This window comes from Neltuma alba, unplaced genomic scaffold (genome assembly GCF_004799145.2).
Source record: "Neltuma alba isolate B1F8T4 unplaced genomic scaffold, ASM479914v2 tig00013586_pilon, whole genome shotgun sequence".
Lineage (NCBI taxonomy): Eukaryota > Viridiplantae > Streptophyta > Magnoliopsida > Fabales > Fabaceae > Neltuma > Neltuma alba.
The window spans coordinates 1-63,147 of record NW_021637783.1 but is presented as its reverse complement, the minus strand read 5'-3'; the positions used below and the strand labels follow the sequence as shown (position 1 = coordinate 63,147).

The 63,147-nt window shown below is 32.1% G+C and overlaps 2 protein-coding genes and 3 pseudogenes across 2 annotated transcripts; 4 read left to right on the top strand and 1 right to left on the bottom strand.

The window, feature by feature from the left end:
- Positions 1 to 18,352: 18,352 nt before the first annotated feature.
- LOC114738361 (rab escort protein 1-like) lies at positions 18,353 to 23,610 on the top strand (annotated as a pseudogene).
- Positions 23,611 to 44,064: 20,454 nt separating this feature from the next.
- LOC114738360 (tryptophan synthase beta chain 1-like) lies at positions 44,065 to 47,795 on the top strand. Its single transcript, XM_028926393.1, has 5 exons — positions 44,065 to 44,431; positions 44,652 to 45,008; positions 45,215 to 45,657; positions 45,749 to 45,843; positions 47,166 to 47,795. The coding sequence occupies exons 1-5, from the start codon at positions 44,072 to 44,074 to the stop codon at positions 47,339 to 47,341; spliced, it is 1,431 nt and encodes a 476-aa protein (XP_028782226.1). The 5' UTR covers positions 44,065 to 44,071; the 3' UTR covers positions 47,342 to 47,795.
- An 851-nt stretch (positions 47,796 to 48,646) lies between these two features.
- On the top strand, positions 48,647 to 55,439 carry LOC114738359 (uncharacterized; annotated as a pseudogene).
- Positions 55,440 to 56,017: 578 nt separating this feature from the next.
- On the bottom strand, positions 56,018 to 58,415 carry LOC114738362 (protein FATTY ACID EXPORT 6-like). The gene is made up of 3 exons (XM_028926394.1): positions 58,123 to 58,415; positions 57,270 to 57,357; positions 56,018 to 56,506 (listed from the first exon to the last, which is right to left on the bottom strand). Exons 1-3 carry the CDS (start codon positions 58,319 to 58,321, stop codon positions 56,434 to 56,436), a joined length of 360 nt encoding a protein of 119 aa, XP_028782227.1. The 5' UTR covers positions 58,322 to 58,415; the 3' UTR covers positions 56,018 to 56,433.
- Positions 58,416 to 59,859: 1,444 nt separating this feature from the next.
- Positions 59,860 to 61,096, top strand: LOC114738358 (uncharacterized; annotated as a pseudogene).
- Positions 61,097 to 63,147: the final 2,051 nt, after the last annotated feature.

Genomic DNA, 63,147 nt, shown 5'->3' with positions numbered 1-63,147 from the left:
ACTGTTAAATAAATTTAAATTTAATATGGATGGTTCATGTCCTGATAACTGAAATAAAAATAAACTGAAACAGATTTAAATACCATCTCAGCTCGTTAATATAATAGCTAGTTGACTAATTTAAATAGATAAAAAATTAGTTAAATTAGTTATTTGTAATAAGTATGTATTGTCTTTCCAAAAATATTTTTGCTAATCAAATATATTGGTTAAAACTACTATTATTACAAGGACTATCTTTAAAAAAAATAGATAAATATGAGAGACAAAATAGAATGGAGTCTTGTATTTAGGATCAAAATAAAAAATAAATGAGCTCTTATATTAAAGATAAGAGGTAGTATATTTTTTGTGCTTTTCTGGAAATGACAATTTTACTCAAATAATAAGTAAATAAAAGATCCGGTGAACTAGGACCTCTACTATTACATTGAAGCAAAAAACCAGAAACGCCAACGCCCAGATCAGCTGACAGGCGTAAACAGAAAAACAAAAACCCAACTAACTTGAAAAATCAGTTGGTATGTCACGTAAGATATATATATATATATATATATATATAAAATATCTGTGCATTTTTCATTTTATTTCAATAAATATTTAAAACAAATAAAACGCCCAAACAAACGCCGCCATGGATGAAGTGTAAGGGCACAAATCAGAAACATTTTTTGGAGAAGGGAACCATTAAAAATTGATGAACTTGGAAAGATGCAACCGTCGAACTCCAAGAAGCAACGCAGATTATACTAATTGGAAGAGTTGCGTAAACAAAAAAATAAAATTAAAAAAGAGCAGGATGCCATTGAAAGAGGACTGCTTCAAGCTCCACCAGCCGGAGTGCAGGACGAGATGCTTCCTTTTAAAAAGGATAATGTCATCAAACATATTGAACATTTGAAACACAACAAATATAACATGTAAAACTTGGTACACTCAATAATACCCTCTAATTATTTTTTACTAAAAACCATCAAGTTCTCGTACTGACCAACCAGTAACTATTTATTAGGATCCTTTTTTAACTTTTATAATGTGATTAACTTCTTTTAGTCTTTGAAGTAGTTGAGTCTGTACTTTTTTTTACTTTATTGTTTTGTCCCTATGATTGTGATTTTTTTTTGGAGAATATGTTGTAATTTTTTATTCTTAATGCAATAAAAAAATTTTGTCAAAAAAATAATGTGATTAACAACTCTTTCAGTAATATTTAGAATTTCATTAATGTTATTAATAGAGTTCTAAATATTTTTATACTAATTTTTGATAAAAAGATTAAATATAAAAGATAATTCAAATTTTTAATTTTTAAATAGAAAATATAAAATAAAATAATCTCAAATGAAAAATATCTAAGACAAATTCTTTAAAAATCTGAAAATTTTATGCTTTTTTAAGTGATAACTCTCATAAAATTTCTATACAGCCGAAATAGAAATAGCGAATAAGAAGTTAAAAGATGGGGAAAATCCTTAAAAAGAAACCTCTAAAATTTTAAAATCCAAAATCAACAATGATTAGTGTTGTCATTCTCTTGTTAAATGTTTTCAATCAATCAATCTATCTATATATCCCATAAACCTTATCACGGTTTTGTGATTGGTCCACATGGCGGGTTTGGGTGGTGTTTTCTTTTACATCTTATTGGCTATTGGTTGTTGATGTAAATCTCTTTTTCAAATCTAATTACATGCATTAACATTGATAGTTTTATCTTTATTTATTGTTGATCTTTCCGTTTTCCTATGTTTTGGGAGAGTGGGGTCATTCTTGGGTTGGTGACCTTATAAATGTGGAGTTGTTCAGGGGCTTTTGTGCCATGGTTTGTGTTTTTGTTTTTTTGTTTTAGTTGTTTGATGTTGATTGTTATCTTTTTTCTTTGCTGTAGAGGGTTGTCCACAAGAATGGATTGCTCTATGGAGATTTTTTCAGTATCCATGAGGTCAAGATATCGTGATACATATCTCTATGCCTATATTTATTGTGTGTGCGCATGATGACACTATTTGCCTTTGCGAAACATGGTCGAGGTCTTTGAGTTTCGTCATCGTAGTGGTAAGTGCAGGTAACGAGTTCTTTCACTTTTAGGTGTTTGTTTGTGTTCTTCTAAAAACATGTTAAATAGTTTTTTGTTTTTAAGACTGATTAATCTTCTTGTGGTAGGTTTGAAACCAGCAAGATGTTAGTAATGTTCTTGGCATCGATGCCATTGTTGTCGAAGTCATGAAATCTGTGCACCCAGGCTAGTACCACCGCACCGTGGAGTTTCTTGACAGAGCGAATTGGCAACATAATTTCACATTTTGTAGTGTTCGAATAGCTGAAGCCTCAGATCCGAGCTGGTGGAGCCTAGTAGCTTTAGATCGTATCAGTGAGGCAATGCTATTATCATCGCTTTGAAGGCGAGCAACGGGGAACAGTGCAAGCTGGGATACTTTTTATTTTTTCAGTTTTACAGTGCAAGATATATAAAATGCTTTCAGATGTTTGACCCCTCCCTATAATTATAAGTTTTTTAGTTTTCTTTATTTGAATTTTTGGGGCTTATATTCCATTTTAATGTGTGCCATAATCATATAATTCGGGTAATTTTTTTTTAAAAAAATCGAAATAGATATTCTCTAATTTTATTGCATAGAGTTCAAAGAAGTCCTTTTTTTTTTTTTAATTTCTGAAGTTATTCTTGGTCAACAGTTTGCTTCTCCAAAACTGTTTTTTTTTGGAGAATATTTTTTAAATTTTCGCTATAATTTTTGAAATATAATATGAAAATATCTACTTTATATTAATATAAAAAATAAAATAAAGTCAGAGAATCTCTATTCGCGTATCTTTTTTATAATGAATTTATCAATATAGAAACTCCACAATACAAGTTATATTACAAGGTCTCGATTGTTTTAACAGATTTTATTTCTCATAATTACCTAACATTAAATTTTGAAATTTAAAAATCACCTTGAAAAAGCCTACCTTAAAAAGTGAAAAGACCATGAATTATTTTGTGAAATGATTTAGAAAACTATAAACTAATTTTGTAAGCTTGCACGCTTTTTAATATCTTGAAAATGAAAAGACCATAAATCATTTTGTTGAACAATTTAGAGAACTGCCTACTGAATGTCTTGAAAAATGAAAATTTTGTTTATCACTCTGTGAAATAATTCAAAGAACTATAAGCATGATGGAATTTAAGAGTATGGAAATGGAATTGGGAGAAATGTTTGGTTGGTACATCTAAGAGGCCATGGAAATGGCTTCCACATGAAATACTCTCCTAAGTTTAAATTTGTTGACATTACTATGTGATTTTTTTTCTATTAATTATTAATAATTGTTAATGGACGAATAACTATTAATTTTTCTTCCAAAAAAATAAAACAAAGAATGAGATTAATCAACCTTCCGGAAATTTCCTCGCCAATATTTATTCACAAATTAATGGAATTACTCTGTTTTTTTTCCTATTTATTAATTGTTAGTTATTAATTGGACTAACACTTATAAAGTAGTAAGATCGAATGTTAGTTCATCACCTAAAATGTAATCTATAAACTTATTCATAAAAAAATAGATTAAATATACTTAAAAAAAAATTTTGACCTTTGAATATACTTAAAATTTTACTGCTACAGAATTGTTACCTTTTTTTTCAAAATAAATAGCTACAACCTACAAAGAAATTCCTTTTTTTTTATATCTTTTTTGGGGCCGAGGGTTGCCGTGTTTGGGGGGGGGCTTAAGGAGGAGAAATGCATGCTTGAGAATAATTTCCTATTTACACTGTATCATCGATTGTTATGTTTCTACTAATTAATTAGACGTGCCATATGAAAGGTGTTTACTTCAAATATTTTTTGTTTCAAATTATCATATGCCTTATTATTCAAAGCGAAAGTTGCATTACAATAGTTAGCATTAGACACTTTGGTCCTTTTTTAAACAACTTCCATCCTATATTTTACTGTAAGTGTAGATAAAACATTGATAACTCTTCTAATAAGAAAAATTATGGGCCTGTTTATTTCTGTTTTTTATTTTCTTATTCTCAAAATAATTTTATAAAATTGTTTTTAAGAACAAGTTTCAGGAACAAAAAACAAAACACTGTGTTTGGAAAATAATTTTAAGAAAAATCACATTTGAAAAAAATATAAAAATTTATACTTTGACAACTGGTAGTTATCATTGATAATGATAAGTAGTGGGTACTAAAGGAGAAGATAAGAAGATTTTTTCAATTTTTCTAAACAAAAAAAACACAAAAACAAAAACAAGAAAACATGTAAAAGTTGTTTTGATTTTTCAGTTTTTAAAAATATATTATTGTTTTTTTTTGTTTTTAAAACAATCAACTAAAAACAAATTGTCAAACAACTTTTTTTATTTTTAAAAACAAAAAATTATTTTCAAAACAAGAAACTAAGCAAACCCTACATTTTTACAATACATATTAACAAATGAAGTTTTCGGATGGAGGAAAAGTGAAATTTTCTTTAATTAAAACACAGCCAAAAATTTGTGAGGCAATACTATCTTCAATCCTAATTATAAGAGCTAGTTGACTAATTTAAGGAGATTAAGAAAAAAATTAAGTTAGTTATTTGTAATAAATACTACCTCTGGTCCTTAATATAAAACCCTGTTTGACTTTATTTTGGTCCTAAATATAAGACCCCAATCCACTTTGTCTCTCATATTTATATTTTTTTTCAAAGTAACCTTCTAATAATAAGAGTTCTAATCAACACACTTGGTTAGTAAAAATATTTTAGGAAAGACAACACCAATTTAAGACAAATAACTAACTCAATTTACTTCCTTAATCTCCTTAAATTAGTCAACTGGCTCTTATAATTAGGACCGGAGATAGTATGTATTATCCTTCTTAAAATATCCTTGCTAATCAATTATATTAGCTAAAAAGACTACTTTGAAAAAAAATACATAAATATGAAAGATAAAGTGGATTGAAATCTTATATTTAGAACTAAAATAAAAGTCAAATAAGATCTTATATTAAGAATCAGAGAAAGTATCATTTAAGTTTGGATGATTAAAATTTTACATTTAAGCATATGCACCTCTTGTGAATCAGACGGGAGAGTGCAATAAATAAAGTTGTTATATTTTAAAAGTTTATATGAAACTCCGGGAAAGAACTATTCTCTTTTCTTTTTGATTATGCCTCAATACTTTATTTGAGAAATTCATAAAAAAATATTTTCCATTCCAAGACTTTTTTTTCAGTGAAATATGGACATTAAAACATTTTGACTTGTCAATGTCCCATTTCATTATTGTTGTCGCTGCAATGCACAGGTATACGTCTAGTTACTGTTAAGAAGTAGTAACCAAAGCTAATTTAAAACTTCAAAAAAAAATTTGGGACTCTCCCTAAATGATATATGAAAAATTTGGAAATGTTAATTTTTTTAAAAAAAATTTCCTTATCCCAACGCGAGTGGAGCTTGCGTGCGTTTGTCGCGTGTTTCGCTCCCTCCCTCCTCTTTTAATTTAATTTTAATGAAATTAAATCACTTCCAAATTTAAGCTATTTTTTGGAAAAATAACTTTGAGAAAATTGATGAAAAGTGTATTTAAAATTTTATTGATAAAAAACCTAATATATTTTTTCATATATTTCTACAATTTTGCGCACACAAAATACAAGCACTGTGACATTAAGTGGAGTTCATCAATTGCGATTGACATTAAACCAACGCACAATTTTAAATTAGTTTGTTAAATTAAAAAAATTCCAAAAAATGAATTAACCTAAATTGATAATCATGCCATAAAATAGTAAACCAAGAATATATAATGAATTTATTTTCATATAAGATGATTATTAATAAAATTCATACAAGTTTAACTTGGAATTTACGTTTTTTCAGCCACAACAGAAAATTTGATTTTATCATTCATTATTAATTCATTAATTAACATTTAAATATTTGAAAGAACTAAAACAATTCAAGATAAATTGCTGAATAAGGTTGACTACTATTTGATATAGAAAAGGAATCCTGGCTTTGATATACTGTAGAAAATGTTATTAAAGATGAATTTTAGAGGTAAAGAAATAAATGTATTTTGAGTATGCAGAAGCAGATGATAAAATTTTACAAATTAATTCATTTGAATTTGAATTAATTTTAACAATGAATGATTCTTCAGAAAGGATTGAAAATGAAACCATTGAATTATGGATAAAAAAAATGAAGAAGAATCCATTGAAAATGCAAAATATGCCAGAATTCAATGTTGGCTCTAATATGCCCTGGACATTTTATTCTGCAAACAATACCGAATACTGCTATTGTTGGCAAAAAAAAAAAAACAATATCAAATATTCGTGGAAGATGAAATAAATCCAATAGTAATGACTAACTATTACAAATTTTAATAACAACTTAGTTTCATGTGACACTATTGTACGCATACTTTGATATGACGTCATATTCTATGCATTAAAAGATGATTATCTAAATGGTTTTTTTGCCTATTCGTATGCAATTATTTAAATGTTTTTATACGTTTTTGCCCCCTTAAAAACACATCCGTCGGGACATCATAATTAAAGATGACGCATTATGCGTACTATGCATACATGTATTTAAATTGAAATAATCAGTAACATCTGATAAATTTAAGTCGGCAAGAAAATCTATGATATTTCTAAACAGGTCCATTACTTCCAAATTTCCAATTGTTTCATCCACAACGTTATTATGAATTTGAAGACATGCTTCGTCCATAGTACTGATATATGATCACTTGAACAATCCTATATATTTTTTTGAATGAAAAGAGATCTAACATTGGAGAAATCAATAACAGTTCTAACCACATCGTCCACAAAATGCCATGTGCTGGCTTCAAATTTCATGAAAATTCAGCTTCTGTTAAAGCATCACTGTAAATTGTAACGAAATAGAATAAATACCGCAGATAAATAATAAGACGTGAAGTAAAACAAATTATTTTTCAATTCTAACCACATACCAGGGCCTCGCCGAACAAAGGTTCTGCCCTCATACACTCGCTACAATAATGGACCACCACATATAATTTCGGGGCCTCAAACCCAACTGCCTCGCCTGCGTTCCTTACCAGATACATCTTTATTGCCTTATGCTGTACATTTATTAGCACATAAATATGCAACTTAGAATCCAGCCAAGGAATCACAACACTAGGGTATATCGAATCCATCCAAGGAGCTTACAAAGTCAGTGACCACAACAGTTAAGAATGCATAAGCACAGTAGTGAAAACACCTGACATCAGAATTCTCACAATTCAGAAACAGAATTCAGCCTACGCTTAACTTGACCAACACTGGGAACTTGAACTTGATCCTATGGACATAGGACGGACAGGAGTGAATTTTCATAGTCCAGAATCAAGCTAGAACACGAACTGGTGTAATGCTGAGCAGTAATGCGAGCTTAAGAACAGTCAGGCTTTAACAAATTGAGCGTAAAATCACCTCAGAACCATAATTTCACAGAAAATACAGGTGACTAACTCAGATGAGGTTTCCAGAGAGTTAAGGAGCTGAGTGGACGAAAGTGCAGCGTGTGAGTCAACTTACGTGGGGCATATGAATCTGATTACTTAGGGAAGGGATTTCAGAACGGGAAAGCAGTAGGTTTATTTAAGCCAATACACCAGCGAATCAGAGTTCAATGCACTCCACCTTATGTATGAGTTCACCGAATCATTATTTCACAACAGCTTTTTGTGGAGGTGAAGAAATCAGATCAGATTTTCAGAGAGTGAAACACGCATTGAACAGCTACAAAATAGAGAAAATGCCACAGAGTGCTCGCCAGATCGCTATCAGATAACGCAGCAAGGTACTAGCAAAGTTTCAGTGCCCTAATTTGAACTACAGAGGCTGATCTAGCAAAATTTTACAAGGTAACTGCAAAAGGAGAAATACCTTGAGGCATCTCTTGTGACACTGGCTGCAGCGAACGAAAAGCAACTCCAGCACCTGGAAGAATCATACAATCGCAAATAAAAAAAGTGTGCAAGAAAAGAAATCCCGGGCGGGGGGGGGGGATTCCTGAAAGAATCTTACAGTTGCGTAGAACAGTTGGAAAGGGAGAGCGATCAGCCATTTGCAAGAACGGAGGAGGAACACGATCGGAAAGAACAAGAACAGCAGCCAATTCATGGTTAGATCGCCGGCGTCCTCAGAATCTCCGTCCCTCGCTTTCTTTCTTCTCCTCCACTCCAGCGTTTCTGGCGTGTTTCCCTCCCTTTCTTCCCTTTTAAAGTGATTTTAATGAGTTCCTCCGTTGTCCGCACTCACCACTCTGTATCTCCCGCCTTCTCTATCTCCTACGGCTTGCGCTTCTTGCGGGTTTCCCTCCCTTCCTCCTCTCTTAGTTTAATTTTAATGAAATTAAGCCATTCCCGAATTTAAGGAATTTTTTAAAAAATAAATAACATTGAGAAATTGATGAAAACTCAATTTCAAAATTTTATTGATATAGAAACATGATATACTTTTATATATTTCTAAAAATTTTACAGACACAAAAATACTAGCACCGTGACATTAATTTGGGTTCATAACAATTTGGATTGACATTATAAACCAACGCACAATTTTAAATTGGTTTTTTAAATAAATAAAATTGTTTTTTTGAAATTTCCATTGCATCAAAATTTTTAGAAACAAATATCTTGCTTTCTTTTACCTTTTGACATTTTGCATTTTGGCTCTAATCCAGGTGTAATACTGCCTCCTTGCAATTAGTTGCTTGTGGATACTTGAGATTTTGTTGCTGCCTAAATAAAACTTTTTTGCCAAGAAATGAGTCAACCTAACTTTATAATAATGCCATAAACTAATAAACCAAGAATAAATAACTAATTTATTTTCGTTGGCAAGAGAAATAATAATTTATTTTCTTATAAGTTGATGATTAATATATAAAATTCACACCAGTATTGATTCAAATTTTTTTACTGAGAATATTAAGTAAATTTAATACATGAAATTCATATGAAAATATATCCTCAAATTGAAATATAAATAAATAAAATTGGACTTCAAATATAATTTTTTTTTTCAAGAAATGACAATTTGATTCAAATATTTAAAATAAAAGATCTGGTGGACTTGGACCTATACTATTACACGGAAGTAAAAACCAGAGGCCTCAATCCCAGACCAGTAGATAAGCCTAAACAGAAAAACAAAAACTCGACTATCTTTGTAAGGCGGGGGAAAAACAAAACTCGCCTAATTTTACGTTTTTATTTATAGTCGATGGGTCAGCGGTAGGAACCGGCCTCTTTTACCCAAAAAAGTAGGGAGTTTGATTCCCAGTCACAGCATTTTGGAAGATATCATAGATCTAGGAGTGCCTAAGTTGGTATCCGATAATAAAATGCAGGTTGGTTCTATTCAATAATGGAATATTTAGGTAAAAATTAAACCATAATTTTAAAAGTGTTTTTACAATATATAAAATAAATATGTAGAGGAGTTGTCTTGTTTTACAAAAAAATACTTTTAAAATGTACTTTTTGGTGCTTCCAAAATTAAGTACCTTGCCCTTGGTTGTGTTGAGTCTAAACCTCGTTTAAAATTTTTCTACCCAAAAAAAAAAAATAATGAACTCATTTTAAAAATCAGTTTGGCATGCCACGTAAAATATTTACACATTTTTCATTTTGTTTCAATAAATACTTTTAAAAAAAGCCGCGATTGACGAAGTATAAGGGCACAACTCCTTTTTTTTTTTTTTCCAGAAGTATTAGGGCAAAACTCAGAACAACATTTTTCAGAGAAGGAAATCATTGAACATTGATGAACTTGGAAAGATGCCGCCGTGGAACTCCAAATCCTTGGATATCTCTTTTGATTATGGAAATTTTCCCCAAAAAAAATCTTTTATGAGCCGCCCAATTAACCTGATAATATTAAAATATTATTTCACGTAATTATATTAAAAAAATTAGTTGAGTTTTGCGTGACAGCGTGAGGCTATGAGGTATCATGAGATAATAGCAAAGAGATTATCAGATTAAGCAATGAACCTCAGTCTTTTCTTTTCTTTTCTTTCCTTTCTGAACGGAGTATCAACATTTATTACACTCGAGGTATGTTACTGAATTTTAAAAATATAAAATTACAATATGGGTTTTTGTATTAAAAAATTGTTGTTAGAGTCCAGACCTTAACTATAAATTAGCAAATATTATATAAAAGACCAAATTATCCGACCATTTGAATTCGTTATTTTCAACTACAGACTCATTATTTGAAATACTTGTAATTTCTGATACTGTATTTGTTATTTGGTAGTAAAATTTGTTGTTTGAAATACTTAATTTGTAATTTTTAATATTATACTTGTTATTTTTAATAGCAGGGTGACTTGGTCTTTGACTTTTACATAAAATTTGCTAGTTCATATTTAAAACCTGATCTTAACAGAATTTTTTTATTCAAATGACAATTTTATATTTTTTAATATTTTTATTTAATATTTTTTTATTTAAAAACCAGTCACAAATAGAACTAAAAAAACGGGCTGGCCCTATAAGGCTGGCAGGTTTAAAAGGACCGGCTTTATAGGACCGAAATTTCAAAATTCATTTTTCATATTTCATATTTTTTATATGTTTTATCAAAAAATAAAAATAAACCAATGAAATTACTAGTAAAAGACATAAATAAAAATAAAATTAAATCAGAAATATAAAAGATCATCATATCTAAATATCCATCAACATACAAAAAATCTAAAACATCCATTAGACATAACAAGTCAATGATATTAATATCAAAAAATTATATTAAAAGTAGACAAACATTTTCACTAAAAAAAAAAGTCGACAAACATTATCATCACTATTATTAATTGTAAGAATATTTGATTGTACTTCACTAGTAATATGCTTTTCTTAATTAACTTCTAAAAATATCAATGATTTCTCAATCTTTAATTATGAAAATTACTTTGCTGCACAATCTCATAGAAAGTCTAAAATATTTTAGCATTTTGGATTGATCCATAGTATGGTTTTAATGAGCTAACTATGTCATTCTTTTTCTTTTTCTTTTTTACTTTTGTTCAGGATAGTCTTCTTTAGTTTTGTCTAGTTTGCTTGTCTAACTCTATTTAAATATACAGTAAAAATTATGATATAATTACTATAGAAAAAGTGTTAACTTATTTATTGGAATTTTATAACATATATACAAATTGATACGTATCTGTTGGTTCAATTATTAAAATTTTTGTTTTAATATGAGAAATATTTTTTTATTTTAATATATAACTGTTGGTTCAAATAAATACAAATTTGAAATCTAATTTAAGATACGGAGAATATATTTTTATTTATTTTAATACCAGTAGAGATTGAGGTGTGAGTTGAGAGTGAGTGAAAAACTGAAAGTGAAATTAAGAGGAGGAGAGTATGTAAAATGTTAGGGATTTAGGTTAAGATCAAGAAAAAATATAAATTTAAAAAATTATTATTGGCAAGCTTAAAGCTCTATAGGGTTGGTCTTTTTAAGTTTAAATTTTCTTTCAATACCCCAAATTACAAACCCAATCCCCAACTTAAATAGATTCGACCTGTTTTCTTAGTTCTAGTCCCAAAATAACTGTATTATTATAAGGGAAAATAGCTCAAGCTAGTCTTTGGTTAAATAGACCTAAACTTGAAACAAAGACATAAAGCCTAAGCTTACAATAAAGACATGAAGCTTGAATCTAGACTTAAGCTTGTATACAAGTTACTTCTTCGGTCCTTATTATAAGACCCAATTTGACTTTTTATTTGGTCCTAATTATAAGACCCAATCCATTTTGTTTCTTATATTTATGCATTTTTTTCCAAGATAATCCTTCTAATAATGATAGTTTTAGTTAGGGGTGTGCATGGACTAGACTGGACTGGGTTTGTTATCAACCCGAAGTCTGGTCCAGTAAAGACCTCGGGCTGAAAAAAACAGCCCGAGGTCTGGTCCAGTCCAGTGCCAACCCGAGGTCGGGTTGGACTGGACTTGGTCCTCTGGACTGCCTGGACCAGTCCAGGCAGTCCAGAGCTAATTTTAATTTTTGTTTTTTAAAAAAAATTCTTCAATAGGAGGTAAGATTGTAACTTACTATATAAAATTTTGCACATATTTTAATTCAAAATTTATCAAATTTGATCATTCCTTTTCAATTTCCCAATGAAGTCATGTTTTATTAATTAATTCTCATCAATATAGATCTTAAATTGTAGAAAATATATATGCATGCTCATTACTTCGAAAGTTAATAGATAAATCTTAATTATTTGAATAGATAAAAAATTTATATAGAAAAATTAAATCAAATTAAAATTATATAAATAATAATTTAAAAAAATCGGGCTGGACTGGACTGGACCAACTAGTCTGAGGGGTCAGTCCCTAGTCCAGTCTAGCCCGATAAGACCAGTCCGGTCCAGTCTGGTCCAGTCTTGTTTCGGGCCAATTTTTTCTGGACCAGACTGGACCGGGTTTGTTCGGGTTGGACCGGACCATACCGGACCACCGGGTTTTTGCACAGCCCTAGTTTTAGTCAATATACTTAATTAGCAAGGATATTTTAAGAATTACAACACTTATTTATTATAAATAACCAACTTAACTTACTTTCTTAATCTCCTCAAATAAGTCAATTGGGTCTTATAATTAGGACCGGAGGAGTATTTTTTTTAGGCTCAAATTTGACTCTTTAAAAAGCCTGATTAGACCTGAAGCCTTTTTAAAAGCATATTTAAAAAGGAGAATTCTATAAAGAGAACTTTAACATTATTGAATCTCAAATAGAAAATTTATACAAAAATATATTTTCATTTATAAATTTAATATCGTCAAAACATATTAAAATGTTATTGCCAAACCTAATAGAGATTTAGTAATTTAAAAAAAAAAAATTCAAATTCCCCTATTTAAAATGTAGACCTTTATACGTTTAATCATATATGTAGCTCAAGAAGTCTATTTAAAGTTCTTATACTATGCCTTAAATAAGATTCGATGCTATAAAAATTACATATGATTTAATTATTTAAATAAATTTAATTTAAATTTACAATAAAATAATAATATATCATGGGAACTTGATTTAATTACTACAATAATTTTGTCCGCCAACCATACGATAATTTGTTTACAATAATAAAAAATTCTACAAATATGTCATGATTAAACTAATAATCTAAAATTTTAACATAAATTATTTTTTATCGAATGGCTCTTATAAAATAAACTGAGTCATTAATATTAAGGAGACTATTTAACTAGATTGTTACTTTTCAATAGTTAGACTTAATCTGAAAATGTAATTATAAAGCTTCAGATTAATCAAAAGTAAAACATGATCCTGTGGGTTCTTAAACAGCAAATGATGGAAATACTAATCACCCAATGTGTGTGTAGGCATGAAGTACTTTTTTAATAAAACATTAAAATTTTCACCTTAAGTCCACAACCTTCAAATTGAAACTTTATAGAAATATATTTCATGTTAGGAAAATAATGGATAAAAATATGCTTAGACTCATCCCAAAATTTTAAAACAAACAGCAATAGCTTATATGAATGAGAAGAATTTCATATAAATAAATTATTCTAAAAGTAAATAAAACTAAAAGTAAATAAAAGCATAAAAAGTTAAACTACAAGGTAAATTCTATTAGCAGTATAATAATATAAATTGATTTAAGTTATATTATGTTAATTATATATAATAATGTAAAAAAATTGATTTAGATTATATTATATATAATAATATAAATAAAAAAATAAATAAGCCACGCTTACATACTTATGGGCCAGACTTTAAGTAAAGAGGCTTGTCACATTAATATTGAGATGCTATCTCCGGTCTTAAATATAAAAGCTAATTGATTAATTTTATTATTTGGATAAATTAAGAAAATAAGTTAAGTTAATTATTTGTAATAAATAGGTATTGACTAGAATTATTATTATTAGAAAGATTACTTTGAGAAAAATACATAAATATAAGAGACAAAGTAGATTGGGATCTTATATTTGGAACTAAAATAAAAGTCAACCAAGATATTATATTAAAGACCGAAGGCAGTACTCTTCCGGTTCTAAATATATGACCCATTTTCTAATATAAATTATATTATAAAATGAACTCTATATTTAAAACTGGAGGAGTACTGAACGAAGGAACAAGAAGAATATGTCAAAAGTAAAGGAATGAGAAGATATACCTTAACTTTTTTCTTGCCAGCATATATACCTTAACTTATAAATAGATCAAGATCAGGCTCAAAGTAGGCCATATTGTTAGCCCCTCCAAATGTTTTTGGCCTATTTCCGCCCTTAATTGGAAGCTACAGTTTACTTTCATGAGATTTTGGTCAAATCTTTATTAATTGAATCAATTTTTTTTATAAAATTAATTGAACCAATCGATTAAGTAATAAGCAAATCATATTCATGCGGGACATGCATCAATTCTTCTGGATCAAATTTCTTGGGCCAATTTTTTTATGGGCATCAGCCCTCGATGTATGCCTACAACATTGCTTCCTTCGTTCCCTATCAAAAAAATAATAACTACCAACCAACATGGTTGGATCAAGTTAAAAAAAAAAGAGTCGAGTTCACATAAATAGTCACATTTAATAGTTGATAATATCTCAAATATAATTGCTTTTAATATGAGAATATTTAGGCTTAGCAAAAACAATTATTATCTCTAATTTTAGTATAAGACCCAACTGATTAATTTGAGAAACTTAATAAAATTAAAAAAATTACCTAATTATAGTATATGCTAGATGATTTCTTTAAAATACTTATGTGTATTATTAGATCATATATCAGATAATAAACTAAACAAGTTAGTTTGTGAAAAAAGGGTAAATATTATATTTTAAAGTGGTAAGGTTCAAATCTTGGTTGAGAGATATGCTTATATTTAGTGGCTAACAGTACCTCAAACAATATTGTCTTTAATAGGATATATTTATGCCTAGCAAAATATAATATTTTAAATTAATTTATTTAAATATGTTATTTTAAAGATAAATGTCAGGTTACGAATGTTGAAAAAAATCTTAGTTTAAAAAATCCAAAGAATACATAATTAATGATATTAATAGAGTTGTAAATATTATTATAAAAGTTATTTGAAGAATCCCTAAACAATAATTGCAGGTCGCTAAAGCGTCGATGACTGGTCATATGTGCTCCGATAACCAAAAGCCCACTTGAACTCCATCATGGGTTGCCATTTTGTCGAAGGGAATTACTGCTATTCATGTAGCTATTTGGAGATTTTCAAATTTAACCATATTTTTTCTGTGATTTCCCCAGCAGACTGCTGCTCATATTTTTTTTTGTGTTTTCTCATTTCCGTTGGCGGCACGTTGGAATTGTTCACTGTACTTTTTGCTGATGCCCATCCATCTCAAACCTGTTAAGCAAATTCTTGGTGACAGAGTTATCAACAACATAGTGCTTTATGCTATTAAGGATTATGTACAGTTAGTACTTGAGGCAAATTTTATACTAGTATTATCTATCTTTACCATGGAACTCTAGTTAATTGTTGATGAATTCACGCCTTCAATAGCAATAGCATCCCTATGACGATAAAATCAGACATTTACAGAAAAGAGCGGATTAAGTAATGATCCACTGCTTCAGCTGTCATGAAATGCTTATCTTCAAAGTTCAGGTTATTTTTGGGTTTCTGTTTTAAAATTTTTATTTATCAGATAAAATACTAGTATATATTTAGGAGAAAATAAGAATTCAATTATGAAAAACATATTCAAGAATTTGAGAGGATTGGGTTTTTTTTAACATAAAAATTCATTACTATTTCTAGTCCTAATTATAAGAGCTAGTTGACTAATTTGAGGAAATTAAAAAAACAGTTAAGTTAGTTATTTGTAATAAGTATGTGTTGTCTTTCATAAAATATCCTTACTAATTAAGTGTATCGACTAGAATTACTATTATTAGAATGACTATCTTAAAAAAAAGTATGAATATGAGAGATAAAATGGATTAGAATTTATATTTAAGACCAAAATAAAAGTCAAATGGGATCTTATGCTATGTTTGGATAGAGAGAAAATGAGAGAGGAAGAAAAGCTAAGAAGAAAAATAGAGGGAGAAGTGGTTTTTTCCTGGTTGGATGAAGGGAGAAAAGTGGGAGAAAAAAAAGTTCGGGAAAAAATGAGATGGGTCCCATAACCCATTTTCCTTCCAACTTTTCTCTCCATATATGGATAAAAAATTAGAAGAAAATATATTTTTCCTTTCTACCTTTACATATATTTTTTCAACAAAATAATACCTATTTATTTTTTTATTTTTCACTTTATTTATTATTATCAAGTCTTTCTTCTGTGTTTCCTTGATTGAAAAATAAAATAACTAAAATTACAAAAATTCTTTTAAAATGAATTGAAAGGAAAAACAAGTAGAGTTGTTGTTTTTGTTTTTTAACATTACATTACACGAAATGTTATTTTTTTTATAAAATTATTTGATATTAAAATATAATAACATGATAATATATCTTTATCAAATAATTTGATTTTAAATTATATCATTATGTTAATGTAAATATGGTTTTTCATTATGATATTTAATTTAATTTAATCAAGATATATTTTGATATAACAAAAAAAGTATTTTAGTCATTCATATATTTACTTATTTTTTTATTTTTATTTTTCTTGTTCATTTAAACATAAGAGGTGATAATATTTTTTTCTAATTTTTTCTCTCTATTTTCTCCCCTCTCATTTTCTTTTCTCTCAACTTTTTTTCCCACTCAAACAGAGGGTTATATCAAGGACCAAGGGTAGTATTATCCAACTAATGGGTGTTTGGGTAAAAATAAAATCATATTTTTAAAAATATTTTTATTAGGTGGAGGAGTTGGTTTTGATTTAAAAAAAAAGAGTATTTTAAAAGCAATTCTTCGATTTACAAAAACATATTTTTTAAAAAACATGTCCAAACACCCTATTGGGTCCAAACTCCGAACACCCCTGAATGGAAATGTTTTTCTCTTGGCATGATGGCAACGAATATCTCCAGAGCTTATTATAGAGGAGGGGCACTCTCCTCTTTCTCTCACTACACGCCACGGCTAGCCTCAATCAAAATGCAGCAAATAGGAATAAAATGGATTTGACAAAGACGCCGAACAGTGAAGAAATTGGAGATGAAGGAACAATTTCAGTGACCAACGGCAACCACGACAGACGATGATGACAGAGAATGAAGGCAAGCCTAGATTTGACTGGTGACTTTCTGCATGGTTAGATCGGCAAAGAGACCGAAGAAGAGAAACTGATCTTTAACTCTTTAAGCATGACGGAATCGTTCTCAGGTGTTTCCCCTCTCTCTCTCTCTCTGCATTTCATCACTATTTCTTTCACTCTTCTTCTTCGACTGATGCATTTAGCCGTAACCCCGTTGCACTCAGGAGTGCAGTGCGGAAGGGGATAAGCTCAAACAAGGAGAATATTGCTACATTTAGGGCCTTCGTGGTTTTGTTTGATCGGATCAAGCTCTCTTCCCACTTCTTCTTCCCAAGTGTAGCTAGCCAATAACTACGACGCAATGAATGAAGCCGAACCCTCTTCCTTTCGGAAAAGCAAACTTCCACTTACAAAAGAGCTTGCATGCTATTAAGTGCATTGGCTCTCTAATTGGACTATTAAAATAACCAGGACCATAAGAAATCCCATAATGTCTAGTCCGAACATCAAGTTTAAACGAGGTTTTACTTTAAAAATCACATATTATCTGCAAAACTTGCATCAAGTTCCTTCGTTATTAAAACTGAACTAAACAATGTTAATGGGTTAGAAAGGTCAGTGAAGCCGTACAGATTATAATTACAGCACAATATTACTATGGATAAAACCCATTTGTCATCAACTTTCACTGGTGCTTTTGTCTAAATTAGCAATTCAAAAACATTGATATCTTATGGGTGTTTGACAAGTGATAAAAGTACATTTAAAAACTATTTTTCTGTAAATTAAGATAAATTTTTTTATATTTTTTTATATGTTGTAAAATTATTTTTAAAATTAGTATTCATGGATTAGTGATTTTGATTTGACTTGTGATTGCGTTTCGGTTGTCAGTATTCGTCTTTCACTGTTGGATTTGGCCATAACCCCGTTGCCCTCAGGAGTCTCAAAAAAGAAGAACTTTCCTAGATTTAGGGCCTTCGTGACTTTGTCTGATCGGACCAAGCTGTCTTCCCACTTCTTCGTTCCCAGTGCAGCTAGTCGGCAACTACGACGCGCCGTCGACGCAATGAGTGAAGCCGAACCCTCTTCATACCCTCCCATCGACCCGGTGAGCTATGATCTTATTATCGTGGGCACCGGCCGGTCAGAATCTGTTATCGCCGCCGTTGCTGCTGCTGTTGGGAAGACCGTTCTCCATCTCGATCCCAATTCCTTCTACGGCAGCTACTTGGCTTCCCTTTCCCTTGATGACTTCACTTCTTTCGTCAATTCCCATTCTGCACCCCGATCAACCACTACCACCGCAACTACGTTGGGTAATCAGCATGATGATAGCAATCACGTCGTCATAGAACTCATTCAGCAATCCCTGTGCTCTGATGTGGTTGTGGAAGTTGTTCTTTGTGCTTCTGAGAAGCAAAACTTACAGCGTGAAAATTCCAGAAAATTTAATTTGGACTTGGAAGGACCTAGGACTCCATTTTGCGCTGACAAATCCGTTGATATATTGTTGAAGTCTGGTGCTAACTAGTACATAGAATTTAAGGGCATTGATGCGAGCTTTTTGTACGAAGCAAATAGGAAATTGGTGAACGTGCCAGATTCTCGGGCAGCGATTTTTAATGACAAAAGTCTTACGCCGATAGAGAAGCGCCAGTTAATGGAGTTCTTTAAGCTCGTTCAGCAACACTCGGCAGCTTCTACCGATAATTACAACCATAGTGATGCAGATGACAGGGTTGATGGTTGCAACATTTCAGAGGAAGATCCGGTGAGCCGATTTGTTTGTTTCATGGAGAAAATGCGGTTGCCGCCGAAGATCAAATCATACAGACTCTATCGCCCTATAGTATCTGGCAGAATTGCTTTCTAATTTTACGTAAACTTAACTTTTCGCGACAATATGCTCTTTCATCTTTGTAGGCATTTTTGCCGAAACACTGTCAAGTCAAGCCTAACTTTATAGCGCACGTTCTCTGTTCTTGCTCCGGTTACTAAATGCTTCTTCATCCCCTACAGGATTCTTATGTATGCTATAGCCATGGCAGATTATGATCAAGAGAATAATGAGTTTTGTGAAGATTTACTCAAGATAAAAGATGGAATTGAACGCTTAGCTCTGTACAGTTCATCTGTTAACAGGTAACTGATTGGTTTCCCCCCTGTATGCTGCACCTGATTTAATTTTTTGAGTCAAATCACTTTTCTGTAAGGTACTGATGTAGTCTCAGAATTCCCAATGCGCCTGGTGCTCTGGTTTATCCTATTTATGCTGAAGGAGAGTTATCACAGGCCTTTTGTCGTCGTGCTGCTGTCAAAGGTTGCATATATGTAAGTCGCAATGTATTCATGTTTTTAGTAAAATGGTACTGTGTGTTGTGAATTTCCCCTTTTTCATGCTCTATGAAACCTGGAACCTTGCAAATATTAAGCGCATATCATTACCATCGTTTGAAACGTTGTTTTATACATCGAATATGTACTTTGGTTGACTCTTAACCCTTTTTTCCCCCCCTTTCTTCCGTTTTTACTACATCGTTAGATTGAGTGCCCTTTCGCACTTGGTCTACCATACACCCGTTTGAAGCACAGTTCACCAAGTCAATTGGGTGTTATGTGATACAAGATGGGGAGGGGAAGGAAAATTTGAAATATTTTTAGATGAGTATACCTTTTTCATCCATTTGATTTACTAGAGCAATCGTCTGTGTTCTGACTATAGTCATAGTGGTAGTATATCTTTCAATTTTGAATCAGACTTGTGTATCATAGACGTAGTTTTAATATTTGGACTTTTCTCTAAGGTCGCGTTTGGTATGAGAAATTAAAAATAAAGGATAACGATTGAGATTGAAGGTGTAAAACTATATTAAAAAGGTGTTTAGCATGAGTAATTGTATAATACTTGGGACTAGACAAACCCATATATGGGGGATTGGAGAATAATATGTGGGGAGGTGGTATTCTCCAATTCTATCTATATGGGATTGCCTAATCCCATTTGATAAGAAATTACTCATGCTAGGTATCCTTTTAACATATGTTTTCAACCCCAATCCCAATCCTGATTCCTCATTTTTAATACTTCTTACTAAACGTAATCTAAATGGTGATTGAATTTTGAAACTGAAGGTTATTAACTACTTTTCCATAGATGTGGAAACATTGTGTTGAACATGGGCCAAAGCTTAAATATGTTAGACAGAAGAAGCTTGACTCTGCAACTTAGCCCCATTTATGTTTATGTAGCAGGGGTATTTTTGGGAAGGGATACATATTAGCTAGAGAGCGAGAATGGATATATGTATCGAGCATCTTTTCTGTTATGGGGTACAGAAGGATAGAGTATTCTGTAGGAGAGACTTTGCCTCTCGAATGTACAGAGTGTTTTTCCCTTTTCTTGGTCTTCCCTGTAATTCTTGTGAGTATCACAGTTGTGGAGACATTTTCAGTGATTGAATAATACTTTCAGAGCCTGTGGTTCCATTACATTGTTATGAATAGTTTTATTGAACAGGTTGTGCTTATTTAAACTTAAACATGTGTTACAGGTTCTCAGAATGCCGGTTATTGCTCTTCTTGTGGATAAGGTATTTTTTTTTAATCTTTGTTTTATTTGAACCCAAAAAAAAAAAAAAAAACCTTGTTGTTGAGAAGAGATGAGGTTACTATTCTTGAAGCATGAAGCAGCTTCGTCGTTCTCATTGCTCCAACTGGTGTTTGGGTTACTGGGCATTATAAAGGCATTAAAGTAGCCTCGGCTCAGGATTTATATAGTGATCAGCTAATCCTGGATCCATCCTTCACTGTTCGATCACTATTGCCTTCATCTCCAACAGATTATTCCATAGAAAGGATTCATATTTTATGTCAGAAAGAAGTTAAAAGGATGGTAGCCAGAGGCATGTGTGTTACAGGGAGTTCCATAAAGAAAGATGTGCCTAATTGCTTGGTGGTGTATCCTCCTAGATGTAAGGCATATGTTGTCTGCATTTTGTTGAAAGAAAAAAGTTAAAGACATATCTTGATAGAAAAAGAATTAACCTTTTCTCTTCTTCTCTGTCTAGCTTTGTATCCTGAACAACATACATCAGTCCGAGCTCTTCAGATCGGATCAAACCTGGCTGTTTGTCCTCCGGGCATGTAAGTTCACATTAAGCATTGATACGCTATCTTAATTTTCTCTGGAATGTCTTTCTTTTCCTCCTAACTATTTTGATTTTTTTCCTTTAGATGGTTGTGTCTGCCAAACAGTCTGAGCTGGAATGTATCATAAGGTATTCTATGGTATTTATTGCTGTTCAAATAACTAACTACGCATTTATACTACATCTGAGGCACTTATTTTTGCCAGCATCATTTGAAATTCTAGTCCAGATCTTGAGTCTTGGACCACTTGACATTAAAGGTGCCTTCTTTTTGTTTCAGGAATGAGTTCTTATCATAAATGGCAATACTTATCACATTTATTCTGATTCAAGGACATGTCTTTGCCTTTATGTACGTATGTTAGGAGATGGAATTATGCATGTGGCTTCTCTTTGGTGCTCAGCATATGGGTTTTTATCTTAAGGGATTAACAATTTCTGAAATGCATAGAGATTAGACAACTCTTTTACATATTTGAGTCTTCTAGGACTTTGTTTCTGGGCCAAGTTTTCAGATTGTCTTCTCATTTCTATTTCAAGGATATTTTCTTTCCTCTCTTCAAAAACTTTCTTCTTGCAAGCCCCCCCCCCCCCAAAAAAAAGGAACACAAAAGAAAGAAAAAACCACATTTTCTTTTGGTGGCACCTTCATTGTTAGCTGATTTTTTAGGCATACAGAAAACCAGAGGGTTTGTTTTGTTGAGGGTGTCTAGAATGAAGTGAATAACTGGAACGCACAAGTAGGAATTTCTGGCCATGCACTCTTCTCCTTTGTCAACGTAGTCTCTGCTCTTGTTTTTCTATCGTCCCCTTTACCCCTTGATTTTAATGACTGTTAAAATTGCTCACCTCTATCATCAGATAACGATGGAAGAAAAGATGACCTTTGTGCCTCTAGATTCATAGAGGAAAAGAAAGGATGAAATATAAAAGCAGACTGCAGACCATTATTCAATTCATTTATCGATTGCCAAAAAAAGTGTACTTAGGTTTTTTTTTTTTTTTTTTTGTGACAAAAGTTTACTTAGTTTGTTATAATTCAGAAATGTTTCTGTTGTCTTCAAATTTGCAGATTTTTAGTTCTATTATCATTTTTTTTAATACTGGTATCATGTATTTTATTGTAGCTTTAATGTTGTTAGAATGGCTTCTACCGCCTTGTGAGTCCTGGTTAGGTTATGTTATCATATTCATTTTTCACGCTTATTAGTCACATTTACTTTGCTCCTTAAGTTATCTCTGAACCTCATTTGGGCTTGTCTGCTTGCTCTTGTTTAGTTTTGTTTTGTTTTGTAAAGATGCTGATGAAGGAAAGAAGTTGCTACAGGCTGCCATGAATGCCCTTCTTGTGTTGCCTGGAGCTGGAAACCCTGATAGAATTTCAAGTGATCAAAGTAATAGTGCAGATATCAAGCCCATTGTGCTTTGGAGTGTATTTTATATGCAGAAAATAACAGCGGTGTGCTTCTCGCTCCGGTTTGCTTAGAGTATTTGCTCCTCATATGATGCTTAATTTTACCTGCATATTTTGCAGAACTCCTTCCTTGGATTATCTTTTTATGCTGCGTGCCTGCGTCCATTATTAGCTAACCTTTTTTTTACCTCAAATTACTGAAACAAAATGCCTATAGGGATCACCGTGTTTTTCTTGTTTAACACACTAATGACGGTGCTTTTAGAATTTTTGCGTAACAGAACAAATCTAACGTAATTACAACATATGCAAAATTGATTGGCATAAATTTTTTTCCTCATTAATGTGTTATTTCATTTCAGGGTAAGTTTGATCGCATCAGTTTCGCTCCTGCACCAGATGGGAATCTCAACTACAACGACCTTTTAGATGCAACTGAGAAGGTACTAATTTTTAAGCTTGAACTATTTTCCTCACTTTTGTATCTGCAATAGTTCATATCAAGAAGTGAAATGAACATGAAAATATTCATGTTCTGGCATTAACACTGATTGGTGCATAAGGTTATGTGCAGCACCAAAAAGAAAAAAAGAAAAAAGAAAAAAAAAGAGTATAATTTTCATATGTTGTGGATGATGCTTACCATTTTGATGGTGGTGCTTTCAGCTGTTTCATCAATTGTATCCCCATGAGGAATACTTTCCAGAGGCCAAATCACCTGAAGAATCTGTGGACGATAATGGGATTAGTCTGGAGAGCTAGCAAGCGCAGACCGGCTGAGCCTTATCACAGCAAGAATGGAGCAGCTACTCCATTTGAGAAAAATGAAGATATAGGCATGTGTCCTATACATTTGGGAAGATGGACGTTGAAGTTATTGATCAGGGAGGCAGGAGGACGCAGTTGAGAATTTTGGCATAGAAAAGAAAAGCAACCATTGTGAAGGGAAAATGTCGTTTTCTAAAAATTTAAGCTGAGCTTACAAATACTGATTTGTTGGATCTGTATATTCACTTTTCGTGGTTTATGCTGCATTGAGTATCCAGGTTCGGCTGACGTGAGAGTTTGAAGGCAATGGGGCTGAAATTTGCAATTTGACGGTTTTTGGCACAATTTGTATGGGCAGTTTGACATGGGTTATACGTCTTTGACTGGAATCTGCTGCAACAGTACCAGAGTATAAAGGCTTGAAAGTCAGTCTAGTTGTAGGTTGTGCATTGTACAAACACTTTTACTCTTGCTGTTGTTATTGACTTGTTCTTCTTGTTTTCTTTGGAGGCAAAGCTTGAAACTGGTCTTTTTCTTGCTTGGGATCACTGTTGCAAAAAGGTCTTTCCAGTGGCTTGGTCCTTTGACTTAAAGATTTAGGGTTAACTTTATGCAGTTTATGCCTTCTTTCTAAACCAATATCCCTGTCTGTCACTATATATCGGTCACAGGGCTTTCCCCCCCCCCCCTGATGATATTCTGTGCCGCAAACTGTAACAATTTGAATAAAGCAAACGTTTGCATTGGAGTTATAGTTGAATGGCTGTTCTGTGGGTGGCATTAAGCTAAATACATTCATTATCTAGTTAATACCATATAGAAGTAACAAGATATTATTTGCAAGAACATGTCACAATGGTCACCCCAAATCTTAAGCTGGCGATTCATTCTCGTTAGCTAAGAAATTTGGCGAATCTCTGAAGAAAGAAGTAATTATTAATATAAAGAAATGTTTTAAACTTAAATAACTGAAAATAAGCCGTGTAATTAATGTTTGTGATTTGTAGTGTAATCGTAAATCAATCCATAATTAAGAGGCCTAATCTGATTTTTATAATAAATGAGCTGTTTACAACTTGTCTTTTTTGGAAAAATATATTTTCAAACTGATTGTGCTCCATCAATAAGTTCTCGTAAGACGTTAATTTTACTGGATAAATCAATCCATAATTACAATCTACGAACAAACTTTATAGCTTTAATTTAGAGTTGTCGTTGGCAAAAAAGAACGATTGCTCTTATTATTACAAAAATAAAATATGAAAAGTAGAATGAATCACGTGCTTCATCACAAACTTTATACATGAATAAAGTGAGACCTAGCCTAATTTTTATAAAAATATGAATCCTTTTATAAAGGAGGTTCTAATTTGAAAATTAGAACTATAAAGACGTGCTAGTATGGAGAAAAAGAAGGAAGTAGAGAGAAGCATTTGAGTATAAAAATGACTATTGTCTCATGAAATAATGAATCTCATAGTTTGGCATCTGTTTTAAGTGCCATTGCAGTTCGAAAAAAGGAAAGGAAAAAAAGCACAAAACAAATTATACTCGATGGGCCTAAAAAAAAAAAAGGGACAAGTATTTTGAAAATATTAGCAGGTGAGCATATGCAATCGAACTTCTAGGATTGCTTCGTGGCACTGCTGGTAGGAGGTAGCCCGTTTAAGTCCAAAAATTATGAAGATTGGACTTGAAAATTTTCCCTCCTTATAAGAAACGGGCCTAAAAGAGTTAGTCCTGTGAAGTTGAGGACTTAAACAGGTCGACTCTGCAGGGCCGAGAGCAAGCCCTTTTTAAGCCTTTTTATATATATATATTTAAATTTTTTATATCATTCTAATATTATTATTATCATTCTAAAATTAAATTTCACATAATGATTTGATTTATTTGGTTTTAGATAATTATTTATCCAATTAAATTTTAAGAAATAGGTTAATTTGGACTTTAATAATAATTTGATTTATATTATATGTATTGATATTTTAAAACTATATATTTGATAAGAGAGTATTTTTATACTTATATAACTTGGGATTCTATATTTTCAATTAGAAATTTATGAGTTTCAACAATGATGCTTTTTAAACTAAAGAAAAATAATACTCCTCTGGTCCTAATTATAAGACCCAATTGACTTATTTGAGGAGATTAAGGAAGTAAGTTAAGTTGGTTATTTATAATAAATAAGTGTTGTCATTCCTAAAATATCCTTGCTAATTAAGTATATTGGTTAAAACTATCATTATTAGAAGGATTATCTTGGAAAAAAATGCATAAATATAATAGACAAAATGGATTAGGGTCTTATAATTAAGACCAAATAAAAAGTCAAATGGGGTCTTATAATAAGGACCGGAGGAGTAGTTAGATTGCAAAATTTAAAAGTAAAATTCCTATAAAAAAGAAAAACTTGGTATTTTTGCTATGAAAGAAGAGTAATTGATTAGACTAATGATAAAGTTTCAAAAAATTAGTAATAGTGTTTGTCTATTATATATTTGCACTATTGATAAAACTTTTGAATATTTTTATCTTGTTTATGGATGTCTTAGATATTCTTGGGTGTTGATGAATATTTAGATGTCATGATGTTTAGTATTTGTGACTTAATTTTATTCATAATTATGTTTTTTATTAATAATTTCATTAATTTGTTTTTATTTTTCATAAAAAAATATTAGAAATATGAAAAATAATATTTTTGTTTTTAAACGGGTCAAAAACCTGCGTGCCGACTTGAACCCGTCAGTTTAAGGGCTGAGCCTAGTAAATTGAGATTTTTTTTTTAAAATTTCAGTCCTATAAGACCGGTTCTTTTAAACCCTCCAACCTTGTAGGGTCGGCCCTTATTCCCACCCACAGTATAGTAGGAGGACGAGGAGGAGCTTGCCCAGGTTAACCAGCACGAGATAGGGCGTCCTTTAAAGAACCATATAAAATTACATCAAAAATTAAAATAGTGAGCAAATGAAACAAGAAAAGAAACGACTTGGGACCTACAAAGTAAATAATGAAAATCATTTTTAAAAAATTTTTATTTGAAAATGTTTCTTAAATTAATCATAAGCTATTTAAACTTATTTCTTAATTAAAATAATCTAAAATTTGTCTTTTTATATTCTAATTATTTTTAAATGTTTGAACAGAAAACATTAAAAAAATAGTTCTTAATCATATTTATAAACAAGTGCTTGAAGAATACAAAATGCCAAGGAATTGTTGAAGAGTACAACGTCAACATAACCCCATTGTATTAAAAAAGAGATCTAATTAACGTCTTATAGTTAAAGATAATATTTGATTCACAGATTCTATATCTTTTAATTCCAATATTATTATAATTATAATAATAAATCTTTACAACATACCAAATATAATAATAAAAATAAAAATAAATTGGTATATCATGACTCCAAGGAATCGTTGTGGCTGTGGTGGTTGATGGTTTCTCCTTTCTTCAAGAGAATGAATCCTCGCAACATGGGAGTGAATGGCGCAAGACAGGCAATATTGCATCTGACCATACATTTTTGAAAGCTTGTACTCTGAACCCAATAATTAATTAATTAAAAAAGAAAGTTGATAATATTGAGAAAATAAAATAAAATATAATAAACCTTACATACCCTCATATACACAGGCTTCCTGAATATTCCTAATAGCAGCCTACTCAACAAAGTTCCTCACAACACATCTCTTAATGGCCTTGTCCTGCAATCACAAGGACGAATTTATAACTCGTCACTCTTAAATATAAAAAAAGGTAACGCATAGGCTCCTAACATGTGGGAGGATTTGGAGAGACCGATGTGCGTGGTGTTATCCTAATAGCTAAAGAATTTTCTTTTACGTCTGAGACTCAACCTCTTAAAACTCATGAGTTAAAAACAATGGATTAATACCATGTTTATTTCTTAAAAGTTTGACATCGTTTTGATTTTAGGGCGTATTTGGATGAAAACCAAATCATGATTTTAAAATTACTTTTATAATATGCGAAATAAATATGTAGAAAAATTTATCTTACTTTCAAAAAAATATTTTTTAAAAACACTTTTAGTGGTTGCCAAACACTTTCTTAGTCTGTAAAATTTGAGATGGGTGGTTTTGTTTTTAAAAATTTAACCTCGTTTTGGTCCTCCTAAATATTTAGGTTCTCTAAAACAGTGTTTTGAATCAAGTTTCATATATCAAAACCACTAATTTTAGATTTCAAGGAATAAAACTAAGACAAGATCAAATTTGATAGATTAAATACGGTAATAATCCTAAAATAACTGGAAAAATCATTGGACATGAAAAGAGGAATGAGAGAATACCATCAGGCAGTGTTTGCCACAGTTGGAGTAGTAAATAGAATCAATATGTCCACAACCATGTTTGCTAGGCGCCCAATTCCTTCTCCCCTTAACACTATATTTGGTATGGGGTTTTCGGAGGGGAGGGGAGGGAAGTTGCTCCCCTCTCTTTGTTTGGCTAGTGCAATTTTTTAGGAAGGGAGGGGAGTTGCTCCCCTCCCCTTGTTTGGTTAATATATTTTTTCAAGAGGGGAGGGGTTCTTCTCCCCTTCTCTTCCCTTCTAGCCTCCCCTCCAAAAGTGAGGTTTTTTTGGAGGGGAGATGAGAGATAAGATTTTAATTCCTTATATACTCTTTTGATTTGTTAACCCTTAATCACTCATAAACATTTATACATAAGAGAGTTCTTTTGAATATCTAGCAAGAGGTTATTGGGATAATTGTATCCAAAATTAGTGAGCAACATTTGTGAAACTTTTTTTTTTCTCTTTTTCTAATTCTAAGAGGCCGTTGGTATTTTCTTTCACTCTCAAGGTCTTTTTTCTGATTGAAATCTATTACTGATATTCTATAAGTGTGTGACTGTTTTTTGTAAGTCAAAATTAGTAAATTGTATCATATATATTTACATCTTAATACAATAAAAAAGTGAGAAAATTCATTTAAATTTTACGAGGTTAAAATAGTTAATTTTTTATGAGAACAAAATAAGGTATCATTAAAATTGCTCCCTCCCTCCCCTCCAATCAATCCAAATAGGAGATAATTAAATCTCTTCCCTCCCTCCCCCCTCCCTCCCCTCCCCTTTGTAGCTACCTCCCCTTTTCTCCCCTCCCCTTCCCTGATTAAAATCCCTCCCCTCCTCTTCCCTCCATCAAGCCAAACACAGCGTAAAATATGCAAAGAAGAAACTATAAATGAACAAGACAAAGAAAAAAAGAGAGAGTACGTGGGAATGAAGATTGCCAATTAAGAACCAACCGTAGTTGCTTAGGAGATCTAGACGAGAGAGATAAAAATTATATTATACGGTTTAGGTTAATTAAGTTTGAATTTTGACAGTCTGGTAGGCTTTTATAGCGTGAAATAATGATTAATTTGAAATTTTTTTAATTAATCATTTTGAATATATAATTGATTGAAATCATTGGATATTACTAGGGAAAAAACGTTGGATATCTTTTTAGATTATGGACATTTAATAGTATCTTAACTATTTATCTATGTTGTTAATTAACATTAATTAAAATTAGAATTAATTAGACGTGAGTGGAATAGAATATGCAAGTGTTCTATAAAGTTAGGGATAGGGGTTTCAGCTCTGAAACTCTAAATGGATAATGATATAAAATAGGGAGAATTGCAACAAGTTTTTATGGAAGGAACATGTTCATAAAAAAATCTCATAACAACTAAGGAATTTGTAATGAGAAGTTTTAAAACAAAAAATGATAACATGCTTTAGTTATTTTTTAGTAATTATTTTTCTTCTTCAAGATTTCACAGTAAATTCTCCTTATAAAATAATATGTTTGTTTATAATTATATATATACACGTGTAATTATGTATGTACTTAGGTTTGTATTTTTTGAGTTTATAGCTTTTGTAATTTTTTTGATTGAATATGATTGATTTTACGATCTACTTTCTAATTTGATTTAGATTTCTTACTTGTTTCATGGTTGATCATAGATGATTTTTTGATATGGTAGGTTTTTAATCTAATATAACTTTTTTCATTGAGTTTTTCCTTGAGCAGAAAATTTTCACTGATTTTATATGATTTTATTCAGAATGATTTTGATTCTTGAAACCTGATTTCAAGGAATAAAAACACTAGTATAAAAACTAAAAATTGTTTGGAGGGACTAAGTCAAATTTTAGGGACCACTAATTTTAAGTTTTAGAGAATAAAACAAAAACAATTGAAGTTAAATTTCACACTAAAAATAGTATTAATAATCCTTGATATCATTATAGCCTTTGTGCTTACAACATAGCTACACATGGGCAGGGCTAGGCAAGGCAAGCCTCTTGCTCGATGTAGTCTAGCCCGAAAGCTCATTTGCAACCCAACCCTGCCGGGTAAATGCCCTACCCATTTTGGACTGGACAAGGACAAACTAGGCAAGGCGGGTTTTTCTGTCTAATTTAGTGACACCTTGCCTATATCATATGTAGAAAAAGAAAATTCAATTATCATGCTCTGAGACAAGTGAAAGGAAAAAAATTTATCATGAATGACTCAAATTGCTCATATATATACAAGGCTTATGTAGTCTTGTTCTTTAGCCTCGGATTTCTTATGGGAGGTAAAAAAATATTTAATAATTAAAACATTTAATAATTGAGCTAATTCTGTAGTTCAGTTATTTAGTTCATTTATACAATTGGTGGATTTTTATAGTCATGTGAAAGCAAGCACAAGATTTGAAAGGTGGTTTTATTTTTTATTTTTTGTTTTAAAAAATTGGAGGTAAGAGGAAAAGAAGGAAATTTGACTTGGAAGAATTTAGCATATTTAATCTTATATGTTGATATTTGGTTCTTTTATATAATTATAATTTTTATGCTCCTTTCATTTTTTTAATTTTGCCTAATTTTTTTAGCCACAATAAAGGGACTAATTGCTTAAAATGGTATTATATTATATACTATAATACATATATAATTATATATTTTTTCGGGCAGGGCCAAATGGCTAGAATAGCACCGTGCCCGCGGCCTTGCCCTGCCCGTGAATTAGCCCAGCTCGAAAATGCCTATTTTTGTTCGGGCAGCATTTTATTGGGTTGGGCTGGGCTGGGTTTTTTTTTGCAGGCTCTGACAGGTTTATTAGACATGCGGGTCTCATGCACACCTCTACTTGCAAACAAGAAAGGAAAACTTAAAAAAATACACATAATAAAGTGAAAGAAGAAAATCATAAATTATTTATTTAGGGTTAATTAATCTGTAAGTCCTTATAATTTCAGCCAATTTTGAATTAGGTCCTTATAATTTTTTTCTCTTTTTATTAGGTCCTTATACTTTCATCTCTTTTTAATTAGATTCTTGCATTTATTTTTTTATTAAGTTCTTATAATTTTGCTAAATTTTCAATCAGGTCCATCTAGTTTTAATTTTTATTTATTAATTAAATATATAAAATATTAATAATTAAATTAATAATTATATAATAAAAAATAGTATTGTAATTAATTAATTCAGGAAATTTTTTAGAACAATTCATTTTTTTCGCTGACAAAAATAAAATTATTATAATAATTCATTATTCAAAGAGCATTATTGTTTATAAACTAATATTAAATAATATGTACTATTTTATGTTTATAGAACAGTACTATTAGACTTTATAAAATAAAGAATAAAAAATTAGGGATTTAATTAAAAATAAAGTGAACTTATAAGGACTTGATAAAAAGAAAAATAAATGCAAGGATCTAATTAAAAAAATAGGTGAAAATATAAGGACATGATAAAAAAAAAATTATAAAGACCTAATTCAAAATTGGTTGAAAATATAAGGATTTACAGATTAATTATCCCAACTTTATCGTATAAGTGGAGGGATTGGACGCCCTACAAGTAGATAAGAGTTTAATATCAACATAAAATATAAAAAGTGTTCCACTCATGTATAAGTTACAATCATTTATTCTAAATTCTACATGCATACCACACAATAGTTGATGTAAATTTTACAGCTTACAAATGGTTAATAAAACATTCTTACCATTCCATCATTTTAGCAGCACATAGATTATTGAATTAAATTGTTTTAGACCTTCTCTTCAATAATGTCTAAAGCTATTAATATGTCAGGTGGTAACAAAAAAAAAGATGATTTGAAAAAAAGAAAAAAGAAAAACCCTTCAAACAGCTGCTGTGAGTTATGGTGAATAAAAAGAACGTTGAATATAAGGAAAAAAATTATATTAAACATATCAGAAAATAAAAAAAGATAGGCAAGAAACTATTAAAAAAATAAAATGGAATGTGAGAGCACTAATAAGAAGAAACTAAAAATATAAAAGAAAAGAATGACCCAGGAAAAGAGCAATTTGACAGGAAAAGAAAGTTCAAAATAAGTGATTAGCCAGAAGCAAAAACCAAAAAAAGAAAGGAAACGATTTGCAACCAAATCTTAGTTATTGGTTTTTTTGGCTTCAAATTGGTGAAGAGACAAGACACAAGGATAGACTCATAACAGCCTAAAAATATCAATAAAACAGTACAAAATTCTTTGCCTCTCAATCCTTTTCCCCTACTTTTAAAGCCCTACTTGCTCACTTGATTAGGGTCAGAGCTTTGAACCAGCAAGCACGCATCTATGCGGCTAACAAGGAGTATTGGATTTTTTAAGGCTGTCTCATCTATTAGAAAAATAATTTTTTAAAAATACCAAATTCAAATTTTATGAATAAACAATATTTTTAATTAAGCTCAACGATACTTGAATATAGTTCATCAATATCAAATCTTGTTTAACATAATTTTATTAAAAAAATTAGTTGGGTTTTGCGTGAGGTTACGAGCTATCTCACAAGATGATGATTACAAGGACGGTAAGTAATGATCATCATTCTTTTTTCATTTCATCCAAAATTTAAAAGTTTGAATGAATTGAGTATTGAAATTTATTAAGAGTCAAGATATTTTATCAAATTTAAAGAGTGATTACATAAGTACTACATATTGCCCATAAATAAAATTTTTATACTGATAATAAGATTTCAACCCACAATTTACTTTTATGAGTTTTGGATCAAATCTCCATTAATTGAATACATTTTTATTGATTAAGTAATAAATTTATCATCTTCATGCGGGTGATGCATCGGATCTTGTGTTGTCTGGTGCCATTCATTACGGGCTTGGGCTCTCGTTATAATCCAAGAAAACTTCCTGTGTCATTCCCCACCAAAAAAGTGATTACCTTTTTGTCTAGGCTCACGTCAAAACCGAACTTTCATCTTCAGAAAAAAAATTCAGGTCAAAAAATCTTTAGAAAAGTTTTTTTTTAAGGACACCATATAATACCAATTTAAGAAAGTGAATAATTGCAAAGATGGAAAAGGAAAACTTTAGAAGAAAACAAACAGGGGAAGAAAACATTTCACCCCGGGGGGAGGAACCCAGTGCGCCGCTGCATTGAATCTGTCCAATCATTTCTTCTTCTTTTTTTGGTGACAATCTATCCAATTGTTTCGAACCATAACAACAAGCATTCAAGTAAGGGAAAATGACATTAAAAAAAATAGAAATTACAATATTTCAATTCTAAAGAGGTTAAAATCTCAACCAAAAAAAGTGTCTGATATGATATTTTGTAAATGTATTTAAATAACTAAAATACTTTTGTATCAATTTTTGTAAAAAAGCTATCAAACTTATTATTATCAGTTTACAACTTATTAATACACTTTTTGATACAAAATATTTTTGTTATTTATTTATATTTGTAAAATACTGAATTAGACATCACTTTTTCCTATAAAATTTTGACCGAAATATTACAATTTTTTATTTTTTTTATATCATTTTCCCTTCAAATAATTGATGACAAAATAACGTGTACTATCATCCACTCATTCATTTTGTAACCATAGCTCCTCCTCCCTAAATAAATAAGTATTTGGATCTTCTAAGATTCCATCTCTCTCCATGTGCCATCAGATTATATATCTGTTTATAAATATAACAAATTAGTTTTTCTAATTTGAGAAAAACAAAACAATAACACTTTAAAGTAATTTGTTTAATTTTTTTTAAGTTAGTCGACTAAGTTTTATATTAAAGACTAGAAGTAGTACTATATTTATTATTTATATTTAATATATTATGAATAATAAGACAAAATTTATATTTGCATCTGGCACCGACCGTGTTTCTGCATGGAAACAAAATAAAATTCGTCTAAAAAAAGAAATGACATAAAAATAATGAAGATACACATCCTACTCATCTCTAATAATAAATCTATCATTGATAAAAAGGCACAAAACAAATTATACTTGAGGGGGGGGGGGAAACCGAAAAAGGACAAGTATTTTGACAAAATTAGTAGGCGAACAAATGCAATCGAAATTCCAGGATTGCTTCATGGCACCACCGTTACGAGGACGAGGAGGTGCTTGCCCAGGTTGACCAGCACGAGGTAGCCCGTGCTTCCTCAAACTGAGAAAAGTCCTTTGATTGCTTCGATTCACTTCTAGTCTTCGTTTTTGTTTATTCTAGGAGGTCAGATTCATTGGCCGCCTTAGTTCCTCGAAGCATGGGAAAGTCCGCTTGGGAGATCGCTTGTGAAGTCATTCCTTGTCTGATTGTTATTTCGAACAAGATTATTTTTAATAAAAAAAAATATCTACGCTCTAGTAAACATATTCTAATTATTTTTAAATGGTTGAACATCAAAATCAAATGAGGAAAAAAAAGATGGCTCTTAATCATATTTATAAATAAGTGCTTGAGGAATACAAAATGCCAAGAAGTTGTTAAAGAGTATAAAGTCAAAATAATACCATTATATAAAAAAAGATATTAATTAACATCTTGTAACTGAAGATAATATTTGAGTCAGATTCTATATCTTTCAATTCCTATATTATTATAATTATAATAACAAATCTTTACAACATACCAAATATAATAATAAAAATAAAAATAAATTGGGATACCATGGCCCAAAGGAATTGTTGTGGCTGTGGTGGTTGACAATTTCTCTTTTCTTCATGAAAATGAACCCTCATAATATGGGAGTGAACAACGCAAGACACATAATATTGCATCTAAACATAGATCTTTGGAAGCTTGTACTCTAAATCCAATAATTAATTAATTAATTAAAAAGAAAGTTTGTAAATATTCAGAAAATAAAATAAAATGAACCTCATGTACACTCATATGCATACGCTTCCTGAATATCTCTAATAGCAGACTGCTCCACCATGTTCCTTACAATACATCTTTTAATGGCCTTGTCCAACCATCACAATCCTAAATTTAGAACTCATCACTTTTAAATAAAAAAGTATGGCCTAAGCTCCTCTCAGGGATCCAAAAAGAGATAAATGTATAGAGTTTTTTTTAATCATTGTTAGGAGACCTACCCCTTTAAAACTGGGTTCACAACAATAAATTAAAGCTATCTTTAGTCCTTATAAGTTGGACATTGTTTTGATTTTAGTCTTTGAAATTTAAGACTGATAGTTTTTGTTTTAAAATAAGGCTTCATAGATTAAAAGCATTAGGAACCTAAATAAAAATAAGATCAGATTTCATAGATTAGATACAATGTTAATCCTAAAATAATTGAAAAAAAGAAGCGTGGGACATGAAAGAAGAATGAGAGAATATCTTAGGGCAACATTTGACACAATTGGAGCAATGAATGGAATCAACATGTCCACAGTCATGTTTGTTGTGCCCATAGTTTCTTCTTTTAAAAGTCTACAAGAAGAAGAAAAAACTATAAACAAACAAGACAAAGAAAAAGAAAAACAAGAGATAGTAAGTGGAGATGAAGATAGCCAAAAAAGTAAAAAACCAACCGTGACAACTTGGTAGGTGATTTGGACAAAAGAGATAAAAGCTATTTTTTGGTTTTGTTTAAGTTTGAGTTTGATGTAATATCACCAAGTTCTCAAGTGTCACTTGCAGATATTGTTCGCTTTGGTGCGACCGTAACCATCTCAAGGTTTTGTTTTCCTGGGTGCAGCATAGTCAACTAGAAAACACGTCTACAAGAAAGAGGTATCCGCATAGCTTTGATACTAAATTTAACATTCCTAGATCCCAGAATATAGTTGTAGTCACCTTAAAGATGCATTTACGAGATATAGTTATCCGTATCCTTATAAAGCATGCTTCGTTTTCCTCTTCAACTGACGTGAGACTTCATAATCTACCTCTTTAGGGTCAAGCATTCTTACTAATACATCAAGTTGACCTTGACTCTAATACCAAATGTAACATCTCAAGGTTCTAAGGCTCTGATACCAAATGTAATATTCCCAAGTCTCGAAATGCAATCGTAGCCACCATAGATGTCGCTCGCAGATATGATCCGTTTTGTTGTAGCCGTAGTCATCTCAATATTTTGTTTTTCTAGATATAAACATAACCACTCAGAAAACACATCCATGAAAGAGATATCTAGATAGTTTTGATACCAAATATAATATTTTCAGATTCTGGAATATAAACTCAGAAAATACGTTTCTGAGAAACATATATCACTCTTATAAGGCATGTTTTATTTTTCTTTTTAGTTGATGTGGGACTTCACAATCCACTATCTTAGAGCCCAATATTCTCGTCGACATATCGACTCAACCCTGATTCTGATACCAAATGTAACATCCTGAGGTCTCAGAACTCTGATACCAAATGTAATATCCTCAGGTCCTAGGACTCTGATACCAAATATAATATCATTAGGTCCTAAAAATCTAGTACCAAATGTAACATTTCCAAATCCTGAAATACAATCGTAGCCACCTCAAGTGTCGCTAGCAGATATTGTTTACTTTGGTGTAACTATAACCAAGTTATGATTTATTCTTTTTCTTAAAAGTTTACAAGAAAAAAATAAAAAACTATAAATGAACAAGACAAAAACAAGAAATAGTAAGTGGAGATGAAGATAGCCAAAGAATTAAAGAACCAACCATGACGACTTAATAGGTGATTTGAACAAGAGAGATAAAAGCTATTTTACGATTTTGTTTAATATTTTATTTCCTTGAGTATAGCTGCAGTTATCTAGAAAATGTGTCTATAAAGAAGAGGTATTCGTATGGTTCTGATACCTAATGAAAATTCACACATCTACAAAGAAAATGTATCACCCTTATAAGGCGTGCTTTGTTTTGCTTTTCAGTTGATGTGAGATTTTACAATCCACCTTCTTAGGATCCAACATTTTTGCTGATTTATCGACTCGACCCTAGTTATGAAACCAAATGTAACTTCCTCAGGTCTTAAGACTTTGATGTCAAATGTAACATCTTCAAGTCTAAGAGTGTGGCCATAGTCACCTTAGGTGTCGCTAGCACATATTGTCCGTTTTGGTACAACTATAACCACCTTGAAAACACATCTACTAAAAAAAAATATTTATATCCTTTTAAGGCGTACTTCGTTACTTCCTCCAACCAATATGGAACTTCACATTTGACACACTCGTGTAGGTTTTTATAACATAAAATAATAATTTAAAATTATTTTAATTAATCATTTCGAATATATAATTGATTTTTTTATCATGAACATATAATTGATTGAAATCATTTGATATCTTTTTTACATTAGAGTATTTAATAGTATCTTAATTATTTATTTGTATTATTTATTAACACTAATTAAAATTAAAATCAATTAGAGGTGAGTGGTGTAGAATATGCAATTGTGTCATAAAATTTCATATCCGAAACTCTCAATGGATAATGGTATAAAATAGAAAAAATTATAATAAATTAATATGAAGGAACTTATTGACAAAAAAGTTTTATAACAATTGATGGGCTTGAAATGAGAAGTTTCAAAACAGAAAATAATGTGTTTGAGCTACTCACTTATTACTGGGACTTTCTAGTAATTATTATTTTCTCTGGGATTTCATAATAATTCTCCATATAAAATAATATGTTTATTTATACTTATATATATGTAATTGTGTGTATATATGTATGATTTTTTGAGTTTATAGCTTTTGTATTTTTTTTATTTGATTGAATATGGTTGATTTTATGATCTAGTTTTTTATTTGATTTAGATTTTTTATTTGATCATGACTGATTTTATGATCTGGTAGGTTTTTAATTAATATAAACTTTTTTATTAATTTTTTCTTGAGCAGAAAATTTTGGTAGCATCTCCAAGTCTTAGAGTGTAATTGTAACCATCTTAAGTGTTGCTTGTAAATATTGTCTTCTTTATGCAGCCATAGGCATTTTATGATTTTGTTCCCTTGACTACAATTATAGCCACCAAGAAATGCATCTACAAGAGAGAAGTATTCGCATGGCTCTGATACCAAATGTAACATCACTAGGTCCTGAATGCAGTCGTAGCCATCCAAAAAATATATCTACGAGGGAGAGGTATATGCACTTTTATAAGATATGTTTCATTTCTGTCTTCAGCTGATATAAAACTTCACAATCAATCCCTTAAGGCCTAACATTCTCGCTGACATACCAAGTCAATCCTAATTCTGATACCGAATGTAACATCTCCAGGTTCTAAAGTGTGGTCGTAACTATCTTAGATGTCAGTTACAAATATTGTCCGGTTTGGTGTAGCCGTAATCATTTCATGGCTTTGTCCTCCTAGATGCAGTCGTGGCCACCCTCAAAACACGTCTATGCGGGAGAGGTATTCGTATCCTTATAAAACGTGCTTCGTTCAATTCTCTAAATGATGTGGAACTTCACATTTGACATAATCCTGTAGGTTTTTATAACATAAAATAATGATAGTTTAAAATTTTTTTAATTAATCATTTCAAATATATAATTGATTTTTTTTACCATGAATATATAATTGATTGAAATCATTGCATATCTTTTTAGATTATGGGCATTAAATAGTATCTTAATTATTTATCTATATTATTAATTAACACTAATTATAATTAGAATCAATTAGACGTGAGTGATGTAGAATATGCAAATTGTTTCATAAAATTAGGGATACGGGTTTCAAGTCTGAAACTCTCAATGGATAATGACATAAAATGGGGAGAATTGTAATAAGTTTTCATGAAATGACCATTTAAAAAAAAAAACAAAAGGCTCATAACGGACAACTGAGAAGATCCAAAGCAGAAAATAAGATGTTTAAGTTATTTACTTGTTATTGAAACTTTTTAGTAATTTTTTTTTTTGGGATTTCACAATAATTCTCCCTACAAAATAATATGTTGGTTTATAATTATATATATACACACACATGTAATTGTGTACGTACGTAATTATGTATATTTTGAGTTTATAGTTTTTGTATATTTTTTTCTTCCATTTGCTTGGATATAGTTGATTTTATGATCTGCTTTCTGATTTGATTTAGATTTCTTACTTGTTTCATGGTTGATCATGGCTGATTTCGTGATATGGTAGGTTTTTAATCTAATATAAATTTTTTCAATGATTTTTTTCTCTGAGCAGAAAGTTTTTATTGATATTATTTGAGATCATTGATTTTGATCCTTGGAAACCTTATTTCAAATTTTAGAGGATAAAAATAAAACAATTCAGGTCAACTTTCAAGCGTTAAAAATAGTATTAATAATCCTTGATATTATTATAGCCTTTGTAGTTGCAAAACAGGAAAGGCACATTTAAAAAAATACGCACAATAAAACAATTTATTTATTTTACAATTGAGGAGGGATTAACCCACTTGCAAGTGGAGGGAATGGATGCCCTATAAGCAGATGAAAGTTGACTATTAACATAAAACATAAAAAGTGTTATAGAGTTATAATCATTCATTCTAAATTCTAATTGCATACCAAACAATAGTTTATGAAAAATTTTATTTTACAAATGGTTGATAAAAACATTCTTACCATTCCATCATTTTAGCAACACATAAGTTATTGAATTAAATTGTTTTAGATCTTTTTTTTTTCAATAATGCCTAAACCTATTTTTATTGGGTATGTCAGTTGGTACCAAAAAATGAAGATGATTAGAAAAATAAGAAATACCTTCAAACAGTTGCTGTAAGTTATGGTGAATAAAAAAAGAACTCTGAATATAAGAAAAAACAAATTATATTGAGCATATGAAAAAGTACGAAAAGATATGCAAGAAATTATCAAAAAAATAAAATAGAATGTGAGAGAACTAATAAGAAGAAACTAAAAATTTGAAAGAAAATTAGTTGAATATAGTTTATCAATATCTAAAATGTCGGATTTAAATTTTATGAACAAACAATATTTTTAATTAATTTCAACAATATTTAAATATAGCTTATCTATATCAAATCTTAAAAAAATTAGTTGTGTTTGCTGTGAGGTTACCAGCTATCTCGCAAGATGATGATCACAAAGACGGTAAGAAATGATCATCATTTTCTTTTTCCTTTTTTTTCGGTTCAAAATTTAAAATTTGAATGAATTGAGCATTGAAATTTATTAGACTCAAGATATGTTACCAAATTTAAAAAGTGATTACATAAGCACTACATATTGCCTATAAATAAAATTTTTATACTGATAATGAGATTTGAACTCACAATTTACTTTTATGAGCTTTGGATCAAATCTTTATTAATTGAATACATTTTTATTGGTTAAGTAATAAATTTATCTTCAGGCAAAAAAAGGTTAAGCAATAAATTTAGAAAAAATCAGGGAGAAGGACCTGCAAAAATTAATATTTATTAGGAAGGATCTTAAAAAGTGTAATTATTTAGGAGGACCAAATATTAAAATATAATTTTAAAAATATGAAAGTACTCGTAACTAAATCTCCTATCTTTCCTCTAACCACTACTTTTGAATTTTAAATTAAATCCTTGATTTAATTTAATTATTAAATATTTAATATCTCATACCGGCACATCTCTCTCATTCCTCAATATGGATTCACACCATTAATACTTCTCATTGCCCTATACCAACCATTGTTAATTCATGATTTGTGCCGTTATAAGATCATTAATAACGACAGCGATATTGTATAAACTTTGCCAACTAATATAAGCGAATCTAATTGCATCTGGATGATATTTGGAGATTAATTTTGAGATTCCTTGAGTTAATGTGTTAGATAATATTAGTGTCATGATCTATGTGATTTATTAATATTTTTGTTGTTCGTATGTTGCTTTTTTGTTATTTCAATTTTCAAACTTCACACTCACAATCATTTGATTTGTATGTTTTTTTTTTTTTTGGGTTTTACAATCAATTGAGTATAGATGGAGTGAGGTTATAGTTTCAGCTAAATGTATTTTAACAATATTTAGTTATTTATTGTTATTAGACCTGAAAATTGAGATCATAAACATATGGATATAAAAGCAAAATAACAGTGCAAAAATATTTTTATTAATGAAAAATAAGTTGTAACGTTAGTGGTTAGAGAAATTGTCGGAGATTTAGTTGGGGGTATTTTAGTATTTTTAGAATTGATATATTGATATTTAGTCCTTCTAAATAATTACACTTTTTTAGATCCTCCCTAATAAATATAATCTTTTCTTGATCCTTCTCTGTAATTTTCTCATAAATTTATCATCTTCATACGGGTGACGCGTTATTAGTTTTTTGTCTGGTGCCGTTCATTACGGGCCTGAGCTTTAATTATAATCCAAGAAAAATTCTTGAGTCATTCCTTACCCAAAAAACCATATCTGTTCAAGCTCACGTTTATCTTCAGAAAAAAGTTTAGGTCTAAAAAAATTTCAAAAAGAGTTAAAAAAGAAAAGAAAAAGAAGGCATCATCTGATACCAATTTTTTTTGAGTATGATGGTATCGCTAACTCCTCCGGTGTCCCACACCACATTGGGTGCAAACTAATCCAAAGCGCCCCCCAGAAGAGGACTTCCTAGGATTCGAGCCGCTGACATGGTAGGGACACGGCGCCTTGCCTTCCTGTTTGCGACTAGTCGGACCCGCCCTCCCGAGCATCTGATACCAATTTAAGAAAGTGAATAATTGCAAAGATGCAAAAAGAAAATTTTAGGGAAAAAAACAAAAGAAACCAAATACGTCGTTGCATTGATTCTGTCCAATCATTTCGAACCATAACATCAAGCATTTAAATATGGGAAAATGACATTAAAATATTAGAAATTACAATATTTCAATTTCGGCAATAAGATGTTAAAATCTCAGAAAAAAATAATACCTACTATAATATTTTATAAATATTATCAAATGACTAAGATACTCTTGTATCAGTGTTTTTTTTTTTAAAAAAAACTGTCAGACTTGTTAGTGCAAGTATGTTTCTTGTTATTAGTTGTTCAATACTTATTATTGTCAGTTAACAATTTATTAATATATTTTTTGTCATTTTTTGTTCATATTAATACACTTTTTGATGCAAAAGATATTTTTATCATTTAACTATATTGACATAAATCAAATTAGACATCACTTTCTCCTCTAAAATTTTGATTTCTTAAGTAGGGGTGAGCAAAACCGAACCGTAACCGAAAACTGAACCGAACCGAATTGAATTTCAGTATTTCGGTTTTTGGTTATATATTCGGTTTTTATTTTCTTAACAATTCGGTTTCAGTGTTCGGTTCGTTTAGTAGAAAAAAATTTCGGTTATAACCGAAAACTGAAATAAATATATTATATATTTATATTTAATAAATATTATTATAATAAATATATATGTGGGTTTATGTGAACTCTTTAAATATATTTATATTCAATAAATATAGTTATAATAAATATTATTATAATAAATCGCATCAAATGTTGAAATATTTATTAATTATTGGTTATAATTGTGTTTTATTATTATTTTTAATTTAAAATCACTTTTCATATTTATATATTTCGGTTAATAGGTAACCGAACCGAAATATTTCGGTTAATTCGGTTTCGGTTAGTTCGGTTAATCGGTTTTGGTTCGGTATCTAAAATTTGCTCTATTAGGTTATTCGGTTATTTCGGTTAGTATCGATAACTGAATTGGAAAACCGAATGCTCACCCCTATTCTTAAGTGTCTAAATTAAAATATTAAAATTTCTATTTTCTTTTTATATCGTTTTCCATTAAAATAATTGACAGCAAAACAATGTGTACTATCATCCACTCATTTATTTTGCAACAATAGCCCCTCCTCCCTAAATAAATAAGTATTTGAATCTTCTAAGATTACACCTCACTCATTTTTTTCCCCCTAGAATACTATCACTGTTTTTTAATATAAAGATTTAGTTTATTAATTTAAAAAAATAAAAAAAATAAAAAAATTACTCAATCATAGTATATATTATGTGATCTATTTAAACTACTTGTGTGTACTATTAGATTATATATCGATTTATAAGTAAAACAAATTAGTTTAAAAAAATAAATATGATGCTTTAAAGTAATTTATTTAGCTTTTTTAACTTTCCCAAAATAGTTGACTAAGTTTTATATTAAGGATCACGAGTGGTATTGTGTTTATTATTCATATTTAATATTTTATGAATAATAAGACAAAATTTATATTTGCATCTGGCACCGGCCATGTTCTTGCATGGAAGCAAAATACAAAATTGTCCCAAAAAAAGGAAACAACATAAAAATAACGAATAAGTACGTCCTATTCATCTCTAATAATGAATCTATCACTGATAAATTCATACTCATCCAAGGAATGAAAAAATGGCACCAAGTCACCAACAACGATTTTTTATGTGATAAATGAATGTATTTTTATTAGTTAATATTATAATAATGTTGTTATGATGTATTAAATCTAAGTCATTGAATGTGGGTCCGATGATAAATATGGTAAGTGGAGAGAAAATGAAAGAGAAAGGCACTCCTCTCCCTGAATTTTCTAAAATAAAATAAAATGATAATCCAAATCTTATGACAAAAAAAGAAAAAGAAGGTAAAAATGACTGTAAATTTGGATCCAGTAGTTTCTGAATTCAACTTTATACGGTCAGGACTGAAAAACTCAGTTCTATAGTCAGGACAGTCTCCACATTTAGTATAGATATTATATTTTTTTAAGTTAAAAATAAAAGAAAAAATGACAAAAATCAAAATAGAAAAATAAAAAATTACGTACACAGACTGATTTATAAAAATTATCATCAAAACTCATGTTATTGTTGTCAAAACTCATACTAGTATTGTCATGAGTTCTTATTTGTAATTTTTGTTATTTCAGCAGTATTTTTTTAATAATTTTTTTAAAATAAAATAAGAATAAAAAATTAAACTATTTAAATGTAATTTTTAAATATTCACCTGAAATCCATGCCTAATGTTCATTCACTGTAAAATCAGTGCCGCGGGACGCCTGCACAGATGCACATAGATCCGGGCTCTTCGGCTGCTGACTTTCTCCATTAAAACAATTTTTTTTAATAAAAAAAGTAGTAATAAATAATAATCACAACCACTGGTGTATATAATGCAATAACCAAAACCGCTTCTTAAAGCTTCCATGGCTGCCTCCCTTGCAAGCCCTGCTGCTGCTTGCAGACTTCACAAGGACCAATACCCTTCGTTGCATTTTCCTTCCAAATCCCTCAAATTCACTGCTTTCGCTTCTTCTTCCTTCATTGCTAGAACCACCGCTCGAACTTCCTCTTCCGCCTCCTTCGCGTTGACCAGGGACCCCGCCTCTGTTATTCTCATGGATGACCTCATGAAGGATGATAATGGGTCGGTTCAGCTTCAACGACCCGACTCGTTTGGTCGGTTCGGTCAATTTGGCGGCAAGTATGTCCCTGAAACTCTTATGTATGCACTCACTGAGCTCGAGGCTGCGTTCCATTCCCTGGCGGCGGATGAAGAATTCCAGGTGTTTAAGTTTGATTAGAACTATATTTTCGTTGCCAATTGATGAACTTAATTTGGACATCTTCAAGCTCTTTTTCCCTTTTTATAAATCTCTCATTCCTTAGGGCTTTCCTCTTTATTCAATCATTACATGATTTCAACCATAGAATCCGTAATCCCCACAAGTAGATGATTCGGTAATCTAAGACAATTTTTTTTGGACAAAAATTATTGAATTACAGAAAGAACTGAATAGCATTCTGAGAGACTATGTCGGTAGGGAGACTCCTCTTTATTTTGCTGAGAGGTTGACAGAGCATTACAAGCGTCCTAACGGTGAAGGGCCCCGCGTATATCTAAAAAGGGAAGATCTTAACCACACTGGAGCTCACAAAATCAACAATGCAGTTGGCCAAGCTTTGCTTGCCAAGCGACTGGGCAAGAAACGTATTATTGCAGAAACTGGAGCTGGCCAGCATGGAGTTGCCACTGCTACTGTTTGTGCCAGATTTGGGTTAGAGTGCATAATTTATATGGGTGCACAAGACATGGAAAGGCAAGCACTTAATGTCTTCAGAATGCGTCTTCTTGGTGCTGAGGTATGTTAATCTTTATGCTATACATTGCTGATATAATCCTTTTTACCAATTACTATTCAAGCTTAAGTAAGGGTTTCTGACATTGAATTATGCACCTATGCATCTGAAAATTTATGGGGTTTATGCAACCTACTAGCCTAGTTGCCCGATATTGACGTTAAACTTCTATTGGTTGGCCTTGCTAATAATGTGGTTCTGTGACGTAGGTGAGAGCAGTGCATTCTGGGACAGCTACACTGAAGGATGCTACATCAGAAGCTATAAGGGATTGGGTGACCAATGTGGAGACAACTCATTATATTTTGGGTTCAGTTGCTGGGCCGCATCCGTATCCAATGATGGTAAGGGAGTTTCACGCAGTGATTGGCAAGGAAACGAGAAAACAAGCATTGGAGAAATGGGGAGGGAAACCAGATGTGCTAGTAGCATGTGTTGGAGGAGGTTCAAATGCCATGGGACTTTTCCATGAATTCGTTGGTGACAAAGATGTTAAGCTGATTGGAGTGGAGGCTGCTGGTTTTGGTATTGATAGTGGTAAGCATGCAGCAACATTAACAAAAGGAGAAGTTGGGGTTTTGCATGGAGCAATGAGCTATCTGTTGCAGGACGATGATGGCCAAATTATTGAGCCCCACTCTATTAGTGCAGGGTAATTTTCCAGTGCTCCCATATCTGTTTTCTTTTGTCTATGCTGATTTCACTTATTCTAAGTCTGCTTTTTATTCTTTCAACATGCACAGCTTGGACTACCCTGGTGTTGGGCCAGAGCACAGCTTCTTGAAAGATATAGGACGTGCTGAATATTACAGTGTTACTGATGACGAAGCATTGGAAGGTATGACTACTCTGAGATTTTTGCCCTTCACTTTATCCAATATTTAATTATTTCTGACGGAAGGTGAAAATTAGAGTGGTTTTTGAATTTTAAATGTCAAGGAATATGCTTCTTCTTCTTTTTTTTTAATTCTTTCAACAGTGCTGCCTCTCATAAATCTCTTAATACATATGGAGTTGAGCATCATCAGGACTCTTTAGAAAATCAGAGAGTGATCACTTCGGTGTTTGATTTTACTAAAGAAGGAAGAAGAATGTTGATCATAAGTCCTGGTTACCTCAGAGACAAAGATGCAATCAGTTTTAAATAATGTCCATGTTTTGTTAGGAAAATGGTTATATAGACAGTAATACTGTTATGAATCACGATGCATTCCAATTTTACATGAGATGCCCCTGTCTTCCTTTTGACTAGAATAGATTGAGTCAAAAACTGCATACATTGTTGCAGTTTAAGACGATAACAATCTTATGTGCTGAATATTTCTGCAGAAGGAGAGATTTTTTAATTCTGTTTGCAAACAGATTTTCTTAATTATTCTGGAATATTTGAAAATCTTTGCTGAAGGATATGTTTTTTATGGCTATATCAAGTTGTTCTATATTGGTTTGATTTACTTCTCAAAGGCCAGGGCTTTTGTTGTTGAATTTCAAGGTAACTAACTAACAATCATGAATAAAACATGGAACCATCTTAAGCATACTTTTTTTATTGGGACTTTTGCTTGCTTTTGCGATTGACTTGAACCATCCATCTTTTGTTGATGAATTCTAGCTAATGTCATTTTGTTCGTTGGATGTATAGATGTTAGTATAACTCTGCAGTAATCAGTTTTGGTCCTGGCGAGAATTGCTTGGGTAGCGTTAACATCTTTTTCCCCCTAGTTAAGTAAATAAATAAGCAACCAGCGACGTTGCTTTAACCTAGCACTACCTGAATAGACGAAAATAAATTTCCTAAAGACAGCATATCCTGTACAGTTATTCCAAGTTTCCTGGTGGCTTCATAGTCTGTGAAAGCCGCAAACAAACCCGATCTTTGTTAGAATAGTCTGAAGCGGTATTTTTCATTTTCAATGAAGCTATTCCATTCTGTGGTCAGAAACTGTTGCTTTTCCGCCACTTGTGACTTATCTCTATCTACTAACAGAATCACTGCTATTTTGAAAATCAGACGTATTCATGTACAATACAATACTCAAATTGCGTTGATACACTATTTTTTTTATTATATTACAATGTCCGCGTTGTGTTGTATCCTATAACCTTATCAATATCTGTCTTTTAGTGTCGTTTAAGGATCCGTTGCTGTGATATTTGCAGCATTCAAGAGAGTGTCCAGACTAGAAGGCATAATCCCAGCATTGGAGACATCTCATGCTCTTGCTTACCTCGAAAAGCTCTGCCCATCTCTTCCGGATGGAACTAAGGTTGTCCTTAACTGCAGCGGCCGAGGTGACAAGGACGTTCAAACTGCCATCAAGTATCTCAAAGTATGAAGCTGATGGAGAAATTCTTGAATAGACCCAGTTCATAGAAAATGTCGTAAACCAAGCTGATTTACAAAGGAACACATAAACATGTCAAAGCTCAATCTCACTGATATGTGTTTGGCTGCATGTTTGTGTGTGTGTAGTTGGGTTGGTCTATATTTACTTTTTGTCAATCAAGTCTACTTCAAGAGTTCTTCAAGGCGGTGGTCCTTTTTTTTTTTTTTTCCCTTCCCCGCTAGGACTTGTCAGAGTATGGGTTTTAGGAGAGCTAGTATTTGCTTGGGAATGTCATGTGATGAGTTTTGTAACAAGGCTTGTTTCTGCTTTTGCATCTGTATTTTTCTTTCCTTTTCCTTTCTCCCCTTTCTTTTGGTTGCCCAATGATGTGACGTTGTAAAGATCAAAGAGTTGCGTTATCTGTTTATTTTTGTATTAATGAAAAGAGGGCAATTTTGAATAATGAATGGAAAATTTTTATTTCTGTCAATATTATAATTATGTGGATTAATCAATGGAAATTGATCTATCAAATTCTTTTAAAGGGATGCGTTTTTTGATAAGTAACAAATAACGCGAATATATTTTAAATTTTATGCATATTTTTTACCAAACATTTGAAAATATAATTATTAATTAGACGAACAGTCAGATTCCGCTTATACAGACCTAGTTTTTTTAAGAGGGCCATTTTGATGGTTAAATGAATGGTCCAAGAACGAACAAGAGGATTGAAACAAATGGCCCAAGAAAAACCAACAAAAGATTAGTTTAATAATACAAGACTTCGTTAGATTTTTTTTTATTTTGAGTTTTAAGTTCGAGTTTTAGAGAAGACATTTTTCCAGAGAGGAGAAGCCATGAACCTCCAACCAAATTAGCAGGATGATAATATTAAAAAAAAACCCAAGAAAAAAATAGCGTGTATTTTGATAAAAGAAAAAATTGTTATAAAAAAAGAACAAAATTAATGTGTATTATAAAGACCGCTCAATTTATCAGAGCCTGGTTTTTGATCTAGGGACCTGTGGATTATGAGCCCACCACGCTTCTGTTGTGCCACTCTGATTGATAAAATTACAATTGATTTTAATTTTATATATTTATATCTGTTAGGAGATCTATTGCAGATGATGCCAATTTTATCATTGTCACGGGTTCAAGTGAGAAGCGCATCGTTCATTATTATTCATATGTGTATGACGTGTGTTCATTATAACGTCTCCAATGTTCAATATTAGGTTGCATCACAATTGATTTTTTTCCTTATAAGTTATCGCTTTCTTTGTCTATTAATTATCAGAGGAGATAATGATGGCAAGGAATTTGGTGTTGCAAATCTGCAATGGCACAAAGCTGCCATGGATTGATTTGGATTGTTCCCCAGTTGGACCACGCATTTTTACCTGCTGGGAGAGGTGTGCTTTTGTTTTTGTTGAATTGATGTCATATCTCTTATTAGTGTTTGTTTAGATTTTTAAAAGTACTTATTAATATAATTTGAGATAAAACTCTTTTTACGAATCATTATTAAAAAACTACTTTTAAAATATTTTTACCGTTATTACAAGCAAGTTTTTGTGATTTGTTTGGTATGAAAGAAATGGAGAGAAGAGGAGAGAAACGAAAATTTTAATGAACTCAATTTTTAAAAATAAGAAAAGTAAGATTTTAATATTTTAATGAAGTGAAGATGTAAGATAAGATGATAATAAAATTCAATTAAAAGTTTTTAATCCCATTTTTTAATTTTTTTAAATTAAGTTCATTAAAATTTGTTCTTCCTCACATTTCTTTCATTTTCCTCATAGCAAACAGATCCTAAAGGATTTATCAAATGTGCCCGAGGACTCTACTTAAATACATCTCGCATTTTGCGCCACACGCAGACAGAATATACTTGTAAATCTGGAATATTCTATGTCTAATCATCATTATCCTTATTTGAAGAAGCATCCCCTTATGAGTTGAATTTATTTTTTTAATTTTTTTTCATTTGTGAACATTATTAGAGAACGTCATTTAAGTACTAATATTTAATTTAATAATACTTAAATTCTTTTAAAAAATTATTAGAAATGAATTTTAAATATTAATTTACATAATTATAGATGGCAAAAAAATTGCCTAATTATAAACATAAAAGTCTTAAAAAACATTTAAAAATTTTCAATAATTTATTGAATCAATCAGAAGGACTAAAAATATTCGCTGACATTATTTTTTCAACGGTTAGGTAAACTTTTTTGTTTTGTTTTGTTTTATCCAAACTTTGCGACCCAGACAACGCCAACTCTTATGGATAAATTTGGCAAAATTCATGAATATTATTATGTACTAGTTTGATTCTAAATGTAAGTCATTTATAGAATGAAATTTTATTTTAATTATAAGTGATTTGTAGTATATTTAATACTTATTTTTTAATTTAATTTTTATTGGAAAGAAAGAAAGAATAAAAATATAAGAGAATAATTCGTAAATATAATGAGAAATTTTTTTTAATAAAGATAAAATTAAAATATTGTGTCATATATTTCTAAATATGTACTCCTCTAACCTTATTTATAAGAGAGAGAGATAAACTTTTTATATAAATTTACAATGTTACTGTTTATCTATTATTGTGTTTAATTTGTTCTTATGAAGCATGTTATATATTAAATAAAAAAATAAGAATTATTAAATTTTAAATAAAAATTAATAAAATTTAAGATTTTTAATGATTTGTATAAAATATATTGAAAGTGATTTATAAATAGAGAAGAAGAGTATAAATATATTACAACTTATTTATATTAATAATAATTAGAGTGGTTTGTGAAACTTCTTCTCGGCTCACGTGCCTTTAGTTTTATAGTTTTATTTAAGGGAGAATTAAAATAAAAACTAAAAATTATTAAAAAATCTTAATAACAATCTAATCCAAACTTTACTGGCTCTCACATCCACCGTGACCACGTTGCGCGAGGTATCGGCCATTCAACGATAATAAAGGGAAAGTTTTCATGGGATGGTCCGCCTTTATGAGATTCGTAAAAATAATTTATAAAAATAAGTCAAATATTCTTATTAATTAGAAACATTTGAACTGAAGTATCAATACTTTCTATACATAAAATCTTGCAGAGTATTTACACATTTGATGTATATAAATATATAATTAATAAAATTTTTGAACAAATACTTTTAGCTGGTTTTCTCAAGATTAAATTCAATATTTTGCTAAATTAAGAAGTTCAATAACTTTTATTTATAATTTCAAATAGGAATAAATAGTAGTATTTTAGAAAATTATTCGTTATTAAAAAGTAAAATGACAATTGATTTTTAGATAAATTTTTAAATTAACTTTTTGTGATAAATTTTGCAAGATTTTTTTACATCGGATTCGTTGATAACTTTAATTTTCCTTCAAAAAGAAAGACAGAATTACATGTCGGCTTTTGATTTGTGTGTCGAAAATAGCTCTTCATCATCAGACCATTTTTCTGGGTAGCTTTCTCTAGAATGAAGGAGTCCAAAACCAACCAACCAAAGTCTCTTCCTTTTCCTCTGGGTCTCTCTTTTCCATGGCTTCCTCTGCATCTTCTTCTTCGCTCCTGAAGCTAATTTACATAGCCATAATCCTCACATCGCTTTTGAGCCTGCAAGTTTGGTCCTTCAAGTCCCCATTTCACCCGCAAGACTTGCTTCCTCTGTTGCCCAGACAGGTGTCCTGGCCTATCCTCAACTCCCTCCACAATGCCGTCGATCTTCTTCCGTCATTCGTCGGCGCCGTTTCGTCCCCCGAAAATGCCCTGGAGTGGAAGGGCTCGTGCTTCTCCGAGAACAGGGCTTGGATGGAGTTTCACAACGATAGCGGCACCGAATTCGGTGGCGGAACACTTCATATCAAGGTTGACTTCTGAGTTCGCTACTCTACTTCACTGTAAACTTCGATCATTCTTCTCAGTTTGGTACTCAGTACAGCACTGCAATCGATTATTGCCACATACTTAAACTCAAAAGCACGCATGAGTTTTGATCATGGTGAAATGTTAGTAGTAATAGATCTTTCTTGACGACAATTTGGACAACTTTAATTTTGTGGGTGGTGTTAGAATGAGTGCTATTTCAATGGAGATAGAATATAAGCGATTGTCCAAACTTCATTTTGCTGAATCCAAGGGTTTGAAAGTGAGAGATGATTAAACTTTTAATCCATTGATGGATTCTGAACTTCGTGGTTTTTCCAATTATGGGTTCGTTTTAGTGTTCTTGGCATTATAGCTTACTAGTTTAACTTCTTTAACTCTTCTCTTTTCATCTGTTTATTATCGTTATTATATCATGAAGCTATTTCTGTTGACTAACGAAATAGTAGAGACATTTTAGACTTCTGATCAAGTGGATGTCATTGTTTGGCTTGCTATTCCATATTTTCTGCGCACACACGCCGTTTTCTTATCGACTTCGGCTTTAGAGGAAACTGCTGATGAGTATTTGTGTGCTCATCCAGGTTAGCAAAGCTCATAGTTGGACATGTATTGATCTTTATGTCTTTGCGACCCCATATCGTGTAACATGGGATTATTATTTCCTATCCCGGGAGCATACACTAAATTTCAAAGAATGGGAAGGGAAAGCAGAGTATGAGTATGTAAGTGGCCTTAATCAGACCATACTTTAGTTCAGTGTTAAATAATGCTTATTCACTTTTGGGAATTTTTACTCTGAAATTAGGTCAAAAATAGAGGGGTTTCAATTTTCCTCATGAAAGCTGGAATGTTTGGGACCCTTAGAGCACTTTGGGATGTCTTCCCCTTATTTACAAATACTGGGTGGGGTGAGAAGGCAAATCTTGGATTTTTGAATAAGCACATGGGAGCTTCTTTTGTTGCACGCCCTGAGCCATGGGTTACAAATGTCAGTGCTGATGACATTCACTATGGAGATTTCCTTGCGGTTTCAAAAATTCGAGGCCGCTGGGGTGCATTTGAGACTCTGGAGAAGTGGGTCAGTGGAGCATATGCTGGTCACACTGCCGTTTGCTTAAGGGATTCTGATGGAAAGCTCTGGGTTGGGGAGTCAGGACACGAAAACGAAAAGGTAAATACTTTTTGATCTTTAGGTAAGCAACATAAAAGAACTTGCGTTGAAAGAGACTACCACATACTGTAACACTTTTCTTGTATTTGAGGACTGATTTATTATATTTCATAGACATAGAAATCCTTGATATGTTCATAAAAGTAGTCGTGCACCATCCTGAATTGTGAGAACAGATGCTTTTTAGTTGTTTTTGTTCTTAATATTTCAAATCAATTGCATTTGTTATCTTCCAAAACACCCCTTTTCAAAAGAAAAAAGAATTTATTGCTGTGATCCATTTCTTTTTCCAGTGTCTTTATGCTTCTTTCCTCCCTGTGTAGCATGGCCACTGCAGAAAGCAGTCTTTTTTTTCTTTTTTTCTTGAATGCTATAGCTACTTTACCTTCATTTCAGTGCAAGACAAGCTTCACAGATCTGCTTCTACCATGGTATTACGTTTTCTGATTTTTTTAACCTGCCTCATCTTGCATAAAGCTCAAACCTCAGAGTATTAATAGGTTTCATCTGGTTTGAAATATGACTAATATATATCTTGGTGACATGAATGGATTTTCCTTTATGATAAATGTCTCATATTGCTAGTTTGACCATTTGAAAGTACGTTAGCCAGTCAAGCTCTTTGGTTGATACATTTGCAAGTAGTTAACTCCATCATTTTTTTTATTTTTTATATTTTTGTTTACAGGGAGAAGATATTATTGCTATATTACCGTGGGAGGAATGGTGGGAATTTGAAGTGAATAAAGACGATGCCAACCCTCATATTGCCCTTCTTCCTTTGCACCCTGACATGCGTGCCAAGTTTAATGAAACTGCTGCATGGGAGTATGCTCGAAGCATGGATGGCAAGCCATACGGTTACCATAACATGATTTTCAGCTGGATAGACACGATAAGTGGGAACTATCCTCCCCCTTGGATGCTCATTTGGTATCAATCTTAACTGATGTTTTAAATTCTAAGTTTACTTAAACATTCAATGTAGCACTCTTGAGATATTGGCCTGTAAGCCAAGACTTATCAACCATGGACTTCTATTATTTCAGAAATAAAATGAAAATAACCATATTGGTGCTCTTGTCACAGTTTCCGTATGACATTAAGCTAGTCGATGAATATTCAATTTCCTTCCTCATGTATAGCATTATCAAGTTGACATAGTTCCATGAATAATTGCTTGTTTGTCAGTGAAAAAGCAACGCTGATGGGAATGATCTTACTTGACTGATTTTGATAAAGCTTGTGATCATTAGCTGTGTTATTCTGTAGGTTGCTTCCGTTATGACAGTATGGAATCAGATCCAACCTGAATATGCTGCCAACATGTGGAATGAAGCCTTGAACAAACGACTTGGAACTAAAGTATGCTAGAATCTTATCTCAGTTTTACGCTGATTGCTGAACTTTTTAGGCACGGGAATAGTGTACACTTAATCAATGCCCTCTAATTGATAGGATGAGATGCTTCTTACCCATTGCATTGATAAGTAACACAAATTGGTAATTGTTACCCATCATGACATATATTACCAATTATTTAGGGCATCTGAAATGAGTACCTTTGATATAATTGCCATCTGTATCTCTATGTAGTGACTGCTTTCTGATTATCTGGAATCTTACAATTCATTAGAAATGTGTCAATGACATGACTTTTCTGTGGTTCTATAGGGACTTTCCCTCCCTGAAATATTAGTAGAAGTTGAAAAGCGAGGATCATCATTTGCTGAACTGATGACTATTCCAGAACAGGATGACTGGATTTACAGTGATGGGAAGTCAACTTCCTGTATCGCTTTCATTCTAGAAATGTACAAGGAAGCTGGATTGTTTGATCCAATTGCTAGCTCTATTCAGGTGACAGAGTTTACGGTGAGTTAACGTGGGATGGTTTGGTAATTTCAAACATATCTCTTTCCAGTAACTTGACACATTTGTGTTTGGTTGTTCGGATAAAAACAATTACGGGCTCTTAGATGGCTGCTGTCACATTTTGTACTGACACCATGCTGCTTTAGCTACCTTCCAGAAGTGTCATAATTAGGTTATTTGAGTTATGGAGAACTTTAGTCAAGAGACTTAAGTGAAGGATACGGTCACTAGACATACCTCGACATATGCTTGCAAAGATATGTTAATGAAATAGCTTGCTCATTTCATAGTGTTTCAATTCTTGATGCTCCATATTATGCAAAAGGGTGAGGGCTATTGCATGATGCATAGATAATGGTGCACTGAAGAGCCTCCCTTTTTATTGTGTTACTATAAAGGGAGTACAGTTTATTGTTGATAGTCATAGAGCCCAATGGTATTGTGCAATTCATGTCACCAAACCTCATTTAGTGCGACATGGCTGCTTGTTACTGTGAGGGTTGTCCTTAGACTTTGCTTGAGACTATTACTTGTCTGGTTTATTCTTTTATTTCAGTTTGTTATATCTATGATTTTACTCCCATGGTACTTTTGACGGGAACTGAGTGCCAACTGATGATCTTACCATTGTAATTTTCAATAATCACCAATGTAATCTTTAAGTTACATTGCATATGCCTTATGACTTGGTTGAAGAACTTGTTTGTAGTAGTTGCTGCAATTAAAGCTTATTTGTGTGCTATAATTGCAGATAAAAGACGCTTACATACTCAACTTTTTCGAGGATAATTCAAGTCGCTTGCCAAAATGGTGCAACAGCGAAGACACTGTGAAGCTGCCATATTGTCAGATTAAAGGGAAGTATAGAATGGAACTGCCTGGATACAACAGCGTGCAACCATATCCTCATATGAATGAACGGTGCCCTTCGCTGCCTCCAAAGTACCTTAGATCAGAGAACTGTTAGATGCTCCCAATTCTTTCCACCTCCCTTGGGGTTGATTGATTGTTTCATCAGATCATTGTTCCTCTAGAATTTTTGGACAGTGTAGAGTTTGGATCTTCGACATCTTTGTCTTCTGTTCTTTTCTCATCAATTTCAAAGAGAGATAGACAAAGAATATATAGAACTCACTTAAGTGGTGGGTCTATTTGAATGTGTGGAACTCATTTGTGTGATGGGTTCTATATAGTTATGTCTATTTCATTTTGAAACTGAGAGTGGGATAAAAAGAATAGAGAGGATCCAAGGTCTAGTTTATATGCATGATTTTAGAAAAAATGCAAATTTAGTTGAACAATAATTTTATCAAATCATGCACGTCATTCGATTTATCGTTGTAGCTAGATTAAACATGATGTAAATAGATGGGATGTGAAAACTTGTATCATATGAAACCCATATTTCATGTATTGACTCTTCATTTCCGTTCGAGCATTCCAGCTTTGGTAGCCATTGAGCGAAGCCCAGAAATATTTCTCGCCATGATAGCTTGTGAACACAAATTTACTGATTTTAATTTTTTTTTTACCTGCAAAAGTTAATCATCGTTCAATTAGTTCCTCTTTTGTTTTTTTTTAATACAAATGATCACTGTTGGATTCTTGTACAATTCGCGTCAACTTGTTGAACATCGAAACTTATATTCATACGACGAAACTAAACCTCAACACTTGGGAAGACATACTTATGATCATCAGAGAATCAAAGTCAACCTGTGATTAGCACAGATTTTTACATCAGTGCTAAGAAATGAAATTGAAATCAAAATCAATCGTCTTATATTCCACGCAACCTCAATGATATATTAAGAGGAAAATGGAGACGAGAATCTCCTTAAAGGGTATCAGCTCTCGTGTAGAAAATCCTTAAAGAAAATATCACAGACAAGCAGAACCATATCAGATCCATTATCATGGGACTCACGTCTAAAATTGCTTATGCGTATTTCATATAGGACCTGCCTATGGATCTAAACTCAAGTAATAATGGTCATGGTCTAGCCAAGTGAGTGAACAACTAATAAGTTACTTTATACGTGTAAGGACAAGTAAGCAAACAACAATCTCAAGTTCCACACCGATGCCAACAATAATGCAAATACTGTTATGTAGATCACAGAAAGAGGAGCTAGTTATTCGGACTTGGCAGGGAGATGGTTGCCGCCAGTTGCCAGTTTGAACAGATAAAACCCAGTCATGAGAGCACTGCAATTAAAAAAAAAAAAAAAAAAAAACAACAACAACAACAAATTGTATTAGCTTAGAAATGACGTTAAGTAGCAAAGAAGTCTATATGTCGTTTTCCTATTAGAAAACACACTATATCGATCACGAATATCTAAAGGCATTCACTTAAATCTTGTTCAACAACATAACACCATACAATTTCAACTATGAACCAGTGATGTGAATTGTCACTCGCCTCAACACCTAAGGCTGAGTTATTTGTGCTCCATGAATCATGACTACCTGTGAGCAAACTGTTCCTAGAAGCTTAGCATCAAATGGAGCATGAGCTTGTGCCCAAAGTTGTTTAATTTTACATACGAGAAACCAAAAAGTCTGAGTGCAAGAATGCTAGCTTATAAATATCAACTAGAGAAACTGATTACATAATCAACAAGAAGTTCTGAAATGACGATAAGACTTCAACTCAGCAAGGTTTTACAGAGGCTTAGCATTGACTGAAGCTGTAGAAATCAACACTATAGCCCAACCTTTTTTTTTCAAAAAAAAACTACTCATTTCCATTCTCTCCTCTTTCTCCTTGTGCAAATCCACATATGAAAATAGAATTTCTCATAATGTTGCGACACTTTCACACAACATTTACTCTGACAAGAAAGTAAAAATAACCGATATTCTCAACTAACATGGTATTGATTGGTGCTGGGACGGGCATTGCCTTAATATATAGACATGAAGATTAAAAATTAAGGTGGTGGATATTAAGCTATAATTAGCTTACCTTATCCCTGCAACAAGACCAGCAGGCATGAACTTTGAAGTTTGCAGGTAACGCTGTCCCATGACCCAAGTGAGTATAGCTGCGCAAACTGTTATTCATAACAAAAAAGCTAATTAGATTATTAGAAAGTGTATGAAGATGACGACCACAATTATAGAGACATCACTACAATGGATCGAAAGTTATGATGGATTCTTCCATCCCATTCCATTTTCACTTTCCTCTTTGCTTCCCACTTCCTCTACCAAGCATACCATAAATTGTGATCCGTCATGAATGTCTTGATCACAAATGACATGATCTAAGAATCACAAACCCTGACACCTACGCGAGACACGACAAAGAACAGAAAAGGACAAAATATAATTTGAAGCGTAGCGTTGGATATAAGCGTCAGATACATATGACTTATGAGCGATTTTCAAATATAGTTTTTTCAACACCAGATGAAGCTGCGCTCTTATCGTTGCCAAAGATGCATCACAAAACATTTTTAAAAAAAATTCATTAAATCACGGTTAAAGTATCTCGAGATAGTGACAGAAAAAGGCAAATAAGCAAGAATTACATCGAACTCAATTCTATCTTTAACCAACGCTCTGTCTCTGTTATTCATTCAAGCACTTAACGAGTCCCTTTACTAACTATCCATTTACCACCGTGTTAATTTAGATCCTCTTGGAGGTTAGAAGCTTTTAAGCCTTCATGGCATTTAGTAGAAACACAAAACAGGGTAAAATTGACCCTAAGTGCACGGATGAAGAGAACTTCATTCAGAGACAGAATTAAGAACCAGAACCAAGTCAATCACTGAACTGGAATCAAAATAAGCATTTCTTAAAAACAACCGTACCCGTCTCAAGAATCAAAGCAAAGTACGAGTTCTTTCTCTTTTCAAAGGCTTTGAGACTCAGATAACCAGCGATGATGAGCAACAAACCAGTACCTACGCCTCCACCCAGAGAAGCAATGCTTCCCTTTCTGAAATATCCGAAGAGTCCTCCACCCACCAAGAGCAACCCATACGGAATCGTGAAGCAGAAATCGTGCATTTTCTTCGGATGGGATTTTCCGGGCAAAATCAGATTCTCCAAATCAGACAGAATGAGACTCGGGAGTTTCGTTCCCAGATCAAATAATCAAAATCTGTAATTTCGTCAACTGTGGACCAAGTGGCGTGTGGAGTACCACGGGCCAAATTGCATTCCAAGTTTACCCCTGGACTATCGTCTAATCTCGATATTGTCCTCAGCCAATGCCTCGTCCGGTTCAATCCAATTGCTGATTCTAATTATTTAGAAAAATTACTGAAAAGTTTGTTAAAAAATTTATTATTCTTATCTAAGAATTTAAATAATATAATTCATATTTTATATGGACATTCATCATGTTAAAAAGACCTTTTAAATTCAAAATTTATTACGTTATAGCATAGAAAAATCTTCATGGAGCTGAAAGTTAAGTTAACACAAATGATAACATATTTATTGATTTATTAAAAATAACATTTACCTAAAAAGCCTTAATTACGTGCCACCTTGCTTGGGGAGTTTATCTTCGCCCCCAAGTATCCTTTTCCCTAACTTGGAAGCATTCCAAGGTATTCTAGTCAAACAAATATGATGTTTGAAAAGTTCATATTTCACCCATTTATTTTGTCAAAGTCTTTTTTTTGTACAGTTCATATGTAAAATTTAAATTAAAAATTTCAATTCAAACTTGAAGCATGAAGAACATTGCAAAAAGAAAAAATTAAAAGAAGATTCTAAACGAATATCATATTCAAGAGTTAATGTAAGTTTTGACCTAAAATTTAGATCTGTTTTGGATTTTGATCTTTAAATTTTAATCATGTAGTTTTAGTCTTTCAAATTTAGTCCATCTTAAAATGTCATTTCTTAAAAATATAACGATGTTAAAATTTTCTGAAATGTCATGAATAATGTTAAAATGACGATATAGACTCATTAGATAATGCTTAGATGAATTTTGTGTAGATAACATATTACACAAAGGGAATGTGTTCTTAGAAAACAACACAGTGAATCGCTCCTCAAATGAATAACGAAGAAAAGAAGGACTAAACAATTACATTTTGAGGACATATTCTTATTTTTTCCCCCTTTATATTATCTACAAAAGATCCAATCAGGTGTTATATGATGAGTCTACATTATCATTTTAACATTATGGTATTTTAGCATATTTTAATACCACTACACTTCTAAAAACTAATATTTTAAAATAGATTAAATTTTAAAAACTAAAATCATGTATTTTAAATTTGAGAGATTAAAATTAAAATAAGTCTAAATTTCAAGAATCAAAAATAGGATTAAACCAACGGTTTATTTAAAATGACTTGACCTTCTCCCATGACGGTAAGGATCTCTACAAAAGGGACCACCGTTGCGTTCTACGGATTCTGATTATGTGGCGCGACATGGACGTTCGATCTCCTTGACGGCTAAGATTTTTTTTCAGGCCAAAGGACGGCTAAGATTAAAAACATCCCAAACTGTGTGATTTCGGACCCGGCGCCGGGATGCTCAGGCACGCGCTTCCGTACGCGCTATTTTCTTCCCAGATAATGGCGTATCCGAGCGTCCTGATCCGATCCAATACCCGGTTCTCTTTCGCCCTCTTCAATGCTGCACACCAAACGAAACCCCTTCTTCTTCGAACCCTAATCATGTCGATCATCGCAGATCAAATCCAAGAGACCCATCTGCCCATCATGTTCTAAACCCACCCGAACATGCCTGTGCTCTCGGATTCTGACCTCCGGCATCGACAATGCGGTAAGCGTAACCATTCTGCAACACTCGCTAGAGAGCAAGCACCCTCTTAACTCTACTAGGATTGCCAGACTAGGTCTCAGGAATCTCAATGTAGTGACTGTTTCAGATGTTAATTTCGAAGCTCGGTTCTTGATTCGGTTGATGAAAAGTGATTCTGAATCGGGTTTGGTTGGAAATGGTTCGGATAGTTTGACTTTTCATCAAGCTTCGGAAGTTAAAGGCACAGAGAAGTCAGTGGATGAACATGCTAGTTCGTCCGATTCCAAGAAAGAAAGTGAACCTGGAAGTTTACCCTTATTAAATAGTGCTGGAAAATGCAATTTGCAAAATGATATTGGGGCTATGAAAAGCTCTCTAGTTTGTACTGTAAGTGTAAATCATGGGGTTGATTCAAAGTCAAGTGTCAATGATTGTGTAGAGAAGCATGATAATGCTGAGATAGATCAAAATACTGGAGATTCTGCTATTACTGTAGTTATTGGGAAACATGGTTGTATTAATTATCTGTCTCATATGTGGAGGTCCCTAACTCAACCCAAAAAGCCAAGCTTTATCAACATACTCTCTTTCCGGAAGCTTGTGAATCACTCAAAAAGGGTTCATGGTGAAGAAGTTGCGGAGGAAGTTAGAGGGAAGCAGTAATCTGCAAGATGATGAAGAATGTGAATTTGAACTTGAAGTTCCTCCTGGATCAGTACTACTATTTCCTTCCGAAACAGCTGTGGATATCACTGACCTTGATGCTATTGATTTTGAGATAAAGAATTTGATTGTCTTAGATGGAACATGGGCTAAGGCAAAAAGAGTTTACAGTGAAAATCCCTGGCTGAACATTTTGCCCCATATAAAGCTGAAGGTGAACAAGATGAGCTTGTATAATGAAGTAAGGCGTGAGCCTAAAGATGGCTACTTGTCCACCATTGAGAGCATTGTCCATGTCTTGAAGGCATTGGGGAGAATCATGAGGGCCTGGAAAATCTTTTGGATGCTTTTGAATCCATGGTTGGATATCAAAGGCGGGTTTAAAGAGGAGAGGCTCACCAAACGATCCTAAGTTTGAAACCTACCTTTCTCAGAGGCACGCAGATATACGAGACAAGCAAAATATACTGTCCTGATTCACGTTCAAGTGGCATGCAGTATTCAATGACTGTTCTGTCAAGCACATCATCCACTTGGCGAATTCTGCTCCCTTTTTGAGATAATGGTGCTTCATTCATACCTTCTTCTTCACTTGATCTGACAACTTGGTGTAAGCAACGCCAGTAATGGATTGAGAAACTTTATGGCAGTAAGATAATAACCATGAAATTCTGCATAATTTGGGTACCTAGTTTCTGTATCAACAACTTTAGTATTATTCTCATACTGGCATGAATGTGGGACAGCACATTACGTGAAGATGGATATGACATTGCAAAAATATATCATTTTTCAGTGTGATTTATATCTCATGGTGTCTAATATGTAAGATATATACAGCTCCTTGGGTTTCGTTTGAAGAACTTCTTTCCTACCTCAGTGCTCACTTGTTTGATTCATTTTTTAGCGCTGATTTACAGGAGGGAACCAAGATTGGAAAACCCAATCTGGGCATCTCAGCCTTCCTCAATCCTTATTCCTGTGCTTTTGCTGTTTGATTATTGGGTCTGGTTCTTGTTCAAACTTAATGACAACCATGGAATGGGTAGTGCCATAGTTGTCTTTCTTAAACCAATGATACTCATTGTTTGTTTTTGTTTGGTTCTTTCTGTTTTGTTTCAGCTCCCCGTTTTCAGTTGGTTTTCCAGGTTCTTCATCTCCAGCGAATTACTTTCTTAGGCCGAGGCATTGCAAGTTGAAGTCTCACGGAGTTCCTGGCTGGCAAGAAAAAAAAATGTGAAATTTGCTTAAAGACTGAGTGCAAATTTTTTTTTTTTTTGAGTTGTCTAAAATTTACCTATAATTATATATAAAAGACATGGAATTAATAATACATAAATTGCACACCTTCAAAAAGACTAGACTCTTAAATATTTTAATAAATTTTTTTCAGCTAACAATAGAAGGTTTTTCAACAATTTTTTCTGAAAATTTTTGGAAGTATTTTTTTGGAGTAATTTTGACTTTTTAAAAAAAAAAATTTTTAAAGTCTGAGCCTCTCAGAGTCATGTACACTCAGCTGCTTTCAGCAGTGCGGTTAGTCTCCGATTAGTGAAGCTCAGAGTCCGGGTGCAGTGTCATCGAAGTTGAGTTCGCCGCCACGCACCGTCACCGGCGACCGAAGGAGCTCCTTCCGCCCCCCTGATGCCAAATGCTGAGGCTCTTGTCATTCTCAAGCCATCGTTTAGTTCCGACATCTTCAAACCTTCGTCTCCGTCGTTTTCTGAGTCAATCCATTGACGAGGATGACATTTATGACCCGCCGTTTTCTCCTGTTCCGAAATCTGCAAGCCAAAGACGTCCAAGAGCAAAACCTCGAAGGAAGCTCTGAGTACTACCGAAGAGCCTAAGTTCCTTTGAAATCGGGCCTTCCATTCGATTTCAAATACTCTTACTCCGAGATTGACGACTCCGTTAAACCCATAAGTTTCCGAGAATCGCCCAAGTTCTCTCCATTTGGACCTGGCCGGCTCGACCGCAAATGGACAGGGACTTCTGCGCCGGTTCAGGAGGAATTGGACCGGCGGAGTTGGGAGGAGGAGCGGAATCGGGTTCTTGGAGATCCGCTTTCGGAGGAAGAGGTGGCTGAGCTCATCGAACTTTATCGTCACAGTGATTGTGCTAGGCAGATTAATCTAGGTATGTTTTGGCAAATTTTATGCATGAAGTTGAGTGCGCTTTTGTGATACGAGTATGCAAATGCTTGGGCCTTGGGCAAAGATACCCTTAAATTAAACAGATTGATAGATAATCCCATTTTTTTATATATAGAAGTCAGAATTCAGTGGAATTGAATCCCGTTGGCTGCTTATTTGGTGGCATATAGTACAGAGCTATTAATTAATTTTAATATTTCTTGTCAACTTTGCTTTTGGCATAAGAAATATGAACATCGGACTTCCACCCGGCAATATCATAAATTTGGATGTCAATTT

Bases quoted from the DNA above. Each gene is read 5' to 3' on its own strand.
- LOC114738360 (XM_028926393.1), top strand. From the start codon at position 44,072: ATGGCTGCCTCCCTTGCAAGCCCTGCTGCTGCTTGCAGACTTCACAAG. The intron at 45,009-45,214 runs GTATGTTAATCT...TCTGTGACGTAG, and splicing joins TGCGTCTTCTTGGTGCTGAG to GTGAGAGCAGTGCATTCTGG. The intron at 45,658-45,748 runs GTAATTTTCCAG...CAACATGCACAG, and splicing joins CCCCACTCTATTAGTGCAGG to CTTGGACTACCCTGGTGTTG.
- LOC114738362 (XM_028926394.1), bottom strand. From the start codon at position 58,321: ATGCACGATTTCTGCTTCACGATTCCGTATGGGTTGCTCTTGGTGGGT. The intron at 57,358-58,122 runs GTACGGTTGTTT...TATGAATAACAG, and splicing joins TGCTTTGATTCTTGAGACGG to TTTGCGCAGCTATACTCACT. The intron at 56,507-57,269 runs GTAAGCTAATTA...TTTTAATTGCAG, and splicing joins GGTCTTGTTGCAGGGATAAG to TGCTCTCATGACTGGGTTTT.